Source organism: Benincasa hispida, chromosome 11, assembly GCF_009727055.1.
Source record: "Benincasa hispida cultivar B227 chromosome 11, ASM972705v1, whole genome shotgun sequence".
Classification (NCBI taxonomy): domain Eukaryota; kingdom Viridiplantae; phylum Streptophyta; class Magnoliopsida; order Cucurbitales; family Cucurbitaceae; genus Benincasa; species Benincasa hispida.
The window spans coordinates 40,884,946-40,957,034 of NC_052359.1; the positions used below are offsets into that span (position 1 = coordinate 40,884,946).

Consider the following 72,089-nt stretch of genomic DNA (forward strand, 5'->3'; position numbering starts at 1 on the left):
TTTTTAAAACTTTTAGCTATATAATATTGATTTTTCCATTTTTGTTATAATATGTTTATATGTTTGTTCTTCCAAATGGAATTAAAATATATATATAATTATAATCATGAGTATGAAAAAGATTTGAACTCAAGAATGTTTATACTCAATTCACCAGTAGTTGAGCTTGAATGAGACAACAAGCAAGATGCAAGACCGAAATACTCGACCCAAGGCTCCAACGACACATAGAGTAGATGAGCCACATGCGAGGCCCTGTGAGAGTCACCCTTGCCCTTAGGTGGAGATGAGGTCGAAGGTGATTAATTCTGTTGAGTTTTTGGCAAAATATTAGAAGCGCAGTCGTCTCATATAAAAAAAATTTGAAAAGTCATTGGCTTGTTCTATATTGAAAAAGTTTAAGAAAGTCATGGACTTTAAACACTATAAAAGAAGGCCATGCCCTTAATTTCCAGTTGTCCCAGTTAGAAATACTTTAAGCTTAGTTTTCTAACTCTAATTAAATTCCTTTTGTATTTTGTAGTTTGAGAGTAAGAAAAACAATGTTAGTAGTAAAAAGCTTTGAGAGAGTGTTATTGTAATTAGGATTGGAAGATGAAAATCATATTTCGTGATTATAGCAGATTTTCACATAGTGGATTTTTTTGTTCGTGATTTTTTTTCTCTAGTTTAGAGTTTTTTTCCACATTAAATATTGTATTGCTTTCTTTTATTCTTCTCAATTATTTTTTTGCTTATTTACTACAGTAGTGAGAGATTTGACCTATGGGTGTGCAATTCGCACATCCATGACCCGATAATCAAGATTGATGAAAGGTCATATATTTGAAAGTCCAAATCTTTAGAGGAGAAGGAAAAACTCTAAGTCAGCTAACCTGTATATACATCATACTGACTCTAGAAGAAGTAAATCAATTTTCATCTCTACAATTCTTACTACAATAAAAAAAAAAAAAAAAAAAAAAAAAAAAATCTTACCAACTAAGATATTAGGGACATTGTGTCAAGTTCTTCACCAACAACCAAAATTTTTTTTTTTGTAGGTCACGTATTACCTAGATTACAAATTTATCATTGAACATGCGTAGATCATGTGAAATCTTCTATGTCTAGATTTACACATCAACCAACACATTAATTTAAGGAAAAATCTTATAAATAGAAAAATCTAAAAAAATATTTATACTTTATAGCAAAAAGTTCCAAAAGTACAATATTTTTAAATTTTTTTTATTTAAAAAGGTCCCTTAATTTAATTTATGCATTTTTTTTTAATTCTAAATAGAGATTTTTTAACCCTCAGCCTGAAAGGAAAAAATGTATGTACCTTAACTATTTGGTGATTCTTAAATTGATTGCTATAAATGACTTTTTCTTAGTACAAAGAATGACCATTTTATATGATATGCTTTGATAAATATATGAAAATATTGTTGTGACTCACTAGCTAAATTCAATCATAGAAACAGAGAGATTAAATGTATTTTTTTTTTCTTTTTCATATTAAATTAGTAGGCTTGAGACTGTGTAAATACATTTACATCACACTCTTGTGTTAGTTACCATAACAAAATCCCTTATATGGAATTTTGAAGACAATAATCTCTTACATTTTATTTTATTTTATTTTATTTCCTCACCAAGACTTTTTCACATAAAATATTTGTAATGGTTGCATTTTTAATTTTTAAAAAAAACAAAAAGAACACAAGTCAACTTTGTTAAGAAAAAAGAAAGTTAATTACTAAAAAAGAAAATTATAATTAAATAGCTGTTTTAAAATTAAACACATTTCTTTTAACATTTAAGTCCTAAATTTTGTTTGTAGATTGATAAATTGATCAGAGAACAAATATATTTATAAATTATAAATTACTACATAATTGACATTGCATAAACCAAATTATTATATATCAAAATTTACTTAAATTAGAGATCAATCAATTTTTAAAAATCGAAATATATCAAAGTATCAATTTGACACAAATTTAAAAGTTAAAAGATCTATTATACATTTTCAAAGTTCACAATTTATTGGATACAAAATTGAAAGTTCATCGAGAATCTATTAATTATTTTTAAAAAAATCTTTAAAATATATAAATACAAACTTCAAACTAATATAATTTAACTTATTTTTTTAACATTTTTTTTTATAAACGTGATAACTAATTATATATATTTTTATAGAGGAAATTTTCACACGGTTTTGAGTTTAGTAAAATGTTCCGGGTCAACTCATCCCATTTAAATTAAAAATTAAATAAAAATGTTTTTTTTTTTTTTTTAAATAATAAAAAGTATGCTTCGAGATTCAATTTTCTCTTTTGATTTTGCAGTTTTAGAGAGAGAGAGATTTTTGGCGTGTAAAGACTTTTTTTCAGTTAAACGTTGTGAGGAACAAGTGGGGGACGCGTGTAAGAAGCACGTGTATTTCACGTGCTAAATGGAAAAGGAAAAAAGAAAAAAGAAAAAAGATAAAAGATAAAAGAAAAAGATAAAAAGGCGTTGTTATTGTTGTTCTGTTGCTGCTGTGCCCTGCTTGGTGAATGGTTGCCGAGCTAAATGACGAAAATGCCCTTTCCCAAAAAGCGCAACCCGAGAAATGTTCCGGTGCTTTGCAGTCAGATTGGGCGGCTTCAAAAAGCCTTCGGTTTTTTTTTTTCCTTTCTAAATTTTAGAAAAATATCATATTAAATTTATTGATTAATGTATAATTTGTCTCTTTAAAATAATATTCTCTCTCTCTCCATCATCACTTCCACCTGGCTCCGCGTGTACGTTACACAATTACCTATTTACCCTTCCTACTTGTGCCTGAATTTTAATCCAATTATATCAATCTCAATCAATTATTACAATAGGGTCTTTTAATAAATTAATATTCTTACCAACTTGAACACAACATATTTGTTAAAATGAGTATGGCTGTAATTAATCTGTATTTTCTTTCTAAGTTTGTAAAAACAATGAATCATAAAACAGATATGTTATTGTAAAACAAATTATTTTGATGTACTACAAATAATAATAAATATATCGTTCGATCTCATTGTATGAAAATTCATATGTGGATAAATGTTACGAGTTTTACTTCAAATTTACTACACATTCATTATAGTCGTTACGTTAGATTGAATTTTTTCATTTAAACAAATTGTTAGGAAAAATGAGTTAATGTGTGTTAAATGAATTATAAAACAAAAACTTGAGACAAAACCTTTCTTTCTGGTGGGAGTGTCAAATACCATCGATTTTTTTTTTCTTTCTTATTGATTTTATAGATTGTAACCAGCATATTTATCCATTAATTTATTAAGCAATGTTCATATTTACTTTTTCTTTTATGTTTTTATTTAAAGAATTATTAAGCAAAATAGAATGGAATATACTCAATGAATTATAAAATAAATGCGTGATATGAAATTAATAGAGAATTAAAAAACGATGAATAGTGGATTTTATGTCTTGACTGAAATTTAATTGTATGGTCGGTAAGTATTAAAACTCATGCCAACGTGTAAAGAAAGTAAAAAATTAACCAAGAAAAATAATTGGTCAATTAAATAAGAGCAATATTTGATTGTATTCATGTTACAACTATCTTCATGGGACTAATTCAATCACATAGGAAGAAATAAATTTAAAATATTAAAAAAGAGAGAAAAAGAAATTTGTTGACGTGAAAAATTATGCTTGAATTGTTAGGTGAGTTACATAAAGATGGTGCAACTTTGAATGCACAAAATATTTTTAATTAAGTAATGCATTCAGGTTCTATTTGGGATTGATGAAACTTTTAAAATAATTGTTGACAGTTATGTTTTTTTTTTTTTTTTTTTTTTTGTAATATTTACTTTAATATGAAGCGTATAAGTGTTTAGTAAATTTCAGTCTTATATTTGAACAAGTTGGTTACACGTCCATTGGGGATTGTTTTTGAAATCATAAAAAGCTATTTTAGGAGACGCTGTCTGGTAAAACAACTTAAATTTCTGTAAAATTTTAGTTTGTTCAAATTCTCATAACAATTATTTTTTTAAAAAATATTTCATAAATTCTTTTAATTGAACAAAATGGTTACAATTTAAATCATATATATTTTCAATTAATTATATAACTAAATTGCACTAATTCATAACTAATTTACCGAACACCATAATTTAGTTTTTCTAATTTAAAATTAAGATTTATCAAACATTATTTTACTTCTATAAACTACAACAATTCCAAACAAAGACTACAATGTGTTTGGTAAACAAATACTAAATTACCGTGTTTAGACATAATAACTAAAATAAACTTAATATTATTNTGATTTTATTAAATATTATATTTACTTTTAGGAGAATCTAGATTTAAAAAATGGTTTCATGAAGGTGTGATTTAAAAGTGATTTGAGTAGATTTTTACCAAACAAAAAAAAGTGGCTAAGATTTTACTATAATCAAGTATCTATTTCTCAAAATCAATCCCAAAGGAAACTTAATTATCATTTCACAATTTCATAGTTTATTCCATTTAAGTAATTTTTTCGAATTAGAAAAAAAAAAATTATATTTATATTATTTTAAAAAAGGTTCCGGACGAACAATGATGGAAACTAAAATTTCTGTAGACGAACTACCTATTGACTCAGACGAGCCAATGAGCATTGTAAGGCGGTTAACATAAATAATCATGTGGCTAAAGTAAGCGGGCCCACGGAAATAAAAATAGAAAGGACCACAGGCAATAATTTTCCTTTTTTTTTTTAACGAAGGGCTGCAACGTCAGAGCTAATCCAGGACCATCAGAGGGATAGGAAAGTAAATAGAGAAAGAAGAGAAGGGTATTTATGTCAAAGAGGAAAAAAAGGAGAAATTGTTTGATGCGCGTGTGTATGAGGCCCATATTCTATCGCCCTTCACGACCCCTTTTTCCATCCCTTCATATTACCGCTCCTCGCTTCTTCCTCCTTCGACAAATCCCAAAATTCATTTCTGAATTTTTTGGTTTTCTTCTCAATTCTTTGTTGTTGTTGTTGTTGTTGTTGTTGATTTTGTTGTAAATCTTGAATCCGATCGGAGATATGGCTCAGAGGACCGAGAAGGAGGAGACGGAGTTGAAGGTACCGGAGACCATCACGTTGTGCGTCAACAACTGCGGATTCACCGGTAATCCGACCACCAATAACATGTGCCAGAAGTGCTTTAACGCCACGACGGCCACAGCAACTACCACCGCTACGTCGTCTTCGAATAATGGAATATCCGCGTCTCGGAAATTGTCCGGTGAGAAAAGTTCGAGATCTAGATCTCGATCACCTGTACTAATGGATTCCGTTCGTGACAGTAGCAGGAATATGTCCGTGGATCGGTTCAAATCTGAGGAATCTGCCAAGCGTCAGGTCAATCGATGCTCCGGATGCAGAAAGAGAGTCGGATTGACCGGATTCCGGTGCCGATGTGGAGAGCTGTTCTGCGCTGAGCACCGGTACTCCGATCGCCATGACTGCAGCTTCGATTACAAGGCCGCCGGTCGTGATGCGATAGCAAGGGAAAATCCAGTCGTCAAAGCGCCGAAGATCGTTAGAGTCTGATTTGTATAAAAAAAAAAGTCGAAAAAGAAGGAAAAAAAAGCGAGGATAGAACAATCATATTTGATCTGATATGTCAAATTTAAGATCGTGGACTCGAAAGAAAAAAAGAAATTTCTACGGAATTTGAAGGTTATAAAATCCTGCAGTCTCTCCCTCGGAGATTACAGATCTATTGAGAGGGAGCGAGGAATTTGTGGTCGAATATCATGATCATCGTGTTTGATTGATAATTATGAATTATCTCTTTTATTTTTAATTTTTCGATTTATATTTCTGCTTCAATCCATACTTCTTCTTCTTCCCCCTCCTTTCTGGTTTCTGGAAACAAAAATTAGAACATTATTTGTAAGTTTCTCTTCAATATTCAATCGATTTCGTGTTCTTCTCTTTCTCTGAATCGTTCTAGATGGCAGATTTTGTAAATTCGATCGAAATTTCTGGGCCGATGGACTTTTCGTTAATTTCCCGGGTGGTTGGGAACTAGGAAATGCAAAAACCATGGGCCCGGCGATAATATCGTGCGATAAATTGACGAAGTACGAGATGATTAAAACGCGAGAACGACAAGCGAGATACCGTGATTATAATTGGCAATCGGAAGGGCGAATGAAAAGACGCCACGTGTAGGTTTGGACAGATTGTACAGAGCAGTTTGTGATACCGATGGGCCGGTGAAACAATTCTTTTTTTGCGTAAAGAGGGGAAAGAGCGGTGGGATGAATTACACGTGTACGAAGGTTGATGAAAAGGAAGATCGGACGGCTGTGGTGGGATGGAAGTACGTGGTGGCGCGTGGACAGTCTGGCAGTATTGTAAGGGATAAATTGGAAAAAGGGATATTATGTGAAATGAAAAAAGGCTGTCAACAAATACAATTTGTCTACCACATTATTCTTTTTTCTCTCCCGTTTTTATATGAAAAAATAATAATTTATTCAACATCAAATACTAAATGTTATCTTATTTTTAAATTTTGATTAAAATACCATTTTTACTTCAATTTTAGTTCATATATTTTCAACGATCTAAATTTAGTTTCTCTATTTTTAATTAATCTTAAATTTAAACTTTACCAAAATTGAATAAATAATAAAAACAATTTTGTTGTAAGAAAATAGAATGCGTATAGTTTCAAATTTATGATAAAAATGCTAATAGATAAAAAAAAAAAGTTTTTAGAAAAATAACAATTACTAGTTGTAGGAAATAAAATTTAGATATATTGAAATGAAAGTACAAAAATTAAATTTTAGAATTTTATTAGAAATATTATTGTAATAATTATGTTTAATAGATTTATTAATTATTTTATAGGTAGAATATGCTAGATCTATCATACATCAGTTGAAAGTTTAATGTCTTTTTTCTTTTTTTTGACATTTTTATAGTCAATAAATTGAACAAAAATAGAAGCTGAGAGACAATTTACACACAATATTATGAAAATTTAGGCCGGTTTATAACTCTTTTGTTTTTAGTTTTTAGTTTTTGAAACCTATGCTGATTTCTTTTCAATCTTTCAATTATAATTTGTATGTTTGTTAAAAGAAATACTTAAACTTTTATAATTTCTAAAAAAATATTTTTTAAAAAAATAAAAAAGTTAATTTTAGTTTTTGAAAATAATGGTAAAAGATGGATAACAAAACATAAATTTTAGTTTTTGAAAATAATGGTAGAAGATGGATAACAAAACATAAAAACTAAGAGTGGAAATAGTATTTATAATTATAAACTTAATTTTGAAAACCAAAATTTTAAATACTTATCCAATAGGACCTTAGAGATCAAAATTGCTATTTTTCCAATACTGGAATTATAAATATCTGTAGATGTTAGAGTTGTAAAATAGGAATGACTTATTTACTTCATTTGCTTCATAATTAAATTTATTTGATTTTATGTTTATTGAACGTTTTTTTTGTCAGTATAACATATTGGAAGATATCTAGATATGAAGATGTGAAACCTCCGACTACAAAAAAGGAGACCCTTACAACTCACGTCAACAAACTTAGCATATTGATTTGAAGAGTGTTGGGTGGAATAAATATTGAGGGTGGATTTGAAGTTCTACGGATTAAACAAATTTTCTAATAAAATAATTTTAGTCCATGAAGTTAGAGATAGATTTAATTTGGTTGCTTGAGTTAGGCAAATAAACCTTGAAAAATTAGTTTCATTTTTCTTAATTTCCTTTCATATTTTAAAAACCAATTTAAAGACCATCCTTGTTCATTCATTTTTTACTACTATATTTTACTTTAAAAAATTCTTGATTTCTTTAATTAAAAGAATATACAATATATTATTACATAGGTCTTTTGTTTTGTCTTTTAAAAGGAATAATTTCTTTTTGTAATGCAACTTACCCAACAAAGAAAAATAAAAAGAAAAGGAGGGGAGATGAAGTTGCAATTTACATTAAATTTTCACCAAATGTATTCACATCAATCTTTCTTTATTTCTTTAATTTTTGTTTTCCCTTTTTAAATTTTTGGAATTGTGGTGGAAAATGGTTCCAAAGTTCATCCTTCCTTTTAAAAATTGTTATTTTTACAACTTGAAAAAGAAAAAGAAAAAGAAAAAGAAAAAGAAAAAGAAAATAGGGAGAGAGAAAAAGAAAAAGGAAAGGGATTTGTTTGGTAAGAGTTGGTTTTAGAAGCCACAAATGAAATGTGGTATAGGTGGATGTTGGGTACTTTTCTTTTTATCAGGTGGATGGCTAATTGCTGAGAGAACAATATACTTTCAAGTGCTTAAAAATAAAAAATAAAAATAAAAATAAAAATTGATGTGAAATGTGGGCCCAAATAGTGCCACTTGTACTCTTTGTAGGGACCATAATAAAATAGAGAGGCATGGGATGCCATCTCTATCCTTTTTTTTTTCTTTTTTCTTTTTATTTTTTGGGAAATCTCTTTTTTCCATCCCATTATCTTTTTGTACATTCATATATGAAATCAAACTTAGGTGGGTACCACAATTTTTGTTATTAATCTTCCTTTTAAAACTTTAGTCATACACTACTAAACTTTGGGTTTTAATTAAACTCCTAAATTTTAATAAGTGATTTGATTTTCAAGGAAAATCTGTACTAAGAATCTAAATTGATTCACTCGTCATAGTTCTTTAGTACAACAATTGTATGGATGGAGAATTAAACTTTCGACCTCTTAAAACGAAGTGCATGTCAATATAATTGAACCAAGTTTACTTTTGTTATTGACAACCGTTTAAGAGTTTAATCGATTCATGTCACGTACTTCTCAAAAAGAAATTACATGTCGCATACAATAATTTTTCAAATGGAACATAACAAAAGCTACAAATTGATACAATTACGAAAATTTTAAGTTTAAATTGATACAATTGTTGATTCAAAATTTTAATTGATACATTCCAAAATTTAAGGATATAAATCAATATTTTCTAAACTATATATGCTTACCTATTTTGGATACATCATAGGATGCACAACTCTAACCAAATAGGAAAAATTAAAAATATATATATATTTTTAATATGTTTAAAAACTTAAAAAGCATATATATTTTTTAACATGTTTTTTATGTTACAAATTCTCTCTAGGAAATGGAGTAAACACTATTAAAAATAGGTGTAGTCCAAGATACATTAAATATTTGAGAATTTTTAAAAGATATAAAAAATGTCAAACTATTTACAGAAATAGTAAAAAAAAAAAAAAACACCAATGAACACTTATAGTTCTATCAACATCTATCAATGATAGATTTGTATCAGTTTCTATATGTTACATTTCTATCAGTTTCTATTATTGATAGACACTGATGAACTTCTATCAATTTCTATTACTGATAGACACTTATAGACTTCTATTAGCTTCTATCATTGTTAAACTTTTATCCGTTTATATCATTGATAGACTTCTATCAGCGTTTATCTCTAACAATGTCTATCGCAATTATAATTAAATTTTGTTATTTTTGTAATTTTAAAAAAAAAAATTCTATTTTTGAAAATTCTCTTTAAATATTTTTATTTTTCAAAAGTTGCCTAATTTTCAGGACTGCACCAATTTTCAACTTAAACATAATATATAATTCTATTTTTATAACAAACGTTTTGGAGTCCCGTGTACACAACTTTCATCCTCCTTTCACTTTAATTCTTTGAACTTTTTATTAACATTTACATAGAAATTTGTTTTTGTCATTCTCATGAATTTTCTAAAAAAAAATTATTGGACAAAAATTCCATCTCTTAATTCATTTTCATATTGAGTAATTTTGGTGTATTGGTAAATATGTTTGGATGTGATTTTAAAACGGACAACATTATTCTTATACGTGTATTTAATCATTCAAAATCAAATTTGATGGTACGAAAATTATATTAAAATAAAATATTAAATTAAATTAAATTATTAGAAATATATTCGAGAGTGAATTTAAAAATAATTCTAATCATGATAAAATTGAAAATGGATGAAACAAAAAATAGGGTTTAAAATTTTATTGGGAGTAAAAGTAGTGCTTAAATTTGAAAAATTGACACGTTAGTAATGGATACTAATGGGATGTGCATTGCAATGAGAGAAATTTGAAACAAAACTAATGCTTAGTAAATAATAAATATAATGCAAAAACTCATTACCTTATTTATTTATTAGGGGATTTTTAAAAATAGAAAAGTAAGGAAAAATATCTATACAAATAGTAAAATTTAATTACCTCTTCCTCCTCTATTTATAATTTTGTTGGTAGTTCAAACATGTTAATTAGTTATTCTTCAATTATAAAATAGTTCAAAAATGTTAATTAGAATGACCACAATAGACAATGGAAGGTCAAATTATAGACCAAGTGATAGTAGTTTTTGATAGTTTTATTGCTAGTTCCAAAATAGTAATTAATGTGTTGTAAACGGGAAGACCCTCAGACGACGAATAGAACAACTGTAAACGGTCAGGAAACGGCGAGCGGACAAAGAACGAAACCTGTAAAACAAAAACTTGTTATAGGCTGAGTCGCAGACCATACTCTCTTTAAGATGTTTCGCGACTCTACCCAAATGTGCAAGCAGGTCAGAAATGCTGCCACGTCGTCCCCTAGATAAAACAACCTGACCGGAACACACACCCTTCTGATTGAATGCTTGGAAACCAGAAGCGGAGAGAAGAAAGAAAGGAGAATGATGGGAATGGAAGGAATAATTCTGAACTATTGAAGGATGCGCCTTTTATAGGCAAGAAGATGCGCGCGCGGAAGACATACCCACCTGCCCATCATTCGATCGGACGGCGGCGACGCGCATGTGGGATGTCCATCGAACCCACATTGGTCTATCTCCTTACTCCCTCCAAAACATGGGTACTCCTTGGGACTTAAATCCATAACCCAAGGTTGAAGTACAAAAGGGAGACTTCCTTTTCAAAATTCTCCAATGTGGGATTCTCCAACCAAAGGTTGGTTCCCTCTTATTTTTTTAAAAAATAAAATTTCACCCAACAATTCCGCACTTGAAAATTTATACATAAGAGAGAAAAAAAGTTTTTCATCGAGTAGTTTTAGTCTATACAACATCGTGCATAAGCAAATGTATCTTACGACTTGAACCTTTACGTAGTGTAAATGATTCAGAATATACTAGAGTAACCCTTGGTTTTGAACTCTATCTCTAACAGCATCTCACACAGAGTGTTATTAGGGTGTAGTTCGAAAGCCCGTGCTTTAGGGCCTAGCACGTGTATCCAGTTTAGTGAATGCTCTAGAGATTTTGCCTAAAAAACTCCATGGAAAGTGGCCCCCACTTCCACATTCACATAGGTGAGTCTATCAAGAGTACTCTTGTAGCTAGGTACTCCACTTGTCATCAAGTATAGATCTCATTAAGAACTGAGTTCAACCTTTCTTATACTTCAGGATATCATGCTTAGACTCTAAGTTATAGGAATGGAACTCTGTGTTTGGTTTAGCATGATTCACTATATATCACTTGTGATCAGTTATTACCCGTTGAATCTTTTTTTGAGATCTCCAGTCTACAGGTTGGGTTTTCCTTACAGTGATTCATCTTTCTATAGGCATGAGTCCCATCCTTAGTTTCTGAAAACCTTCTCTATGGTCAGTCCTTTCGTCAAAGAATCTGCCAAATTTTCATCAGTCCGTATATGATCCACTCTAACTGCACCAGTAGTGAGAAACTCTCTAATGGTATTGTGCTTACTACGTATTTATCGACTCTTTCCGTTGTAGTAACGGTTCTGAACTTTTGCGATTGTTGCAGTACTATCGCAATGGATCAATATGGTTGATACCGGTTTTTCTCATAAGGGAATCTCTGATAGCAGAATTTTAAGCCAATCTGCTTCTTCACTAGTTGTCACTAGTGCTATCATTTCTGACTCCATCGTAGATTGGGCTAAAATAGTTTGTTTCTTGGACTTCCAAGAGATAGCTCCGCCTGTTACGTTAAAGATATAGCCACTTGTAGCCTTTGAATCATCCGAAAGAGAATTCCAGTCAGCATCCCTGAACCCGTCCAGGACAGTGAAAAACTTCTGATAATGTAATCCTAGGTTTTAAGTTTTCTTCAAGTACCTCAAAACCCTTTCTATAGCATTCCAATGCTCTTTACTAAGTCTGCTTGTAAACTAATCCTACAACATAAGTTATGTCAGACCTAGTGCAGTCAACAACGTATCTAAGACTTCCTATGAAGCTTGCATACTTAGATTGATTAACACTGTCACCGGTGTTCTTAAACAACTTAACACTAGGGTCATAAGAAGTACAAGTTGGTTTATATTCAAAGTAATTATATTTCTTTAGAATCTTTTCTACATAGTGAGATTGATCCAAAGAAATTTACTTTTCAGACCTAGTCACTTTTATACCTAAGATTACACTAGCTTCTCCTAAGTCTTTCATGTCGAAGTTTTCACTCAATATTAGTTTTACATCATTTATGATGTGCAAGTTCGACCCAAAGATAAACAAGTCATCTACATATAGACACATGATAGTGCAAAGATTATTTTCAAACTGATAGTAGATGCATTTGTCACTTTCATTAGCCTTGAAATCTTTAAATAGGATTAGGTCATCAATTTTTTCATGTCATTGCTTAGAAGCTTGTTTCAATCCATAGAGAGATTTGTCTAATTTACACACCTTATTTTCTTGACCATGGAGTAGAAAACCCTCAGGATGTTCCATGTAAATCTCTTCTTCAAGTTCACCATTTAGGAAGGTGGTCTTTACATCCATCTGATGTACTACGAGGTTATAAACGGTAGCGAGAGAAAACAGAACACGAATTGAGGTAATTCTAGTGACAGGGGAAAAGGTGTCAAAGAAATCTACGTTTTCTCTTTGTCTAAAGCCCTTTTCCACTAACCTAGTTTTAAACTTGTCGACAGTTCCATCAGGTCTAAATTTCTTCCTTAAGATCCACTTGTACCATATTTCCATGCAACTTGGGGGTAGATCTACTAAGTGCCAAGTCCTATTTGATTCAAGTAAGTCCATCTCATCATTTATGGCTTCTTGCCATAAGTTCGCGTCTACTGAGGACAAGGCAACTTTTAGATTTTTAGTGTAACGACCCGACCCCCTAGGACTCAAGCTAGGTCGTTACTAAATACATGCATGCATGGAACTTAAAATGACACATTTTTATGGTAAAATAAATGCTAATTAAATAAGGTAAGTTCAAAAGCCCTTCATTAAATTCAAATATTAAAAACAACAATAGGGTACCAATAAATCATAAATATTAATAAATAAGTCTGAAAACAACTCTTAATAATAAGTTTCAAACATCAAAACTGAAATTTAAGCAAAATATGAAAAGAAATCTAAATCTCATGAGCGGAAGCATAAAACTGGTCCCCAGTGGCTCGTTCATGGATTCCTCTTCTCATTCGCCGGTGCGTCTCTACCTTTACTTGAAACATAAACATGAAAAATGGTGAGTATAAAATACTCAGTAAGTAACCCCACTATTAGGGTCAGGCTAGACATCTATATCCTTTAGATGCCTACCACTGATGGAAACATATAAACTTCTCTAGTCCTCATGAGACACATACATACATGAAAAAACTGATTTCTGCCCTACTGTAGTTAAGTATGCCCACTATCTCTAGTAAGTCCCGTAGGACCCACAACCTCTAGTGAATCCCGAAGGAAATACAACCTCTGGTAAATCCCGAAAGAAACACAACCCCTGGTGAATCTCGAAAGAAACACAACCCCTGGTGAATCCCGAAGGAAATACAACCCCTGGTGAATTCTGAAGGAAACACAACCTCTGGTGAATCCCGAAGGAAAACACAACCTCTGGTGAATCCCGAAGGAAACACAACCTCTGGTGGGCATCTAACTAATCAGTAAGGACATTATCACGATCTCAACATCACAAGTATCATAACATGGTTCTATAATATAAATATACATCGTCATCCTAGTCCCATAACATACATATACATATCATCATCCTCAGATCAAATATACGCATCTAGTCTTTTAAATCCTCATATCAGTAAGGCATACATAAACATTAAACCATCATCAAATCATCAGTAAATCATAACTACATTGCCTGGCACGTGGGCAGTTCCAATAGTAAGATTACTTACCTCGATACTAGATTCAGATATTGATCCAAGTGACAATCTTCAATAATCAATCTTTGATTCAATTCCCCAACGAAGCCTAAAGCAACACCACCTCAAGATTCCAATCTCCAAAATCTTCCTTCAATCAGACCTTACTTCCAACTTTTAATCCTTTTCTCCCTTAAAATTTTCAATTCACAAAGAATTTAACTCACTCACTTCCACAATGAAATTAATTCTTGACATTAATTTTCAATTAAATTTGTGTGACATTAAAAGTCTAATTTCCATAACTTCCCTCCAATTAAACCATTAAATTGAAACACCCCTTCCTTCTAAAATAAAACTAATTATTGACATTAATTTCAAATTTAATTTGTGTGACATTAAAAATCCAATTTCCATAACTTCCTCCGATTAAACTTAATTGAAACACCCCTTCCTTCCAAAATAAAATTAATTCTTGACATTATTTTCAAATTAAATTTGTGTGACATAACCCCCTCCAAAGTAAAATTAATTCTTGACATTAATTTCAAATTAAATTTGTGTGGCTATAGGCCCCCTTCCAAAATGTAATTAATTCTTGACATTAATTTCAAATTAAATTTGTGTGACATAAAGTCCAATTCCCACAATTTCTCTATGATTAAACAATTAAATTGAAACATCCCTTTCTCAATAATTGAATCTCAGTAATCCAATTAAATTTCCAAAATTAAAAAATAATCTCGAATATTACAAAATATTGAAATTACATTACGAACAAAATTTCGGAATGTCACATTCTTCCCTCCTTAAAATACTTTCCTCCTCGAAAGTTCATTCCTAAAAAAGCTCCGGGTATTGGGCCCTCATCTCATCCTCTCGCTCCCGGGTAGCCTCCTTGAACTGGTGATTCCGCCACAGGACTTTCACAAATGCAACCTCCCTACGGCGCAATGTCTTTACCTCTCTGGCGAAAATCTCTACAAGTTTCTCCTCGTAGCTCAAGTTATCATTCTACTACAATGGCTCAAAGTCAACTACATGGAACAGATCTGTCACATACTTTCTCAGCATCGAAACATGTAAGACATTATGAACTGAAGAAAGTGATGGAGGTAATGCCAATCGGTAAGCTACGAGACCATTTCACTCTAAGACCTCGAAAGGTCCAATGAACCTCGGGCTCAACTTCCCTTTCCTTCCAAACCTCAAAACAGCCTTCATAGGTCCCACCTTTTAGAACACTTTATCACCAGTCTCAAATTCCAGGTCCTTACATCTCACGTCGGCGTAGCTTTTCTGTCTGCTCTGAGCTGTTTGCATATGAGCCCTGATCTTCTGTATTGCCCTATTTGCCGTCTTCACTAACTCAAGTCCTAGTAACTTCCATTCACCAACCTCATCCCAACATGTAGAAGACCTACAACATTTCTCATATAAGGCCTCCAATGGCGACATGCTAATACTAGTATGGTGTCTAATAATATAAGCAAACTTCATGAGATGCAAATGAGAGTCCCAACTCCTCGAAAACTCCACTCACAAGCACATAACATATTCTCCATTTTTTGGTTCAAATGCTTTATTTGACCATCAGTCTGTGGGTGGAAAGCTATAATAAATTATGACTGAGTATCCAACACCTTCTAGGAGACTCTTCCAAAAAAAAAAATGGATGTAAAACGTGGGTCACCGTTTGACACAACTGAAACTAGTATCAAAAGAGGTGTGTCAATCCCCTTCCATATATAACTATGAAACTTAATATGCCAAAAACCAACAATACTTTAACACGTTCAAGTTGAGAACTAAGAAAATTGTCGTGAGCATAAGGAAGTCTTACCCACTAAAAACATATATCTAAGCTTACCATTCTATCTCAGGGAAAAATTCATATGTGAAGTGGAGAAATTGGTCATGCTATATAATGTGTCATCTGAAGATATGTACTAGAAAAAATCTGGTCAGCTGAAAACTGCTTCTACTCTAGAAGCACCGACTATAATGTCTTTCTTAGGGTCTACATGTATCAGAATAACTCTGTCTAATTAAGTCTCACATTCACGAGAAACTTATCATGAGGCTTTATACTGTCATGGGCTATAAAACTTGCTTAAGTCAATCCTCATATTATTCTTTAGCCTTAAAACAGTCACATATCATTACTTAGACCCTGCTGCAGATGAGTCTAAAATTCCCTCTAAAAATGAGGTTTTAAAATCCCTGGATGTTAAAGCATCAGTCAATTGATAACACATTTCCATAACCTCATAATAACCGTAATTGATCCTTGAAGTTAGTTTTTACGATCAAACCTTATTGATTCATAAGTTATAGCTTGAATTACTCGTACTTCCTAGAGGTAGTTAACTCATTGCCAATGCAAGGAAAAACATACTATCTTGTACTGCTCCAAACCCACCTATAACAACTTCTTGTTATCAACTCAACTTTATCCTTTATGCCAGTGGTGATATTGGAAGATCCAATTTACTTACTTTTGTGCATATACCACTTTTGTCTACCTCGAGTTGGATTAATTTTCCTTTTCAACCAAATTGATGGTCTTGCTAGTTCATGTTTCAAACTTGCACCCTACGTTAAAATCCCTTAAATCTTACTAATGCCCTCAATGGTTTACCTCTTAACTAATGGAGCCTCAACATACCATGTCAATAGTTCTTGAACATTTACTGTTAAAATCCCTTAAATCTTACTAATGCCCTCAATGGTTTACCTCTTAACTAATGGAGCCTCAACATACCATGTCAATAGTTCTTGAACATTTACTGTTAAAATCCCTTAAATCTTACTAATGCCCTCAATGGTTTACCTCTTAACTAATGGAGCCTCAACATACCATGTCAATAGTTCTTGAACATTTACTGTTAAAATCCCTTAAATCTTACTAATGCCCTCAATGGTTTACCTCTTAACTAATGGAGCCTCAACATACCATGTCAATAGTTCTTGAACATTTACTATTTCTAGTAACTCCATTTTAGCTTATCCCTTCTCAACTTTTTATTTCGGTAACAGATTCTTGTGTTAAAACAAACTTCCATACCGATCACCTATATAAGCTATCTTTCCATCCAACTCATATTCTCCTAAAGTTCCACATGATAATGAGATATTTTTCTTTTACACCAAAACAAATTCCTTGTAACCCCTCATATCATGCCTCCAAACTATACTTAACTAGGAGTTTTGAACACATTAAATTCCTTTCTCTTTCCAAAAGAGTAAACTTTCTTGGATACTTTTTTTTTTCATTTTCCAAGTGGAACATAATCTCTTTACTAAAGTATATTATACTTAACTACTCCATAAGTCTTATCTCTCTCACTAAGAATTTTCATCTTGTAAAATTCTCCTTTGCCAATTTTCATGCTTTTAAACTCCAAAAGACTTTCGTTTGTTCAAATTTGTCCAACTTTGATCTCCTCATCACAATAAGGCTATGGATTTAATTAATCTAGGTACTCTAAAATAATCCTTCAACCCAAACAAATAACATTTTACTTTAACCCCTTTAAGTTTAAACTCATGTCCAACTATTTTGGCTTCCTTTAATGACAACAACTTAGCTAGATATTTCAAAAGAATCCTTCATATCACTACACATACTTTACATAGTCCATCAAGTCGTAGTATTACCAAAGTGATTATGACTTATTAATCATTTTCAAAATTCCTCTAAAATGTTTGGTTTTAATATCTCAAAACCTTTAATAAATCCATAGTCTCTTCTTTTTCTCCTTCTTATCCATAAAACAACTTTTAACCTTATCCTTGATTATGTGGCCTGTGAAGGAATTTATTTATACTAACACCAATTTCACTACTCAACAAAAAAACATAACACTATCCTTAATGAATTCTTATCTAGACAATTTTATTCCTTGGCTGAAAATTTTAAATACCTTTATTCTTAAATTGTCATAATTCTACATAGTTTCATCAACTTTTAATATCTCTAAACTGAGATATATATTTGTTTTTTTCTAACAGAGTTTCCATGAGATAAATTAGTGTCAAGTGACCTCATAAATTTCATTTTTTTCTCCTTTTGTAGCGTTGTACCTGAATAATTTGCTTATAATAACTTTTAATGAGTCATTGATCTAGCATTAGAATATAACTAGTGCATTTAAGCTAAACAAATATTTTAACGCACAACTACCATAAAACTTTTAATTGATAAGACATACCTGACGATGAGGAAGAATCCGTTCATAGGGCCATAGGGACAATCTGTACTTACATAGTAAGTCAGTCTACAGAACCCAAAACATGGGCTCTTATACCAACTGTAACGGCCTGACCCCCTAGGACTCAAGCGAGGTCGTTACTAAATACGTGCATGCATGAAACTTAAAACGACACCTTTTTATGGTGAAATAAATGCTAAATAAATAAGGTAAGTTCAAAAGTCATTCATTAAATTCAAATATTAAAAAAAGGAATAGGGTACCCATAAATCATAAATGTTAATAAATAAGTCTGAAAACAACTCTTAATAGTGAGTTTCAAACATCAAAACTGAAAGTTAAGCAAAACATGAAAAGAAATCTAAATCTCATGAGCGGAAGCATAAAACTGGTCCCCAGTGGCTCGTTCATGGATTCCTCTTGTCATTCGCCGGTGTGTCCCTGCCCTTACTTGAAACATAAACATGAGAAAGGGTGAGTATAAAATACTCAGTAAGTAACCCCACTACTAGGGTCAGGCTAGGCATCTATGTCCTCTAGATGCCTACCTCTGGTGGAAACATATAAACTTCTTTAGTCCTCATGGGACACATACATACATGAAAAAAAACTGATTTTTTCCCTACTGTAGTTAAGTATGCCCACTATCTCTAGTAAGTCCCGTAGGACCCACAACCTCTAGTGAATCCCGAAGGAAACACAACCTCTAGTAAATCCCGAAAGAAACACAACCCCTGGTGAATCTCGAAAGAAACACAACCCCTGGTGAATCCCGAAGGAAATACAACCCCTGGTGAATTCTGAAGGAACACAACCTCTGGTGAATCCCGAAGGAAAACATAACCTTTTGGTGAATCCCGAAGGAAAACACAACCTCTGGGGGGCATCTAACTAATCAGTAAGGACATTATCACGATCTCAACATCACAAGTATCATAACATGGTTCTATAACATAAATATACATCTCGTCGTCCTAGTCCAAAACATACATATACATCTCATCATCCTCAGATCAAATTATGCGCATCTAGTCTTTTAATCCTCATATCAGCAAGGCATACATAAACATTAAACCATCATCAAATCATCAGTAAATCATAACTACATTGCCTGACACATGGGCAGTTCCAATAGTAAGATTACTTACCTCGATACTAGATTCAGATATTGATCTAAGTGGCAGTCTTCAATAATCAATTTTTTAATTCAATTCCCCAACGAAGCCTGAGCAACAACCACCCTCAAGATTCCAATCTCCAAAATCTTCCTTCAATCAGACCTGCTTCCAACTTTTTAATCCTTTCTCCCTTAAAATTTTCAATTCACAAAGAATTTAACTCACTCACTTCCACAATGAAATTAATTCTTGACATTAATTTCAAATTAAATTTGTGTGACATTAAAAGTCAAATTTCATAACTTCCCTCCAACCATTAAATTTGAAACACCCCTTCCTTCCAAAATAAAATTAATTCTTGATATTAATTTCAAATTAAATTTGTGTGACATAACCCCTCCTCCAAAGTAAATAATTAATTCTTGACATTAATTTCAAATTAAATTTGTGTGACATAGCCCCCTTCCAAAATGTAATTAATTCTTGACATTAATTTTCAAATTAAATTGTGTGACATAGCCCCCTTCCAAAATGTAATTAATTCTTGACATTAATTTCAAATAAATTTGTGTGACATAGCCCCCTTCCAAAATGTAATTAATTTCTTGACATTATAATTTCAAATTAAATTTTGTGACATAGCCCCTTCCAAAATGTAATTAATTCTTGACATTAATTTCAAATTAAATTTGTGTGACATAAAGTCCAATTCCCACAACTTCCCTATGATTAAACAATTAAATTGAAACATCCCTTTCTCAATAATTGAATCTCAGTAATCCAATTAAATTTCCAAAATTAAAAAATAATCTCGAATAATACAAAATATTGAAATTACATTACGAACAAAATTTCGGGATGTCACATTTAGGATCTTCTTCTACATTATATGTCTGGAAGTCATCCCCGAAATCCTTGGCGGTTCTAGTTCTTTTGCTTCTTCTAGGTTATGGGCCAGTTTCCTCTATAGAGGTAGGATTTCTAACTAGAATTAGACCATTGGATCCCAAGCTCCCACGATTCCTTGATTTAAAAGGAAATCTATCCTGAAAGAAGTCGACATCATTTGACTCAATGATCACTTGATTTACTAGATCATAGAACCTATAGGCTTTACTATTTAAGGTATAACCTATAAAGACACACTCATAAGCTCTACTAACTAGCTTTCTCCTTTTCGGGTCTGGAATCCTTACAAAGGCTAGACAACCCCATGTTCTAAAATAAGACAAGTTTGATTTCTTATTCTTGAGAATTTCGTAAAGTGAAGTTGTTTTTTTTACTTTGGGATTTTATTTAGGACATAACACACAGTAAAGATGATTTCACCCCACCAATAAGACGCAGCTCCTGAACTAAGTAAAATAGCAACTACTAAATCAACTAAAGTTATATTTTTCCTTTCGGCTTTTCCGTTCATTTCAAGAGAGTAAGGTGCGGTCTTTTCGTGTATTATTCCATGTGAGTTAAAAAACTCATTAAAGTTGTCCGAGTCGTACTCAGTTCGTCTATCACTACGAAGTCTTTTAATCTTTCTATCAAACATATTCTCTACTTCAGAAACAAATAACTTGAAGGCATAAAAAGCATCACTATTGTTTTTCAACAAATATACAAAAGTAAAATTAGAACAGTCATCAAGAAAAGTAACGAAATATATTTTACTGTTCCTATGCCATCAAATTCACATAAATCAAAATGAATCAAATGTAGAGGTTCAGAAATCCTAAGTACAGATTTATGCAGAGTTTTAGTAATTTTGGCCTGACTACAATACTCGCATTTATCAAATTCATTCGTGGATAACTTAGGTATCATTTCAGCCTAATCATGTTACTAATTAGATTCTTATTCACTTTAGAGAGTCTAGCATGCCAAATATTTATAGAATACAACATATACACAGAAGATTTCATTTTATTAAGGTCTAAATTTCATTTGAACATTCCTTCAGTTGCATACCCTTTTCCTACGAATACATTATTTTTGGTAAGGGTATATAAGTCTGCCTCTATGATTTGAGTAAACCCGGCTTTATTAAGGTGATAGCCTGAGACCAAATTCTTTCTTATCTCCGGAGTGTGCAGGATGTCCTTCAACGTAAGGGTCTTTCTGGTGGTAAACTTCAGTTCCACCTCACCGGTCCCAACAACTTTCGTGGAGTGGTGATCCCCAACAAAATATTCTTATCCTTATTTTCAGTATGAGTTTTAAAGAGACTAAGGTCATGAAAAACATGGCGCGTAGCGCCAGTGTCTATCCACCACCCTTCACAAATCACCGATCACATTTACTTATGTGGTCATGACAACTAATGGTTGTTCTGTCAGGTTCACCTGTCCAGCAGGACGATGCCTATTTCTACAATACCTAGCCATGTGTCCAGGTTTATTATAATTAAAGCAAAGGAACTGTACCATTTCTTTTGAAGGGGTTTTCTATCTATTGGTTCTGGTTGCTGGAGCCACGGTTCTGACCTTTCCTCTTTGTCCCCTTTGATTTTTGGTCAAGTTTTATCGCAACAGAGACAGGTCTCCAGGTAGGACGTTCACCTCCTCCCTCTGGTCCTACTTTCGGGCTTCCTCTTCAATCCTTAGCCGGGTGATAAGACTCTCCAAGGAAAAATCCTTGGTCTTATTGATGCGTAGTGAAAGTGATGACATAATGGTATGAAATTTGGTGGTGAATTATGCGTTGCACATGCAAGTTTTCCTAGTAAAACCCAAGTATAAATCCTACTAGGTTGTCTGGTAAGCCCAGGGTCGAACACAGGCACTACTGAGACAATATGCAATGGTAAATTTTGATTCCTTTGCGATTACAAAAACAAATAAGTTGGTCGGTGTATTGTTTTAAGTATAAATCCTATGCGGCGAAATTGAGTAATGAGTTGATGACAATGAAAGTTACAATGAGTATGCGGGGAACGGGTTGAAAAGGGATTTAGCTAACACTTCCTAAGATTGCGTTCAAGTTATGCGATCATGCTACACACACACAACAACATGTCATCTCTCAATGCAAATGTCATAGTTCCTATTTCTAGGACGCATGTGATGTATACGATAGTGTTGATAGGACTTATGTCTAAGCCTCTATTCTTGTTTATGCGATGATGAATGCTACACACATACACAAGGTGACCACATACTATCATGTCCTATTTCTAGGGTGCATGTGATGCATGATAGCAAACAGAACTTATCTCTAGGTTTCTATCTCTTACTTATGCGGTTCTAATCAGACTCTCTTAAGCCTAGATTCTAACCTGACTCTCTCAAGTCTAGGTTCTTTCTTTAGACTACTCTCTCAAGTATCACTAAAGAGTGAAGGACGCATACATAAGACAAGATGATCGCATAAAATGAAGATCTTAGGTCATGTTAGCTAAGTGCTTCTCAACCCATTCGAAAATTTAGCCACTCATGCGAAATGTGAAGAGATTGAACAGATGTGGAGATGCAAATTCCATTTTATGAATAAAGTCAGAATACACAACAACAATGGAAAGTAGAGATAAGAAGCCCGGTAGCAATGTCTTACTTCCTGAGGCTTTTACACTGTCTTTTACTCTACTCTACTTAGAAGAATGTTCTTACTTTCACAAGTGTCGGCCCTCTATTCGTTTGCAGCGCCTCCCAATAGTCTTTCGAGCTACCCAGGAGTGATCTCTCAGCATCGTCTCTCTTCGCTCGCCTCCGCCTTCTAAGTATAAGAACAATTACATAATAATAGCTAACTAATTGTATATTCTATCTTCTATGCATATGGCGAACTATGTCTCACTTGAACGAACTAGAACTATTTCTCAAACTCCTTTAACGATGGTGGTCTTCAGTATTTATAGAACTTCAAGGTGAAAGGTTTTTCTCTCTAATGATTGCAATGATGGGAGGTCATTAAATCTCTGTCTGATGCGCCAATTAATAGTTTCCAAAAAGTTGAATGTACTTGCTACAGTGTGTCATTAACGGCTTGTCAACTAAATTCGGATTCGACCGTCATTAGCTTTCCGTCCCATCACGATTTATTATGCTTTCACCTTGATGCGCCGTCTTTATGCGGCCACCTACTCGAGCAAATTCTCACGAGCGCATACGATCGCATGGCTTTGTGGTCACAGTCTCTTAATGCGCGCGGTCGTCGAATTCCTTGGATCGCAATTTGCTTTGCGCCAACGCATTTCTCCTGCACAAAATAAGTAAATTAGTTGCTTTTATGCGATGGGCGCATGCAATCGCAATATTCTCCGTTTAATGCTTTTGGACACGATTTAGCATATTTTTATCGTCGCATTCCTACATTGCTTTACATTTTTGTGCTGTAATAACATGCATTTCTGCCCGTTATCACTTATGCCGTTCTTAAAAACCTTCCACAGGGGGGGGGGCAGTTTATCAATAATAACACCAACTTGAAATTGTTCGTTTAGAAGCATACCTTCAGTAATTATCTCATGGGTTATCTTCTGCAGTTCATGGGATTGGGCCTCCACAGATTTGTCATTCGTCATCTGGAACTTGAGATAACAGCTAACAACATATTTGTTCGACCCAGCCTCTTCGGTGTTGTACTTCTTTTGTAGGGCGTCCCATACCTCCTTCACTATCTTCATTATGCGGTAATAGTCATAAAATCATCAGTCAAACTATTTAATATAAAGTTCTTACATAAAAAATCTTTCTCCTCCCAGTTAGCAGCTTCTTTTATCTGTTGTTCAGTTGGTTCTTCTAAAGGGATGATCGGCTTATCTCTGGTACATTTGTCGGCAACTTTCTTGACAATAAGAAAGAACAACGTCTTTTGCTTCCACCATTTGAAGTTCACTCCTTCGAACCGGAATGGACGGTTGAGGTTGGATGTCATAATGTCATTGTTGCTAGTGAGGGCCACTAGTGATATGGCAGAGAAGCATCTTAAAATTGTTGTAAACGAGAAGACTCTCAAATGACGAATAGGACAGCCACAAACGGTCAGAAGACGACAGTTGGGCAAAGAACAGAACCTGCAAAACAAAAACTCGTTATAGGCTGAGTCGCGGAGCTCGCTCTCTTTAAGACGTTTCGCGGCTCTTCCCAAAATGTGCAAGTAGGTCAGGAATGTTGCCACGTCGTCCCTAAGATAAAATAGCCAAAAAAAGAAAATCCGTTCGAAAATGCACTGTTACCGACTAGAACACACACCCTTCTGACTGAATGCTTGGAAACCAAAAGCGGGGAAAGAAAAGCAAAGAAGAGTGATGGGAATGGAAGGAAAAAATTGTTGTGTTCTAAACTACTGAAGGACGTGCCTTTTATAGGCCTTCAGAGTTGAACTACCGCAAGAGAGAAGCGCGATTAGCCTCTGAACGTGCATGTGGAAAGTGGGTCGGAAGACCGAGACGTGGCCAACTGATATTTTTTTTTTTAATTTCTAAACCACGTCACACCACGCCTACCCGTACGTCCAATCGGACGGACGACGGTAGCGACGAGCGTGTGGGACGTCCACCGAACCCACTTGGTCTATCTCCTCACTCACTCCAAAACATAGGTACCCCTTGGGGCCCAAACCTATAGCCCAAGGTTGGAGTACAAAAGGGAGACTTCCTTTTTAAAATTATCTAATGTAGGATTCTCCAACCAAAGGTTGATTCCTTCTTATTTAAAAAATAAATAACTTTTCATCCAACAGAATGATATTCATAAATGGTAGAAGACCAAGTGATAGACCGAGTGATGAAATACCATCATTATCTATCACAGATAGACACTAATAATTGTCTATCACTTTATCAGTGTCCATCTGTAATAGACAATGATAACTTTCTATCACTGAGTGATAAACAGTGGAAGACTGCTATCAATGGTCTATCAATAGATTATGATTTTGTTCATAATTTTGTTGTCATCAACTGATACAAGTCTATCATTAATAGAGGTTGATAAAAATCTATCAACATCTATTAGTTTTTTTTTTATATATATATATATAAATAATTTGACATTTTTTCTATATGTGAAAATTAATATACGTAAAAATAAAAATAGCATTTTTTTTATTTGTAACCAAATTAATGCTTAATAGATAATAAATATAATGCAAAAACTGACGACCTTATTTATTTATTATTATTATCTGTTGAGGGTGGACAGACGGGTGGATTGTGACAACAAAGCCAACAGAATCAATTTCTTTCTAATCTGCCGACTTTACCTTTTACTTTTCTTCTCCATCTTTTGGCTGCAAGATTATTGGATTTTGTAACATCACATCAAATAATAATAATAATAATAATTTTAAAAAAAAATTTGAAGGAATTTTAGTAAAACAATTAAATCCTTGATGTTATGGAGTGAAAAAAGTAATCTAGAAATATGCTATTCAAAATGATGCCCTAAACGTGCTTAAAAAAAATAAAATAAAAAGGGAATATACTTATATACGCCTACATAAAAAAGGCTAATTCAGAGTATTACTCAACATTCACACTTCCAAAAGTCAGGCAAGATAATCATAGGATTTTAAACATTATAAGCACGTACTCAAGATTTAAAATGTCGAAATTGTTAAAAATATCACGATGTCAATTTTTTCTAATGTTGATAAAATTATCGATAAAATATCTATGTTGATGAATATTTGAAAATTCATAAAAACAAAAAAAATTATCGAAATCATTTGAATTAATAAATAAATATTTTGTAATTCTTAAATGAGTTAAAATATTTATTATTTATATCAAATTTACATTAGTGACATTTTATTGCTTATTTTTCTAGTTTCATGGATTTTTTTTACGATATATAATGGAAATATCAAAACATCTTCCATGTTGATGTCGAACCTATGAAGAAACTGTCGATAAGTCAATGAAAATTTAGATAGACTAGCAAATATTTGTAGGATAGAATTGTTTCTAAAACCTTTTTGGATCATGCAATCAAAATAGTGAAAATTCTAACAGCATTTTTATGTTTTATGGAAGTTAGAACTTTGAAATTTTAGAAGGCATAATTGCATTAAAAAAAACTTTTATTATATTATTTCATATTATAAACTCGTTTTATTTTGTTAAAAGAAAATATGAATAATATATTATATCGTACATGATATGATAGTGAAAAAATAACTTTTATAACAAAAATATATGTTAATAAGTTAGCTAATAACGATTGGTAATTACAACTATTTTGATAGTTAATAAATATACTACAAACCACATTTAAGAAATTGTTCAAATTGAAATGATGAAAAAATACTTCTAAACTTTATAGTTTGTTTAATTATTACCATTAAACTTCAAAATTTTGGTGAGCCTTTTTTTTTTTTTTTTGTTAAAACAAGATGAAAAGTGACATGACAATTTATGTATAAAATTGAAAGTTATAGGTGTTATATCTTCTAAAATGGAAAAAAAATGATAACGATGAACTTACTATTAAATATAGTTATAAAAAATATCGCATAGGCTTATCAATACCTCTAAATTACCACGTCAATTTTCATCATTTAATTTAATAGAAAAGATACCTTTTTAGTACCATTTTCCAGTTCAAATGCATTTTTAAAACGAGTTTTGAATTTCAAATATAAAAATGAAACTTTTCAATGTCTAAGAACACAATTGAAACAAACTCCAAATTTGTAGATATTTTATATAATTTAATCAGTTTTAGTTCAATTTGTAAATCTACCACCAAACACATTTGACTCTATTTTTTGTTAGATACCTTGTCTAGTTTCTATTAAATAATTTATTTTCAAATCTCTAGTTTTAGCTCACTGAACTCTAAAGAGTCGTTTGGGGTACCAAATATAGTAGTTTGTACAACTATTTATAACCTACAATAAAGTATAGTTTTCAAAACTCTATTTGCTACATTATTTACTATTTGTCACTCATCTTCTAAGATAGTCTACACCCCAAACATTAACTATTATAACTCATAAACTATAATAACCAATTCAATTTCCCACCCCCTAAATCTTCATAGAATTAAGTTATTATAATCCATTTTTGGAAAAAGAAAAACAGTCCGGAAGTTTAGGACTAAAATCTCAAATCTCTCACATAGAGGGAAAATATACCATCTGAAGTATATATAAAGATTAAAAGCCAGTCATTTTCAAAGGATCATACTTACCCTTCTTCAACCTCTATCCATATTTAAGGACGTGTTTGATAGACAATCTAAAAACAGACTTTTGAAAACAAAAGATTAAATGAAAACAAATTATATTTCATATTTTCAGATACGTATTTGATAGCAAATTTAGAAATTAAATTCTAATTTAAACAAATTTTCACACTGTCTAAGCGTTACCCAATAAATATTCGATTAAATATACAGTCTTTTTTCCAAAGGTTGGATATAACTTATTACTATGAACGTTAAAATTTTTGTATAATATATAATACATTATATAATAAAAATTTGTAGTTCAACGAAAATAATTGAGTACATAACATGAAGTACTATATTTGTTTATTGCATTTATATTTTCTAATTAATTAAAATCTGAAAATAGTTTTTGAGAACATAATTCAGATTGCCTACCAAATACATATTTATTGAACTCAATGAATCAGAAAACATAAAATAGAATATAAATTACCTACCAAATAAGCCTTAAGCTTTTTTTTTGACATAGAGACATCCCATGATTTTTAGTGAAAAATTTGCTCTACGAATAGAATTTTATCCAATCTTAATGGGCACATTCAAATATTAAATGATGGGTATGTAATAAAATGATAACTCTCTCATTTAAAACATTACTGTTGGAAACAAAAAAAAAGTTATGGTTCTTCATTACCCCTGGCAGTCCTTGAAAGCAACCATTTACTTTCGAGGGCTTGGAGGAGCCATGAAAACAATGAGAGAGAGAGAGTCATATCAATCCCAATCTTGATACAGATTCTAATCCCAAAGAAGTCTCATACTTTCCTGTTTGTTACTGTCATAAAAAGGCATTCTCATGCAAGGCACCGCATCTTACTAATGATTCCACAGAAAGCAAGTGAAATGAAAATAATAATAATAATAATTAAAAAAAAAAGGAAAGATGCTATTTTGATCCTTAAACTTGTGTTGGTAACATTTTAGTCTCAATTTCTTAAAAGCTCATTTTAATCCCATAGCTTACGAATAATAATTATATTTACCCCTTTAAATTTTATAATGTCTATTTAGTCCCTTGAAAGTAAACCAGTTTGGTCATCATCATATTGCTTTTTAATTAAAAATATATATATATATATGCTTAACCAACACTCGATCTTAACCAGTGTGGTTTGAATACATGCCCATGATTAACAAAGTATGCCAAATAATTAATTGAAATCATAACTAATACAAGGACCAAACTAATTAATTTTGAAAATTTGGTACCAAATGTTTCTTTTTCCCAGATTTTAAACCAAAAAGAAAACTTGGGTTTTGGGGAATGAGAAAACTGCTTTACGCAAATGATATGTTCAGTCACATAGTTATCTTTCCAACACTCATCCAGTGGCACCTACCTACTTTAATGCTTAGAAGTCAGTGAGCTAAAAGGTCATGGAAAACAGTGCAGTGCAAAAAGTTTGCATCCAAAATTGCAAATTGCCTGTAAGTTTCCCTCTTTTGCAAGCAATAGAAAAAGTAAAAACAAGTTTAGAATTAGAACTAACTAAAATTGAAGCGACTAAAAAAGCTTACCAGCACAAGTTGGAGCCGAGTCCACATAGTTCATAGTTGGCTCGGCTTGGCATCATAAAGTCTCAGTCTCACATGTGCCGAAAGAGAACAAGTTGGGCTATCAACAAAAGAAATCCTTTGTCGGCCAAAGGAGCAGGGTCCCATCTCACTTTCTACACCATCAGTTGTTTGTCAGTATCAGGCAACAGCTGATTGGGCAATGCCCATCAAAGCGTTCTGTACTCTTTTAGACTTAGGAAGGCATCCAAAGTGCAAGGAACCCAAAAACAGTAAAACTCCGAGAAAGCGGTAAGATAGACTCGAAGTTAAACAAAATTTCACCATTTTACTTCACATGGATAAGTGTTCCATGTATCTAGACAGAAGGGTTGAAACTCAATGGTTCGATGGAGAGCGAAAGAGAGGAATCACAAAGTAAATAGCGAAATTTGATATATTCAGATACAGAACAGGGAAATTAGAGTTTAACACAAAGTTACGTCTATGCACCGTCTGGTTGGATGAAGGGGTTAGCAATCTCGTCTGTACCATCAACTGGCGACACAAGCATTACAGCAGTCCCCCTGCAGACCTGTAGTGAATAGTGTATGCAAATTAATCACACAGGCTCTAGCCAATGCTCAAGAAAAGAATCTATATGAACAAAGAAGCACGCCTTAAAGAACACTTATTTTCTTCTGCACATGCACGCTTTAGAAGAGCCAATAACTTTCACTTTTTCCTAGTGATAGAATAATTTAAAATTTTCAACCAATTTTAGTAATAAATAGTTAACCATGCCCTAACCCCTAAGATTACAACAACAACAATAATAAAAGACAGTAAGAGAATGTGTGAAGCACGCAAGAAATTTTGAATGAATGAGCAGTAGCATAGAAAGGTTTCAAGTCAGTTTAAAACGGTGCAAGCGGATAGCAGAGAAGAACGATTGCTCTTGCACAGTTCACAAGTATATACAAATTATTCATATGATAGAACATGATCCGGCCAGAACACGCAGGCCTTTGTCCAGTCCTTAAAGGAGAAGTTTTCAGTCAGAATATTTTATGATGGCTACTTCTTTTCTATAAAAATAATCAAAAACTCTGAATTTCAAGTTAACTAAGACCATCTAATCTGTTTAGCGCACAGATAATTCATAATTGCAATTGTCAAAATAAAGTCCAAAGCTGCAAAAGCTTAAACAATAATATTCTTCAGAAAAATTGACAAAATTGTTCATGGTATCCAAGGCTTTAATCATAGTTGCTTTATTTTAAACGATGATGAAAATACGTAGATAGTAAGAATCATACAATTAGGCCAAGAGGCCTGGTTTGATCAGTTGTCTTCAATGGGTCATCAGGATCTGCAGGGGAAAAAAAAACTAATCAATATATAAAAAAATTTCTCTGGTGCCATCAAAGGAACATGTATAAGGACAACTTTTATCATAGCACAGCAGGAACAGGTGTAAGGACAACTTTTAACTTATTACTCATCCTAAAAGGTTCCTAATAAACAGCAGGAACAGGTGTAAGGTTCCTAATAAACAGCACTGAAAGGCCATTATTACCGCAGAAGAGATAAACATGACTAACTAAGTCGATCAAAGAGAATCTTGGGATTAAGAAAATGGGGCATAGGACAAAAATAAAAACAATATAAATACATAATCACCAAGCTAAAGCAGCTCATTTGGAAAATAAAGAATCTTGCCCTTGGGAAAGAGCCTTTTTGTTACTGTGCAATATGAACTAAGTTAAAATATCATTTTTGGCCCCATGTATTCCAAGTCTCATTCTATTTTAGACCATGTAATTCAAATGCTAAATTTATTTCTTGTACTTCCAATAAATCTTAAAATTAGTCCCTATCATAGCTTATTGTTAACCTTTTCAATAAGAAAAGAATGGTCTCTATTAATCTTCCGACCTTCCTTCCAAAACTTTTAGAAACATATTCACATTGTATCTCTTTCTTAAATGAAAATTAATATCACTATTTTACCAAGTTTGATAAAAATTTTACTTCAAATTAATAGTAGAGACTAAATTTATAATTTTTTGAAAGTAGTCAAGTACAAGGACTATATTGGAATATTTGAAAGTACAATACAAGGATTAAAATGGAATGAAACCTAAAGTATAGGGACCAAAATGATATTTTAACTATGAACTATGGTGCAAATAAAAAATGTTGCACAAGAGTCATGCCTATATTTGATTTCCATGCTTGTGTTTCCTAATCTAATTTGTAAGTTCATACTTGGTGAATGAGACAGCGAAAGTAGATGCAAACCCCGATGAAAGTCCATGAACTCATTAACCAGCTTGTAAATGAAGTTTATACTAACATTATAAGGAAATTTTGAGGGTTTTTATTTTTTATTTTTTATTTAAATGAGAAATAGAAGATATTAGTCAAGCAGCAAAAGCCTCAACAAAACAACCTAAGGGACAAGGGGATAAGGCATCCTCTTCCTCAAGGAAGGGTTACAAAACGACCTTCCAATCTAAGTTAATGGTGTCTAAAGTGAAGTCACAAAACAGGAAATTTTGAGGATTAATGGGACTTCCCGCTCGGTCTGTCCTTGTAGGTATGAGCTACTGGAGTTTTCTAGGCTCCAGCTCCCAATGGTGATTCCATAACATATCATCAGGCCTTGTTCCAATATTCTTTGTGAGCATACGTTCAAATAGGGTGCTGTGGTTCAAACCCATCAAAGCTTTGTCGTGGGAATTTTGGAAGGAGACACAAAAAGATTAGGAAGACGAGGTTTGGAGATTGGATAAGTTCTGAGAGCAATCCAGATTTGGCCTCTAATTTGTACACTTTTCCTGATAGGCCTTCAATAGTCTCGGCGTATCAGTGTGTAAAGGGAGAGGAGATGTGAGGGAATAATGTTGGTTGGTGTGTGTTACTTGGGGGTGAGAGACGTGGGTGAGGTAGTTAGCCATATCTGTGGAATGTTAGTTTACATAAGCTAAGTAGTTGTCGTAAATTTTGGTAGGAAATGCTAGATGGGAGGCTCTTGAAACTTCCCTTGATATGTGTCCCCATTGATGATAAATAATCTAGAGGTCTACCACTGCTTTTTTTTTTTTTTTTTCCTTTCTTTTTTTTCCCCCTTTTTTTCTTTTTTAGGGGAAAAAACAGTAATAGCTCTTTCTGATTATAGTCAATTGAAGTGCCTTATAGCAACCTTATTGACCTATTGGAAGATGTGATTGCTTATCTTCCTCTTTTGTTCATGCCTTCTGATAACGTAATATTATATTTATTGCACACATGTGCATGTTCAATCAGAATTCCATTTATCCCTATAAATTGATTAATCATCCAGTTACAAGTAACAATTGAAAGAAAAAAAAAATGATCATTTTCATAAATTATGAAAGACTTTTTATTTTTAAAAAAAGGTATATTATGAAACAAATTTATACATAGATTTGCACATATTTGTAACTTTTATTCAAGCAAAATCTTGCAATAGTATATGGGCATACAAACAAAATCCAAAATGATGTTATCCAAAGGTTTGCAAGATAATAATGCAAATCGTGCAAGCTAATTTATGCAACAGCCTAATATAAATTTAAAGTATATCCAAGATTCCAAAATATATATATAAATAAATTATTCATATAGTTCATCATACCAATAGCCTATCTGTTTTTCTATAGAAAGAAAGAGGGAAAAGACACATCCATTGAAAATATACTTAAAGAAAACATGCAAAACAAAAACAATGTTTCATATGAAAGGTTATTTACTACACCGCCACATCTTAATCCATTAAATCAGCAGAATAGAAACCTTTATCTATTCTAATAACAAAACTATATTTTCTTTTTCTTTGAGTACAATAGAAAACTATTCATCTGCTTATGTTACTTATAAATTAAGTTCTTAATTTGTGTCTCTTCATCAGATATCAAATGATTCTCACACTCTCTCTCGAATTATATCCCCAACATTTAAAATAGCCTTCAGATAAAAGAAGGTGATGACAAATAAGAACAACGTTAAGAATGATACTAATCAATTCTCAGCGAGCTCTTTCAGTCTACATGCCTACAAAATTCCACAAACCTCATCTATTCTACCAGTATCCAGTTAATTGGTTACCTCTTAGAAACTCTATAGCTTCATCCAGCACAAGGTTTAGCAATTGATCATATCCTTTGAGCGTTCCAGTAACTGTCAATGGAAAATAAGGTTCACAAAGCCTTTTCACGCATTTAAAAAACATAAACAAAGCGCCAATAGAAAAAAGGAAAAAAAAAAAAAAAATCAACATCGACATTTGATTATGTGCCTTGATCCTCTCGAACGCAACACACGAACACTTGAATAAAAAGCTTACTAGTCGGAGAGTAACGAATCGTAAACAATTGTCCAGTAATACTTGCATAATTAGTAGGAACAACCTTGTCTGCCGCCGGTAAGCTTCACTTGGACGCCTTTGTCTACAAACTTAGCCAAATCCAGAACAGTTTCTTTTCTTCCAGACTGATAAAACAAACGATACCAATACCACATTATACTTCGTAATCAGCAACAATCAATATTCTAATTGAAGAAATCGTTCAAGAATTTACCATCACGCAATCGTTTTCTCAGCTCCTGTGCAAAATTAAACGCACCAGAAACCTGAAATATCCGAGAAATAAAACAAATTACTACGAGCGAAATAGAAAAATCCATCTGCTGGTCGATGAAAATAAACAGGGGGAAGTTAGGGCATTATATGCATCTGGAAATCAATACTGAAGAACTAGAAGCTACATTGAGCATGCATAAAACCGAAATTTATGCAAAGAAGGTGAGTGAATTGACGCTTACTTTCAATGGAAGTGGTGAGAAGCGGAAAGAATGTGCCCTAGATTTGCTCGTTGAGAGAAATGGTCGATGGCGGGAAAGGCACACTCCAAACCATAGACAGTTGGACTCCGGCCCAGTTTCCCTTCCGGCCCGATCATATGATTCCAATAAATTGAATTAGAAAATAAGAGGTAAAAGCAATTTTTTTTCTTTTTCTTAAGATTTGGGAAAAAAATCAATTTTGTCCCTAGATTGGTTGGGTTGTATCATTTTAGATTCTAAAGTTAAACGAGAATCACAATTTTTATCCTTCATTCAACTTTGGTTAATTCTATTACTAGTTTTAAAAATTAAAAATTAAAAATCTTCATAAACTCATTCATTTCAGTAAATATAGTTTTGCACAAAAATTACTTTGGAATACTTTTTACACGGTTAAAATTGCAACAATTTTTAAAGTTTAAGATTAAGATCGAAGTACTTATCTAAATATGAGGTACAATGCGATGAAATTGAAAGTTTAAAGGTAAGCTTGAAACAACCTGACAGATTAGAGAACATAATTTTATTCCTTTTCTCGATTATTTTTAGTACGGTAAATAGGGTATGGAAATTTGAACCTTTAACCTTATGAAAAATAGTATATGTCTATTATTGAGTTCAAGGCTCATAGTTGAAAAAAAAAAAAACACTTTTATTTAAAGATGAAACATACTTTAGGATAATATTTTTAAAATGGTTAATTACATCACAAATACAAAGATTTAAAGTTTCATTGGGACCTATTAATGGCTAGTTTTTAGGCTTAAACAAGTATTTTTCAAGTTTATTTTTTGATATTTTATAGGAATTTTTTTGGGTACATATTTTGTAGAAATGGATCAATTGGAGTAGGTCACGAATTTTGAAGAGACAAATTGAGAAATTTGAACTACTCAGACAAGAATGGAAGTCATGAGATATTTTCTGTTTCGAAGGAATTTAGACACCCCTTTTAAGGTACGTTCATAGCTTTAGGTGGATTGGTTAGATATTTAAGTTCCTTTTCTAGATCGTTGTGAGAGTCAAAGTGAGGTTTAGCTATTTTTTAAAAAACTTTTTAAATTACTCTTTTTTAAAAACTTAGGGTCATAAGCTTATACTCATTGTCCACACGATATTTTCAAATAAATTAAATTCGTGTAATTTGAACTTTATATTCGTATCAATTTCAATTTAGTAAGTACAATCTCTAATACATAATTATTTGATGTTTTCTCTCAAAAAATAAACTTGAATCTTTAAGCTTGTTGATCTTCTTGGATGATCAACATTTGAGCTTGATGATCTTCTTGAAGGATCGACTTTGGATTTGTTGATATACTTGGAAGATTGATTTTTGGGCTTTGAGAAGGGTTATATTCTTCAAAGCTTCAGTCTTTGGACTTTAGATCTTCAGAGAGCTTTGACCTTTAGTTCTTTTACTCAGCCCGATCCAATTTATAATTTTCATAACGAACTCAGGCTTTCGTTGAGATGATGTGACAACTTGTGATTAGCCGAAATTTCTCATTTAACGGTCGTCTTGCTAAACTTTCCTACTTTGAAAGGTAGATAGATACTACTTTTAAGACATGTGCGTAGTTTCAAGGAGGGGGTTTTGTGTTTTAAGTTCACTTTAGGCAATATCTAGGTAGGTTTGAGTGCGACAATGACACTTAATTTCTTTTGGTTTTGTGTTATTATTTTTCTCTTTCAAGTTTGTAGTTCTATAGTCGGAAAAGTTGTTTATATGAACCATAGAATATATCAAATTATTGTTTAAATCTTATTACTTAATTTAATCTAATTTCTATTGTTTTCTAAATTTATCATTTTATTAGTACAACAACTATAGAGTGGAGGATTGAACCTCCGACCTTTAGGGACGGAGGTCATATTAATACCAATAAGTTAAATCCAATTTGACTAAATTTAACCTTTTATAACCTTTTATAACATATCCGTGTAACCTTTTATAACATTAGTGTTTAATTGGAAGGCTATCTAAAAGTCTTGCCAATGGGCTGTATTGACAGAATACAACAAGTCAATTAGAAATCAAATTTGAATTTTGGAGACCAAATATATTCTTTTAAAAACTTTGAAGACCAAATAGAAACTAAATTCAAATCATTCCATCTTTTAGTTGATAGGGTAAAATAAATAGTTTATAAGTTCAATAATTGAGATGGAATTGCACAATTCTAACACAAACCAACGTACGAATTACTTATGATACTTCAATTATCAATGAATCCGGGTTTTACTATTCGATTGTTTTTTCTTCTTCTTTCGAGATCAACTGTATGTGGGAGTGGGCGATCTGAATGTCTTAAGTTCATTTTTTGTACTTTATCATTTGTAACAACCTAGTCCCTTTTGTGAAAAATACTATCGAAATTTAACAAGTATAGGGATTATGTTGTAAATTTTATGAAAATAATGCAATGAAAGGTAATTTTTTAACCTAAGATGGAATAGATATGGAAATTAAATATTTTTTACAATACGAGAGAGGATAAATTGAATATTTGACATATACTTTATTGTTGATAAGAGGAATAACATATTTTAACCTTTCATTTGGAAAAATAGCAACATAACTTTTTTGTTGTAAAAATGGCAAAACAATTTTTTTCCATGTATATATATATAAAAACGAGTAGTTACAAAAATTGCAAAAGTTCAAGTACCCTAGCCATGCAAACGAGACGTCGCTACCCTTATTAAGAAAGATTCTTAAATATGTTTTAATGAAAACCACATAAAATTATCAACATGCCGTTAATGAGTTGTGACGCATGTCAATAAATTTCAAATTGAAACTCTAGCAACCAATTTATCTTCTCTAAAAGCAAAATCTCTTTTCGAACCAACTACTCCTAGCCTTGAGTGAATAACCAAAAGCTCTCCGCTACCCTTGCGATAATCCCAAAACAAAACCAAAAGTTTCACATCATTGCATTATCAAGCTACTCCAAGATAAACTCAAAAACTAAAGGGCTAGTTGCAGCCATATCCGAAGAAAATCTTAAAATCAGGCCCATAGACTCAATTATTTGGATTTTCCCAAAATGGCAAAATATATAAGCCCAGCCCAATTTCATTAATGGATTAATAGAAAAAGGTCAAAAATACCCCCACAACTGAAAATCACTTTGTAGCTATCTTCTTTCAACTAGATCTACTTCTTCTTCTTTCACGAAGCATTTGGGTTTGCTATAATCGATTCCTCTTCGTCGGATTCTTCTTTGATTTCTTCTTCGTTCTCCTCATATTTCTTCTTCACTCTCCTCTGATTTCTTTCTCCTGATTTTCTTGCTTAGGGTCGGTGTTCTTGCTTCAAGTTGTAAAAAAGAATGAGGTGTGATTTTAACTAAAGGAAAATTAAGTTAAGATTTATGTTTTTCTCCAAATAGATTTTCTATTTTCTGCCTGCATTGTCTCGATCTTTCATCGCAACTATTTCTTCATTTTTCTAATTTATGGCTACTACTCAATGACTTCATTAACTAAGTGCACACTACCCTTGGTGTATGTATGTTTTTTTACCCTACATTCCATCCATTGAACGATTACCTATGAATTTTTTATTGAGAATGGTTACCATCATAAATCGCCCAACACTAGAAAAGAGAAAATAATCGTGATCTCTGTTGCTTTTCTAGAGTTGTTCTTGTTTTTCTTGTGTATGTCGTAACATGCATGTACTTTTGTATTAAAGAAAATTTTGTTACCTTTTTATTGTTGTATTGTGTCCATATATTAGATAATTGATGCATATTCTCAGCAATTCTTTTGTTTTGATGCAAGTTTTGGATTTCTCTTTACCAATTTATCGAGATGTGTGTTATTGTTCTTTCAATCGTATAGATTTGCGTTTAATCTAGTATGGTTGACTGGATTGAATTGAATTGGTCATTTTTCTCCAGTTTTATTTTCTCTGTTCTAGTTTCAACAATTTTTCTTTGATAATTTTGGGTTTTTGTTTACCGTTGTATTATTTGATTGAAATGAATTGATGTCTAATTGAGTTAATTGTTGTTTTGAACAAATTGGGGTTGAGTTTGAAATGAAGTGAGCCAATATTGTTGTTGAATAATGTTGAATTTGTTGATAGACTTCTATTGCTACCTGATTGCTTATATATATTTTTCAATTATTTAGTAGTTTATGGAAGTAATTTGATTGTCTACTAATTAACATCTGATTGCTTTATATTTGTCCTCAATTATTCAGTAGTTTCTAGAAGTCATTTAATTGTCTATTGCTTGTTATCTGATTGGTTATATATATATATATATATCAATTTGATTGTTTACTGATTACCATCGGATTATCTATTGATTGTCATATATTTTTTTCTCAAATAAATGTGAAGATCAAGAAAGATTAAAAAAAGCATAAAAAAACGACCCAGAAAATTTGAGAAGGGGGAATCTTCAAAACAAAAAAAGGATAAAAAGTCAAAGAAAAGCAAAAAGCATATATTGTATTTTGTTGCATGTTGAATATTGTTTGATTACATACTAATTCACTCAGGTTCATACACTAACAGGAAATTCATTCACTTGGACTCAAGTTCATTACTAATCTAAATTTGAAATTATTGAAAGTCTAAACAAGAACGTAACATCAACCCAAATGGAAAATTTTAAAAGAGGCCCATTTCAATTCAACAAATTTCAAGGGCAATTGTTGGTTCATCTCATATCAAAATTCTTTGAAAAAGATAGCACAAATGAATAGTTGTTGTTTCATTTTCAAAGTTAGACTTTCAATGGTATAATTTTCTTTGATAACTGGTCTTAATTGTAGTCCATTTCCAAAATCTTTAGAAATGTCCAATAAAGAAAATAAACATCTAATGAGAGATTTTGTTTTTAATAACGCAAATGCAGTTGACAGAAATAGCATATTAGCTTTTTTTTTCAAGTAGGCCATTTAGATGATGAATCAAGGGTTAAGCTTGCAAACTTAGAATGTTATCTAAGTATACATACTAAAGTTGATTGGAAAGAAGTTCAGATGTTGGAGGATGAAGAAACTTTAAATAACTTTCCTTGGGGTAGGTTAGTTTTCAATTTGGCTGTGGAATTCTTTCGAAAGGTTGCACGATGTGAAAGCTTAAACTTTACATTACAAGGTTTCCCCCAATTTTTGATGTGTTAGGTATATGAAATCATCTCAAAACTCTCTGAACAAAGTGTTGGAATTGTAACACAAATTAATGAAAAATACTCAAGGATGTTGAGATGGAAATCAACAAAAAAGCACGATTGGAACTACTTCCAGGAGCACATCTTCAAATCTAGTGGTGTAATTATATCTACTATAGATTAGCATTTGATTATATGTTTTTCAATTATAGATTACCATCTAATTATATATTATATTCATTTTATGCAGTTTACTGTTGTCCCTTTTAATCCATCTGATTCTGAATTACGTTTAAATTACTACCAACATTTTAAGAATGAACCATTTGACGTAATTGAAGAAAAATGGGCATATAAAAGGACAATAGACTTGGATGATGATGAAGAACACTTGAATGAACAATCAAGAGAGGGTTCAAGGAAAGAAGCCTTTGTAACAATTGAAATGAGGCAAGTAAAAAAGGATTTGGTCTTTTTAAAGAAGGAAGATACTAGATTGATAAAAGTTACATATGAAACGTTGGGATTACTAAACTCCATCGTATAAATTATCAATGAAAGATTACCTCCAAGAAACAACTTGGATAAGCTATCTCAAGTTTCAATCTATCCAAATAATCCTCCTACAAAAAGTCTTGAAATAATTGAAGATGAGATGAATGTGCATCGTTTGGAGGATAAAGAGGTAATTTTTTATTTTATTTTATTAGCTTACTAATACATTTTGGAACTAAGTATATTAACTTATTGATACCTTTTAATTTTTGTTTAGATTGCTGAAGAAGAAGAGGGACAAAAGGGGGTAGAACACCAAGAAAAAGAAAAAGAACAAGGACGAGAACAAGATGAGAATGACTAAGAAAAATAAATTGGAATACAAGAAAGAGAAGAACAAGAAGATAATGAAGGACAGAAACATAGAGAACAAGAGGAATGATAAGAGAAAAAAGATGGAGAAGAATTGGAAGAACTTTTGAGATTAATTGATGAATTTGTCAACATTAACTAGGTGATATTGCTATTCCAAATTAAGTTGTTTCCGACTATCTTCTAATTGATATATGATTCTCATCCGATTGACTTTGATTACAATCCAAAAACCCGGTAGCACTATTTTCTTCATGATCATCTTCATTAATTTATTGTCTCATCACCTATTTTATGATCTAATAGCCTTCTGATTACCTTTATTTTTTCCACACATGGTTATCAATTTTTTTATTTTTTTTTGTGTGTGTGTGTGTGTGTGTGTGTTGTAATAGGTTGGAGAACATGAAACCCACGAGTTAGAGACAACAAAAGAAGGAAATGAAGAGAAAGGGTGAAAGAAAAAACATGACAAAGGCAGAAAATCGTTAACATTGTTTTTATTATAATTGTTATTTGATTACCACACGATTTCTATCAAAGTGCTATTCGATTACTATTCATATACTTATTTCTAATTCACTCTTTTTCTTTAGGTTGTTGAGAATAGAGTGTAGACGAGAAAATATTCTCAAGATAACCCTAAAGTGGAGAATGAACGACCAAAAAGAAAAGTGAAATCAACTCCTAAGGCTATTGATTTTGAAATACCAAAGAAGCACAAATCTCCAAGAAAGAATAGAGTGCAGACGATTACTATTCATACTTATTTCTAAATTGCTATTCGATTACTATTCATATACTTATTTCTAATTCACTCTTTTTCTTTAGGTTGTTGAGAATAGAGTGCAGACGAGAAAATCTTCTCAAGATAACCCTAAAGTGGAGAATGAACGACCAAAAAGAAAAGTGAAATCAACTCTCAAGGTTGTTGATTTGGAAATACCAAAGAAACATAAATCTCCAAGAAAGAAACAAAACACATACACAATTATTAATGAGACTTTTTTTTTTTTTGAGAACTTTGTAGATTTCGATGTTACAATTTGTCTTTTGTTGAAAACATGTTATGTCTTTTGTTGATAACTAGTTGATGTTAGGTTTGAGTTGAACAACGTTGTCATCTAATGTTAAAATTTGATATGTTAATCTTTGATGTTAGAACATATGTTTTGATTGATAGTGACATGAATTGTAAAGCCTTCAGGAAATAATAGGTTTTACCGAAAATAAAAAAATCTATCCAATTTGATATTAGACTTTGATGTTAGTCTTTTACTTTAATTTTTCCACTTATTAGCAATGTTCAGCAACATGTTACCATATGATTGTCTTGTAGTTTTATCAATTAGTTAATAGAATTTGATAATTATTTGATTTCGTTCTGATTACCATCTGATTAACTTTTAATATGAATGTATTCAAGAGTACCTAACTTGCATATATATAACTTTAATATGGTGTAGAGAATTTGATTTTAACAACATCATTCATATACTAAAAGAGGTGCAAAATCAATTGACTAATATATTGTTCTTAAATGAAAACAAATATTAAAGTTATCTTTGATGCCCATAATATGACCATTCAAATAGGTGAATTTTTACATGTTGTCTTGTATTTTTGTCGTTTGGTTAGTAGTTTATTTGATGCCCACAATATGATCATTCAAATAGGTGGATTTTTACACCCTGTCTTATATTTTTATCAATTAGTTAATAGTTTCTGACGGTTATCTAATTTTGTTCTGATTGCCATATGATTACCTTTTAATCTTTGTAATATTATCATCTAATTATCTTTTAATGTGAATGTATTTAAGAGTGCATGATTTGCATATATATAACTTTAATATTGTACAAGAATTTGAGTTTCACTCAAAGGATAATAGCAATATCATTAATATTTCATATACTAACCAAAGATGCAAAATCAATCCACTAATATATTGTTGTACACCGTTGTACTGAACCTATCAAAACAACACACCGTTCTTACTCAAATAAGAAAAAATATACTCAAATGAAAACATATATAAAGCTATCTTTGATGTCTACCATATGATCATTCAAATAGGTTTATTTTTACATTTTTTTTTATTATAACCACTACGCTTACAACGGCTACGCTTCTTGCGCTTTCCCAATTTATCAATTGAAGGGATCCTTTGCTTTTGAGGTCTTCTTGCTGGATGTTTAACAATTGGAGGCAATATAGTGTCATTCACCGCTACAATACTACATTCATTATAGTTACCAATAGAGTGAACAATACTATTATAAATTGATGCCAATGTGCTAGCAAAATAATACTTTGAGACAAGAGAATAAGGATTTAAATCAAGGGTACGAATAACAACAAGAGCATGACTGCATGGTACTTTTTCCAAACCCCAAACATGACAAGTGCAACTATTACAATCTAATTTTACCAAAAAGATTTTATCTCCATCAAGTACTTGATATTCAAAATCTTCAATAGGATTAATCTTTAAAAATTATAAAATCAAAATAAGTAATATAAGCATGCAAATAAAAGAAAATAACTCATAACTGATTAATAAAGTTCAATACAGTCAATATAATATGGAAATCCAATATCAACCTGACAATAATCACTATAAGATAACGATGCAATAATCAAACAGAAATCAAATAGTAATTATTTACTATGAAACTCCGTAATTCATCAGCTAAATTTCTTATCACTTCTTTAGCCCAACTAGTCAAAATACTCTTCAAAGTGGATGTTGATTTACTTCTATCATAAAACCATTGTTGAAGTAACTCTCGGATTGCATCAAGCAATGAAGAAACGAGTAAATTTCTAACATTTTTCAACTCTAAATTCAAACTTTCGGAACTATTAGTTGTCATCATTTGATATATTCTTTACTTAGAGTAGACACGGGTCCATCTCTCAAACCCAACATTCCTAAGATATTCTCTAATAGATGAGTATATTGACTCCATCCATCTCATATGCAACTCAAAATCATCTATTGTATACGATTTTGCACACTGACGAAATTTTTTTTATATTGTAGAATCTTTGAATGAATGTCTCAAATTGTTCAAGAGATGTTTCATACAATCACAATATTGAGCCAATAGAAACACCTTTAAAACATATTTTGAAATTATTATATGTCTATTAGATACAATAACTAATCCCTCATGGTCTCTGAAACAAACTTTTAACTTTTCAAAAAACCACTTCCAAGAGGCATTATTTTATGAATCTACTATACTGAAAGCAAGAGGAAAAATATTATTATTACTATCCAACGTTGAGGCAGTCAATAACGTTCCAGCAAACTTACACTTTAAAAATGTCCCATTAACATAGATATTTGGTCTACAGTACGTCCAACCTTCATTTGGTGACCCTATAGCCATGAAGCAATATTTAAAATGACCATTTAAATCTAATTCATATTCCGTAAATGAACCTAAAAAAATGAGAAAAATAAAGCACTTAATATGGGTACAAGCTGTTTACTGATATACTAATTAATAGGTATATCAGTCAAGTGATTACTAATTGATTACTATAAAATTGATCGATGACATAGAAAAGTAAATGAAAAAAACAAACATAGATTCATTTCTTTTAACTTCAAAAAGAACTTGGGAATCAAGGCATAAGAATCATCGGCATCTCCTTTCAACATCTTCATAATGGATTATTTTGCCCTCCAAGCTTTATAATAACTAACAACCACCTCATACTTCATTCGCATATGATGTATAAAATATTTTGGTATTAAATGATCATAAGTATATCCAAAATTTTCAACCATACAATGACTAATAAAACTGTGAAGATGCTTGCCTGTGAGAAGAACGAACCATTAAAGAGCAATTATGTTCACCAATATACTTCCTAATCATCCTCAATTCACTACTTTTATAGTGTGATGCTCTAGCAAACTATTGGCAATCATCTTGAATACATTCCAACTCAACATATTTTGAATTTGACCTCAAAATTCTAAACTCAAAATTATTCTTTAGATATGAGCTGAAACGACTTCAACAAAATTTCTTCACTAACAAATAAGTCCTTCTTTAAAGACAATGCAGAAGATATATTATTAATGTCTAAAAACTTCTAATTCACCTTCAAAATCAGCCTCAATGTTAGAAGAAGTAGTAGCTACTGAAACCTCTAAAAGCATATTCATAGCATGAGCAACTAAAGGATATTTCAAAATTCATCCTTAACCATAGTAAAAAAACAACATACATCTTTATCTTCGAGAATCTTTACAACATGTTGTGCCCTAGTACTATCTAAGTTTAATAAAATTGAAAATTGAAAGTTCAGTTCAATAGATGAATGGATACTACTACAAAATAACATTTCTAATTAAGGTATGTTATTTTTGGCCGAATCCAAACACTCTTAAGATTATAGAACATAGGAAAAAATATATATATATATTTTAGTAATTTTTGTTAAAAGTCCTTAATTTATATAAGTCAGTCACGGTCGTCGTCGTTGTGTTTGCTAGGGTTTCATCTTCAGCGGCAGAGAGGTTTGCAGGGCCGGGAGCAAAAATGGCGGATAAGTCGGCTAAGGCAAGAAAAAGTGAGGTCGTCACGAGGGAGTACACCGTCAATCTCCACAAGCGCCTGCACGGATGGTAACTCTTACTCTTTCTCTTAGATTTGCTGGTTTAGATCTGGTGAAAAGTACACATGAAGATGTTTCAATTCAAGTTCACTTTTCGGGCTCCTTTATTTGGCTCGTCATGTTCTTAGTAGTGGATTTAGTTGTAGCTTGTTTCATCGGCCTGAGTTTGTTCCTTCTGTGATTTAGTTTAATTTCAAAGTTTAACTCGAAGGAGCCCATTGTTAGGGTCTCATGCCGTCATATATAAAAATGATGTTTTGAAATAACGTACAATTATCTAATTTGATTATCTTTGAATTGAATCTTCTGTTGATGGGTTGTGTTGTTTAAGTGACAAATTGTTTAGATTGCTTGCAAGTTAGGAAGTTATATATGAGTTCAGCTAGAAGAGTTTGGTGTCATTGGAACTGTTATTTTCTTTCCATGATAGAGTATTGGTTCCTAGCGAACAATTGATGTGATTACATGTTAATATGTTATTATTCCTTCTCCCAGGGCGTCTGGCCTACGCATGGTTCTCATCTTTCATTAAGGCCTATATCTTCAATTTTATGGTCCTAGAAAAGTATCCGTATGAGTAACTCTGTCATTGTTGGAATATACTTAACCACCATGGATTTGACTTAGTGGTCAATAAGCTCCTTGAGAATAATAAAGAGGTAATGGATTTAAGCCATGGTAGCCGTCTTTCTAGGATTGAATATTCTATAGTTTCGTTTGGGAACCAAATGTAGGAGGGTTTATGCACTCATCTTTTGAGAATAGTTAAGGTACACACAAGCTAGCATGGACACTCACAAATATCAATAAAGAAAAAGAGAGAGATATCTGGAACTCTAGGAAACACGGACACTTGTTGAACATGGATATGTCCGAACATGTTTGGTACCTGACATCGCTAAAAAAATGTGTCTGAATTATTAATATTTTCCCTTTTCTAATTGTAGACATGTGTGGACATGGCTCAAACACAACTCTTAAAAATATTTAACCTAAAAATTATGGGGAAAACAGAGATTTTCAAATAGACTGAATCCTTGTATATTAGTCAAGCCTAAAATTTTAAGATAACATCTTTTCCTCCAGTCGTAACCAACTAAACCTTTTAAGCTTTCAAATATCGTGAATTGATGTAACTTTGTATGTTTTTAATGAAGTATACTTTGTTTTATATTAAATTTACATGTTTTTTTCTATAGAAAAACATTTATATATCAATATATACTCATTTTATTTTTTTAAAAAAAGTGTCTCCCAATGTTTCAACGTCCTACTTTAGAAATTGATCATGTCATCGCATCCATGTCCGTGCTTTTTAGTTAGCACTTTTGTGCTGTTGTTTCTTAACCTGTGGATGTTGATCCTCAACATATCACTGGTAAATCGATTAGTTACATTACTTTATCAGCATGCTTATTTCACTTTGTGTTTCTCTCTGGTTCATTCAATAGATATGTTTCCGATTTGGTGCCAGCTTCCGTCCCTGTATTCCTTTCCTTGGTTTGTTTCTCATGGCATCCAACTTTAGTCTCACATTATGTTGTCATTAATCGTTCCTATTTTATCAGATGTCGCTGAAGGGATTAATATGTTGTTATTAATCATAATCTGATTGTCCAATTTAACCAGTCTCTAGTTTGAGTGACATCATTAATGGCTTAGAATTTGTGACTGAACTTCATCCTTTCAATATTGTTCTTGTTTACTGGGAAAGAAGTGTAAGTTCTAGAAAGATATCTTGTTCCCGATGATGGTATTGCCATTTACGAGTATAACATGCTCAGCTTCAATCTCTTTTGATTTTTGGAACTTTATTGCCTTGGAATTAGTTTTCGATTCCAATTTCCTTTATTTCCCATCTTGTTAGATACCTTCTGTTTCTTGGATGCTTTTAGTGACTCTTTATTCTCGATACTCTTATGCAGCACATTCAAGAAGAAAGCACCGAAGGCCATCAAAGAGCTCAGAAAGTTTGCTCAGAAGGCTATGGGTACCACTGATGTTAGAGTGGACGTGAAACTTAACAAGAATATATGGAGTCGTGGAATTAGGAGTGTGCCTCGGAGGGTTCGTGTCCGTATCGCACGAAAGCGAAATGACGAGGAAGATGCCAAGGAGGAGTTCTATTCCTTGATAACTGTGGCAGAGGTACCTGCAGAGGGATTGAAGGGCTTGGGTACCAAGGTCATTGACGAAGAGGACTAGATTAGCTTTGCCAAAACCAGCCCAAATTTTTGTATGTTTTTAGCTCACTGATCCAGTTTTGACTTGAGGTTTTGTCTTCTTTGCAACGTAAGAGAAAAATTGTTTGTTTCCACAATTAATGAGTTTTGTATTAATTCTCGTGTGATTTATTCTGTCAATGATTCATGTTTCATGATGTTGTTGTTGATTCTGACAGACCACCATTCTGATGTAGAAAAATGATCACTGATGATGAATTATCCTGCCAGTTCTTGAAGTTTGGTTTAGTTTGTATCTAGTCAATGAGTTTTCAAACTGAACAACTTTACCCTTGAAATTTAAATAAAATTTCTAATTATTAAACTTAGATCTAGCGATTTCCATCTTCTTTCTCCTTTCTACTTCCATATTCTTCCTTCCATTAAGACTAGACATCGCCAGTCGTCGTCATCGACCACAAAATTTTTCTCCATTTTCCCTTATTCCCTTCTCCCTTTTCGGCTCGTTGCTCATTCCAGGAGCTCACTTGCCAGAACAAAGGAGGTTTTTCTCTTGTTCCAGAATGGGGAGGAGGGAGTTTGTTTCATTTTATTTTTTTCGACGACTGGTTTGAATGGAAAAAGGAAGATGGAAGAAAAAGTAAGAGAAGAGGGAAATTAAAAAAAAAAAAAAAAAAAAAATCTTTAGTTTAATAATTATGAAATTACAATCAAAATTATAGGCGTTCCTTCGTAGTTTTCTGTGAGTGATTGACGAAAAAATTGATTTTGAGATGCTACCAAATTCAATCTAAACCAAATCTAAGGGACTAAAAAATCTAAACCAAATTTAAGGGACTAAAAATGTAACTTTTTTTTTTCTTTTTTCAACGATTAATATTGGCTGACGATTTTAGTTTGAGGGCCTTATTTGTTATTAAGGGGTGTTTGGCTCATCAACATGAGTTGAGTTGAGTTGGTATATTTTATGAACTCACCCAACTCTCCATTCTTCCAATATTTTTAATGGCTCCACCCATTGTTTACTATCGGTGACTATCAATGACAACTTTGTGACTAACTTCAGGCTCCGATAACTACCTCCGATGACAATTTCGAGCTTCAACCACCACCTCTGATGATAACCCTGATAACTAACTCCGAGTTCCAACAATCACGTTCAATGACAATTTTGACAACTAACTCTAGACTTCGACAACTTTGGTGACCCAACTTCGACGACTACCTTCGTGCGACCAACTCCGACAATTACTTTTGCGCGACCAATTTCGACAACTAGTTTTAGGCTCCGACAACCACTTTTGACAACAAACTATGATGACCAACTCTGACAATCCCCTTCGTACACTCCAACTACAAATTTCGATGAAAATCACCTTCGATGACCACTTTCAAGCGAGCAACTCTGAGACAATTCAGGGTTTTGACAACCACCTCCGACGACAAATTCTGAAAACCAACTCTAATACCACCTTCATATGACCAACTTCGGGATCCAACAACCGCCTCTGACTACAAACTCTGATGAAAATCATCTTCGACGACCACCTTCATGCGACCAGCTCCAAACTCGAAAAACTACCTCCGACAACCAACTCCAATACCACCTTCATGCGACTAACTTCAAGCTCCGACAACCACCTCCACCTACAAACTCCATCGAAAATCATCTTCGATAATCAACTTCGACAACCACTTTCAACTATTATAAATGACTATTAAAGTATATTATAGAGTTGTTGATTATATAAATAATAGTATTTTTTTTCTACATTAAGTGTAATATTTATATGTAAAAAATTGTAAACTATATTTTTATTTAATTGAATTCACATATCAAGTGAGTGTTAAAAAAATTTAAAATGTAGTTGAAAAATATGTAACATATAACAAAAAAAAATTCATAGAATGATTTTTTTTTTTTTTTTTTTGCAACATTTTCTAGCAATAATTAGTGAAAATAAAGATTTATTCTCCAATAATCATCCAAATTTGGAGAAATTGAAAGCAAAATTGTCTGAGTAAATGTGGTGACATAACATTGGCTACTAAGATGATGAGGGAGATTCAATTTTGAAAATTCATGATAGAGTAAACAACCCGAAGAAGAAGAAAAAGAAGATAATAATGAAATTCATGAAGAAAAATTAGAAATCAAAAGTTTTGATTTCTCTTTGGTTTCTCATTTTATTTAACCATATTTCTACAAGAAATGTAATTAGTTAATTTTCGTTCATTACCCAAAAAAGAAAGAAAGAAAAACTTTAAAAATTAAAACAAAAAAAGTTGCAATCTATATTTTATTCAAACAAAAATAAGTAGAATTATTGAATAAAAAATTTTCAAAATAAAAATAGTAATCATAAAAGTCGATTATTTTGGGTTCAAAAAGTTGAACTAGATACACCAGACATATGAACTCAACTATGCACCTCAAACACAAATATATAAACTCGAACCAAATAATCATCCCAAACACAAATATATAATATGAACTCTAAACATCCTATCTCAATTCAATGCTTCAAACAATCTCTAACAATTTTTTCACATTACTATAATATAACTTTGGTCCTGTATTTTAGATTTTATTTTAGTTTAATTTTTGTACTTTTAATTATCTAAATTAATTTTATGTGCTTTAACTAGATTTTACATTTAGTTATTGTGGTTAATCTATTGAATCTATAAATAATAATAATAATAAAAAACTAAAAATAGTATGCATTGACATTTCCTAAATAAAATCTGAAAATTATATTTCTGTTTTTTTTTTTTCTTTCATGAAAATTATTATTATTAATATTATTACTATTTGTCAAATGACTAAATTTATGGTTAATTAAAGGTATGACGGTACAAGAAGAAATTTTGACAATTGAAAATATAAAAATCAAAATATAATGCTTTAAAATAAGAGATTAAAATTATATTTAAACCTATAATTTATTCATTTTTATTTGTTTTTATTTTAACACAAAACCCATCAATGTCCATTAATGTTGTAGGACACTGACAGCTGCCTCCATTCCAAGTTCCAACTTATGCACTTTAATTTATTTCAACCCATTAAAGTGCTATCTATTTTTTAACAATTCAATATGCTAGAAACCTTCCCATCTCCACAATTCCAGAAAAATTTATTGTATCAGAAGAGTATTATACTCCTTTATTTATATTACAAATTTATTTTCATAAATATTGATAAACTTTGTATTAAGATAAATAGAGCACATTCCATTTTTAAAAATATATTGATATGACGTACCGGGACAGCACTAAAAAGTTTCCCCAATTGTAATATTTAAATTATAAAGTTAAGCGACTAATTTGGATATAACCTCAAGTAGTTGGTAGTTAATTTTTTTTTTCAAATACAAATAGGAATACATCATTTGACCTTAAAATAAGGAATGTCAATTATTGTTAAATTATATTCACTTTGACACAACTTTTCTAAACTTTAAATTATGAATTACAAAACTAAAAGTTTACATTATACTTTTATTATTTATGGAAATTGATGTGCTGCAGAAACATGAAACAATAGATAAATAATGCACAAATTTTTCAAAATGAGTTTAACTCAACGATAATTAACATGGCATTTTTTTTAGAGATTGAAGGTTCAATATATCTAAAAAAAAAAATAATGTACAAATTTGATGAGGAAACTTTTTTTAATAGTTCTGTTAAACTAAAAATGGGCTAAACAATAAATTAGCATTTAGCATATTGTTATTTGTTGTCAATTAATATTTTATAAAATTATATTAAATAATCATTAAATATCCATAACAAATAATGTTCATTTTGTTCCAAAAATAATAATAACAACAATCATGTTCACTTAATTAGTGATAAATTACATCATTTATTATATTATGTGAGTAATGTCTCTCATACGCCCATAGAAAGCTAATTAATGCTAATACTCTCTTTCTCTCTCTACTTAATGAACGAATATTCCTTTCTCTGTCACTCTGAGTCTTAATTCGCAAATGAAGAATTATTGCAATGCATTGAAGTTGTACATTTCACAACAGTTTTTTTTTTCTCTCTAAACTTGGATTAGATTACATTTGGAATCTTATTTTTTTTCTTTTCATATTTTTTTAATTAATTAGCTTTTTTTTAGAGAAAAAGTCATTAAACTATTTTCTTTTTTGAAAATTAAACTATTTTCTTTTTTGAAACTGATCAATTTTGGGAATGTTATTGGTCCAATTTATTTTGTGTAAAATTTTATTCTATTTAAATTAATGGGTTTATGAAAAATTTTACATTTTTTTAAAAAATGAATATGTGAATTAGCTGATCTAAATCGATAGTTAAAATTGAAATACTTATATAAGTAAGGTCCAAATTTTATATTTTCCTTTATTTTTTAATGTTGGACAACAGAGGAGAAAAGCTCTTCCTGAGGGAGAATATTTTTTTCCTTGAAAAAAAGAAAAGAGATAAAACACGTGACCTTTCACCTTTTCACGTGCAATGCGGCCTCCTCCAATTTTATATGAAAAAGTAACATTCTCAATCCTTAACAGAAAAAAAAGAAAAAAAAAAGCACTAAATTTAATTATTTCTAAGATTCAGATTGCATTTGATAAAAAAAAGAAAAGAAAAAAAGAAAAAAAATAATAATAACAATTTAAAATAGTAAAACACCCCTATTCACTAAAAATCCACACAAAAGTATTTTATTATCACAGTTTTTTTTTTTTTTTTTTTTTAAAATATAAACAACCCCAACGCCTCGGACCGGACCCATCCATTCCGGCTAACGCGACCGGTTTTCTCAACAGGTCCTTAACGGGTTCCCACAGAGACAGTCATTATTGGTAAACGACGACGCTTCAAGGTGATCAAACGGCGACCCGATGGGTATTGACCCGCAAAGATGGTTATGGCTTAGATCCAAATGCCCAACGTATTTGGCTGACGACAATGAGTTTGGTATCGGACCTTTCAAAGCATTGAACGACAAGTCGAGCGCCATGAAGTATGAATCCGGGCAGAAAACGTCCGGAATCTGCCCTTCCAGACCGTTTCGGCTCAAATTCAGAATCCCTAATCCACCATTGCTGATCAGAGTTGGAGGTATTTGTCCTGAGATTCTGTTACTATCCAGGTTTAAAGTAGATAGAACCGGCATGTTCCCGATATTCACCGGAATGAACCCGGAGATGCCGTTCATCGACAAATCCAAATCCGCCAGCCGGGCCATTCTCGTAACCGAAGCCGGAATCGATCCGCTGAGTTGGTTCCGGCTAAGGAGCGCTCGACTTAGCATCTCTAATTTCCCGAAATCGGATGGAATTTCACCGGAGATTTGATTGTTCCTGAGATCCAGATGCTTTAGACCGCCGATATTGACGATCGATGCTGGTATAGTACCGGAAATCGCATTTTCCGCGAGGTTAAGCACGGTGAGGCGGTTTAGGTTTCCGATATCCGAAGGAATTTCGCCGCTGATTTTGTTTCCAACCAGGTCGAGAACTCGGAGATGGCTGAGTTTGGTTAAGCATTTCGGAATCTCGCCGGAGATTCCTTTCCAATCAGCAATGACAAGGATCGTAAGCCTATCGAGCTTACAAATGTCGGGAGAAATCGAGCCGGTCATGTACCCAGTTCTTCCTGCCTTCTCGAAGATCGGATCCTCAGACTCGCCGCGGAGGCTAATGTCAGTGACCTTAAGAGTTTCAGGATCACAGCTAACGCCGTACCAGCCGCCGCAACAGGAATCTCCAGTCCATGAATTGAAGATTCCTAAGTACGGCTCCTTCAACGCCGCCTTGAATGAAAGAAGCGCCGCTCTGTCCGACGGCGAGCAAGCGTCGACAGCAGCGAAGAGGAAGAAGACAACAAGTAAGATTCTCAACAATAACATTGTCATAATGCTGAGGGTTTTTTGTTGTGAATGAATGAGAGAGAAGTGGTTGTGATGAGTGAGTAAGATCTGCCATGGCAGCCATTGTTATGTAGGAGAAGGAGGGAAGGAGGGGAAAGTGGGACAGTGGCAATTTGGTTTCAATGCAGGTGGGTAGATTACCAAAATAGCCCTGGTGAAGATGATAATTACAATCTTGCAGGTTTGTGACTGTGGCACATGCACAAACCTTGATGACCTTTTTGAGGATAAGGAAATTTTTTAGGAAGGTGGAGTCTTAAAACAAGAGTTGGAAGAAAGCTGATTCTATTTTTTTTGTTAATTAATTTATATTTTATTTAATATTTTCTTTATCGTCTCATGGTTTTGTTGGTCCATTCTTGTAGTTACAACATGGATATCTTTATTTTCTTATTTACTATAAATAATAATAGATTTTCTCGGGGTTTTTTTAATAAATAATTGTAATCTCTCAACTATCAATCTTATTATTTATTAACTTTTTCCAAAAATTAAACTTATTTTCTCTCCAATTCTTAGGATGGCATGCATATTTTAAGTACAAAAGTTAAAATATTAGCCGACTTTTAAAAACAAAAATAAAATTTTTAAAACTAAAGATTTGGTAACTATTTCATTTTTTTGCTTTTGGTTTTTGAAAATTAAGCCAATTTCATTTTCATTTCTTGCAATGATTTGTATCTTTCTAAAGTACAATGATTAAGTTATTAGTTAAATTTAAAAAACAAAAACAAATTTTTAAAAGTTATTTTTCTAGTTTTTAAAATTTGGCTTGGTAGTAACTAACTACGAAAGAAATTTGAAGGTAGAAGTATTGTCTATAGATTTAATTGTCAAAAACAAAAAAAAGAACAAATAATTATCAAACGAGACCTATATTTTTAAATTTTCAAAATTTGACTCAAGTTTTGAAAACATAGGTTAAAAATAGATTACAAAGTATGAAAGTTAGAGGTGGAACTTGTATCTTATACACTTAATTTTCAAAAATTAAAATTCAAAATCAAAAATTTTTTTTAACGTTTTTTTATTATGGTTAATGAATTTTGAAAAGAATTTTTAAAAAATAATTATTTGCGTGAGTAGGAGAATTGATGGAAAAAAAATGACATGCACCAAAATGACTATCAATTTATAAAAAGTTTTAGGAGCCAATACATTTATATTATATATTGGGGGATGATTGATATATTGAGAATTTACTATTAAATTTCCCTCTTGCATTTATTTTACCCAAAAGTTTATGTGATATCATACCGACTCAACGATTTGCTGTTATTGAACACAACAGCAAACTTTGACAAGTCAACCAATCCCCCACTCCCACTTGGTTGAAAAAAAAATACTAATATGATTTAATAAATTCATCGAAAATTAAATTTATTTATAAGTTATAAAGTGGAGTCCTTATGTAATAAAAATTATCATTTAATTTTGACGAAAATTTTTACAATTAAGCTAAATTGCTACAAATTATAAAATGCAAGGATTAAATTATTACTTATTAAAGTTTAGAGATTAAATTGTTATAAATTTAAAAATATAGAGACTAAATTATTACCAATTAAAACTCATGAATTTAATTATTGGATGAGAAATATTACACTCCTTTAATTATGAATATTACAAAAAAGAATAAAATTCAAACTTTGTAAAGTGAATTTTATAATCTACTTTCAAGGAATAACCATGATTGATTTAATGTTAAACCTTATCAACAATCATTTTATAGTTAATTTTTTATGAAAAAAAAATATCTAGCAATTTATACATATGGGACCCTTTTAAAAACACAAAATTTGGTGCATTTCCCTTAAATTGCTTTGTGTGGGGATCTTCAAATCCTTCAAGTTAGATTTTGTAAAGAGATTGGCTTGATTAGCTTTTTGTAGTGAAAAGTGAAGAGGCACAAAAGAATATCATTGCCTCTACAGGGACATATTCAGCTTTCTTTTATTTATTTTTTTTATTTTTTCTACTGTTTTTCTTGAAACAAGCCATATGCCAATGTTGTTTTTAGGCTTAGTGTATTAATATGACTATCTTACTGAAGGGTTGCATGGTAAGCCCACCTTAGATAGGTTGAAGGGGAAAATTAAAAGGATATTGTCCTTTTAAAAACTATTTAGAAAAATATTGTTGTTTTCAAACTATTTGTAAGAATATTATTGTTTTTTTTTTTTTTTAATAAGTCGAGGGTTGAAATTCGACCTAGATAGGTCGAATTTTGAACCTTCAACCTTCGTGAACTTTGAACCCTGACCTTGCCTTCTTAATATTATTATTGAGTCTGTTTAATTATCATTCCGGAGACCTTCCTCTATCAAAAGATCGTATTTCTAATTTTCATAAGGTCCCCCTGGAATTCCTTCCAAAACTTGTTGAATAATTCCTTTCAAAGCTTGTTGAATCTCCTCTTTTTGCCACTAAACTTCTCAATCAATATCGAGAGCGAATCATGAAGAGAGCGAGATATAGAGAGAAGAGCGAGATTTTGAGAGCGAGAGCGTGAGCGAGTGCGAGAGCATGAGTGTGTGCGAGATAGCGAAATTTTGATAGAGAGCGAGAATACCGTACAAATTTCCCCTTTTTTTTCCTTTTTAATTATTACACATTCTACCTTCTTCTTTCTAATCTTTTTTTTTTTTAATTTTTCATTTTATAGAAACAATTTCTAAAAATATTTTATTATTTTATTAAACTCTAAAAAGAATAAATTAAAAATAAAAATAATAACTCATAAAAAAATGTAAATTAAATATCTCATTTATATCAAAATAATTACAAAAATCAATGTGTCCCACAAGGGGGTTCTTCTTGATGTTGCTCTAGTACTTCTGCAGGCGCTTCATAATATTCATTATGCTCTCCACGACCCCGACCATGTCCATGCACGTATGAAGACGAAGGACCAGCCTCTGAGTCATAATGTCCTGAACCAAATTCGCAACCTCACGGAGTCTACTGTTGTTCGATCTCTATCTCTCAACCAAGGCTGTGATCAGATGTCAGACCAACTGAATAAATCCTGCCTCTCGACGTCTGCAAGATATTTCTCCAGTAGTACGATCTCGCCATACAACATATGATTGATGAATTGTCTGGTCGTACAAAACATCGAGATCAACAGGTCCTGGGTTTATCTTGACGCTCCAATGCATCCCTTATTTATGCTCTTCTTTTCTCGAAATAGTTCACGCATTTGAAGAATGTTATCTGAGCAAAAGCATTTATAGGCAACATTCGAGCTCCTTTGAGGACTCCATTTATGCACTCTGATAGATTTGTCGTCATCCACCCATATCTAAATCCTCCATAATGTGCTTGAGTCCATTGCTCTAAACTAATGTTGTAAACAAAAACTTAGACAGCTCCAATTTATTTCTTTGATATCTTCAATTGCTTTGTTGAACTTTTGAATTTGAAACTGACACCCGACACGATAAACATAATTTTTCAATGAATTAAATTTATACTTTTTATTGAAGTTGTTGACGATATGTCGTAAGCATAAACAATGGTGACATTTCAGTCCCATCCAACCATTTGTTGGGCTGTTCACTGCTGCAATTATACCAGCATGTCGATCTGAAATTAAACACACCTCTTCGTGTGTTACAATTTCTCTCAGGTGTTTTATACTTAGTGATCTCGAACAAGCCATCATACCGAGCGATACTGTTCATGTAACAAGTGGCAAGCATTCGACATTCCATGCTCGCATTTTATGGCCGTTTGCTCACATTTTAACATAAACTACGAAGATTTTATTGAGGACTACTACAAATTGTCAACGTATGCTGAATATTACTCTCCTCAATTTCAACCTGTACTGCATGAAGATCATTGGATCACGCACCCTAATATGCTTGTCTTACATCCTGATCCATCGTTATTGAGAAGACTTGGTAGACCAAAAAGTTCACGTTATCACAACGAGATGGATTGGACAGAACCAACCACTCGACAATGATGCGGATTTTGTAACCAGTTAGGACATAATCGAAGGAAGTGTCCTTCGTTACTAAGACGGGCTCCAGATAGTTAGGGATTGAATAATAAATATTTTTTTTTATTATATATTCATTTTATTATAATTTATTGTATATTCAATTTTTTTATAATAATCTACTATATATTCAATTTTTTTTTTTTTGTAATCAATAAAATTTTACATTATAATTAATCAATATATTCAATTTATTGTCTTAATGATTATTCAATTATAAGTATAATAATCTAATATATTCAATTTGTGTGTCTAGTGATTATTCAATTATAGTATAATAATCTAATATATTCAATTTATTGTCTAGTGATATTCAATTATAGTATATAACAATCTAATATATTCAATTATAGTCTAATGATTATTCAATTATAGTATGATTATTAGCTCTTTTTTTTTTTTTTTTATATATATATTTCTATATAAAGTTCAAATAAAGTGAAGACTCTCGCTCTCTCCTGAGATCTCGCTCTCGCTCTCTCCTAAGATATCGCTTTCTCACTCTCACTCATCTCGCTATCTCACTCTCACTCTCACTCTCACTCTCGCTCACTCTCGCTCTCTCTGCCCTTTAATGATTACTAGCTTTCATTTCTTCTGGAACAATCACAAACACTTTTTTTATTATGGATCTACTACCAGAAACTCAATGCGTAATCTTAGCATTCAATGTGTATTCCTGAATAATCCCATTTTTTAATTATTCAACAATTTCATTTTACCAAGTTCAATGTTAGTCAGATTAGTCAATATAAACTAAATCTCGCTCTCTCAAACATTCTCGCTTTGAATCTCGCTCTCTCCAACATTCTCATTCAACATCTCGCTCTCTCCTACTATCTCGCTTTGAATCTCGCTCTCTCCTTAATCTGCTTCAGCCACTTTTCTCCATCGTTTTGAAGTTTCGACATGTGTGTAACCTTCAACAACCTAACATACAAAATTTTGTTCGTAGACAAAGCTAATTCGGAATTGTCTTTTATTTCAAGGCATAACTTGTATCCATGCGATTCGTATTCGCCTGGAGTTCGCTCCCAGAAATATAGCCATCCCCACCCCCTCACGTCAATCCCACAAGCCTCTGTCTAATTCGAAATGATAACGAAATGCATAGATTGTTAGAAGCAGCTCGAGTACACAAATACATATAGTATACCATCTCATTACTTTATTTCTTCTATGAGGGAAAAAGAAAAGTAATAAACCTGCAATCTCGAGGGTGGATGTATGTCGAAACTTCAACCTTCGACAACCTAAGCGAGATTCGCGAGATTTTTCTTGTCGAGGGTTGAAGTTTCGGCCTATGTATTATTTCTAAGTTTTTCTTTGTTCGTCGAGTTCTCAACGTTCGACCTCTAGCCTCGAACTCCCCAAACAACAATATTTCTCTAATAAGTTTCAAAACAACAATATTTCTCTAATAAGTTTTGAAAACAACAATATTAATATTAAAGGTCCTAGGTTGAAGTGTCAAATGATATTTTAATATTTGACACTTTCTTACTTTTTAACACCACATGCATTGTTATATTTAAGTTGAAGGCTAGATTATTATATTATAATATTTAAAAATTATGAAATTAAATACTTTAATTACATCTTTGCACATAAAATATTATCGTTTTTATTTTAAGAATTTATATTTTTTTTGGATAAAAAATATCTGGAAAATGCCCTATTTAATATATAAAATTTTTATTTGATTGAGAATAAATTTAAAAATCGTTAAAAATGAATAAATAAAGAAGATAAATGAGAAAATTTTCAACGAGAAATCCGATGTCTGCAAAATTATATTCGTGACATCTCTACATGGCATGCGTCATAATTTGTAGATATGTTATAGTTTTCTTTTAGGAAAACAAAGCCACCAAAAATATTGAGAAATAATTTATGTATCTAAAATTTGAAATTTGTATTAGTCTAAACTCCAAAATTAAGAAACCTATCGATTTAAATTCTATTTTTTGTTGGGAAAAATGGAGTAAGATCATTCTCATTAATGATTTATAAGAAGGGGAAAAAATTCATCAAAAATCTTATCACGGTACCATGGAAAAGAAATGTCACGTATTTTTTTCTAAATAAGAAAGACAAGAAGATAAAATTTTATTCACATTAATACGACAAAATTACTATTATCAAATTGATTTCGTTAGTCTTTAAAAAAAATCGAATTAATATTTTTTAAATAGAATATAAATGAATGGTCAAAATTAATTCGCATATAAAAATTTATGATTTTAATTGATATGGTATTTGTTTGAAGTTTAGTGTTACAAAAAATGTTTAAAGATAGACGTAGATTTTTTACTAAATTATATTAAGAAAAAGATACCATTCAACTTTGCCATTTGCTTAAAAAGCATCTTTGTTTACTTTTTCAAAAGTCGAAATATCACTCTTAATTTTTTATAAACATTTAAAATTACCATTGAAATAGAAACATTTTAAAATTTCAAATATAAATTAGTACTTATAATAGTGTAACAATGAAGTAAAACATAAATTTTAAAGTTAGTCTGATTTATAAAATATTATAAATTTTTAGAAGTTGTTTTGGTTTAAGGTTTTATAGATACCCAGAATTAAGAATGTTTAAGAATAATAAGCCTGAAAATAAGATTGATGAAAATTCAGGATGAATGTGTTTAGTTGTGCCATAAAAATGTTATCAGAATTTTATGAGTCTAAATTATTTTTATATTTAATTTGTAAGATTAATCGTGAAAATTTTATCAAATTTTAATAGATTAATTGATAAATAATAATTTTAATTTCAAAGTTCTAAGAAAAATTAACTATTTATCAATCAAATAATAATATTAATTAAATGTTTAATTACAAATATTTTTAAAATGTGAACTTTATAATTAAAGTTACTTGATTATCTAATTTGATGGGTTTATATAATTATGATGTATTAATTAATAAAACAACTAACGAATTCTAATTAGTCAATGATAAACTAACTATAATTATTAAAAATTAAATTCATATTATATTAATTATAACAATCATTAATTAACTATAAATATAATTATTTAGTTAATCAATATTTTTATTGCATCAGTTCTTTACCGTTTATTGAAAAATAAGTATGAATATATATGTATATTTGAATAAACTCTTACTGTTTTGGTGGAGAATACCCTTAAATAAGAATTGGTTAACATCTTGACTTTTCCTTTCCGGAGTTCAAATAGACTAGGTATTCGAATGGTAGGTCGACTCCATCACGAAGCCCAAAATAATTTCTACATACACTAATTTATTAAACTGAACTAAAAATTAATTATATATTAAATTGTATATTAATTCATTAATTTATTAAATAAGAATAGTTAAAATATAAATTTAATTTTTACATAATAAATAATTTAAATTAATTAATTTTAATAATATATAAAATAAAAGAATAAAGAAATGTATTAAAAAATGAGAGAGTAGGAATAAAGAAAATCCATATATTTATAAAAATCATTCACGAGTAAAATAAATGTATGAGAATAGCTCATTTATATTTATCCAATATAGAAATATTTATCTTTTATCTATTTTCAACCTTATTTTTATTCCAATCCTCTCGATCAGAAGGTTCTCTCAATCGAAAGGGCTCACTAACGTTTTTATTTTATAAAATTCAACATTTGAATTTTTTTTTTTTGAAAAAGTAAAAATAATGAAATAATTTTTTTTTTATTAATACCTGAGAAACATGCAGAGGAGTTAATGTAAATAAAGAGGGGGGGTTTTATTAAAGTGGGTCCCACTCAAATCATCACGCTCCCTCTGGTCAATTTTCCACCTCTATGTTGAGTTGTCAGTGGGCCAGCCCTGCCCTTTTTAACCTCAATTTCTGAGTGTCGGCTTTAATATTAATATATTGTTCGATCTTTTTTTTTTATTATTTTATTTTATTTTATTTTATTTTATTTTTATGCGCCATCAGATTTTGTATCATCATTCAGATCAATGGATATGATGCCCTAAATTATTGTTTTTATGACCATATTCATATCATTTCATTGATTACCATTTTATTTCTTTATTTTCTTCGATTGATTTATTTCTTTATTTTACAATACAAAATTTATATAATTTCATATTAAAATCTATCTATCTATTATCTCTTTATAATAACAAATTATTTGTTAAATTAAAAAACACATTTTGGTTCTTAAAAAAAAACACCTTTTGTTTTTTTATTATACTATAGGGTCAATTTAATCCATATACTATAAATTCGTAATGAATTAGTTAATTTCATTCAAAACATTAGATTAAAAATATTTTTAGTACTGATTCAATTTGAGTAATATATTTTTAAATGTTTAATTTTTTTTCTGTATTTTAATAAATAGTAAGTTCAATCCTCCAAAGTTAAACTATTATTAAAATCAAGAAAATAAACTATGTGAAGGGTTCTAAAATTTAGAGTAGAAAGTCTCGCAGTTAGTAAAAAGATTCTACAAAAATCAACAATAAACTAATAATAAGGACTAAATTTAAGATTTATTGAAAATGCAAGAATAATATTAACATTTTTCTAAAGTTGTATTTCAACTAAAATATTATTAAAATTTAATAAATTGTTTTACATATATAGATCCATAAATCAATTTGGGACCAAAATGTAATTATAAACTACAAAGACTGAGGTGCGTTAGAGTAAGGACATTAAGATAATAATAACCATTTTTTACTATAGTAAATAATATTTTGTATTCTCTAATTAGTTACAATTAACATTATTTTAAAACTTCTATTTGCTACAGTTTTTATTATTTTACATTCATCATTTTTTATTCTTTGTTACAATGTTTAGTATTTACTTCTCAAACTAAAATATTTTACACCACAAACTCATATTATTATAGTCCAAACTAAACTAATCTACCAAAAGCAAACTATTATAACCCTACTATAATAATCCAAGATTATAATAACCAATTCATTGCCCTATATACCCCTTGAGTGTTTAACACGTGTATAGTTTAACGGATATAAAATATGTGACCTTAACTAAGAGAATTGAAGTTCGAATCTTCACCCTACATATTGTCGAACTAATAAAACGAAAAAAAAATACAAAGACCAAATCATTACATAATAAAAAATGGTACTTCTTAGTTTCCTGAAAAATATTCACATTGAGGATAAATTGGTAAACTTTTAAAAATGGAGAGAGTAAATTGTTACATGTTAAATTCAAGTACTAAATTGTTATAAACTTAAAAGTACGACAACTAAAATGTTACGAATCAACCTCAAGCACTAAATTACTATTTTCAAGAAAGTTTAAGCATTAAAAAATGTTTTGAACCTAAATTATTTATCTACAAATTAAATATTATAACCACTATTACAAATATATTCATATTGTTTTAAAGTATCAAATAGACTACTTTAGAGATTATAAGTTTGACATTGAATCAAATAACAAATTTGTTATTTGAACTAACTAAATAATCAAATTCACAAGGTTGCAATCAATGATTAGATATATAGTGTGACAACATGTGGAATGGGAGAATAGATTTACTAATCTCGAGGTCGATAACATATTTTTTTTATGTTAGTTAAGCTAGGTTCATTTTGGCCATAAAACATAAACTTGACTTATTATCTCTTTATTTACACTTACCGTTTTGTTTGCTTTCAATTATTGTATAGTGAAAATTGAACCACCGATCTTTCAAATGGTAATTTATATTTTATAAATCGAACTATGTTCAACTTATTCCTTTATTATACATACCAAATGATGGACCCTTTTGGCTCATTTCAATTTGTCCTTGGGATGAGTAGTGAGATTACTTTTTTCACCATCCTTTTCAAGAACCATTTCTAACATTTAATTGGGTTGTTATATAAAGTATTGTTTAGAAAAGTATCAAAGCAATAGGTAAAAATTTCAGGATTAGATTTATTTATTTTCAAAAAATCTAATATTGTTTTTTTTTTATAATACGTAGGGTAGAAAAATCAAATCTCTAATTTTGAAATTGTCTGTATAAATATGATATCAGTTGAGCTATGCTTAAAGGCTTAATATTGTTACTATAAATTATATAGTGTTTTTTATTTTTGATTTTTTTAATAAATATAAGAGTTTTATTGGCTAATATACAATTTGCAATATTTCATATTGACCAATTAAATACAAAATATTATCTAATAAGAGTAAATACAAAATATGAAAATCAAATAGATTAAGCAATTATGAAAATGACTTTTTCTTTTTTAGATCAATTATTATGACAACCAAATTATTAAAAAAAAAAGGGGGTAACTATCAATGGTAGTGATATTAATTGCATTACGTTCATTTATACTATAATTAGTGGGTGTGACTAAAGACTAAGAGGGCAACGATTTTAATTACTATAAAGTCATAAAAAGAATGATTAGTAGGATTTATTGATCCGTTAGCATCCAAGTCCACATAAAAGAAATCTTAAACAAAAAATGCTTTTATAGGTCAATGTGGAGTGCCTTGTGATTGTTTGTTTTTGTAAGCATCAACTCGATTCAATTATGGAAGCGATTATCACCAACGAATTCTAATAAGATAATTAAATCAACCAAGATATATATGGTAAAAGAATGGATACTTACTTGATGATTCCATGATGAATATTCGAAAATTTTTAAATCAATGTTCTCCAATTCTAATATTGTATATTCTTTAATTCGTCATTTGACGATATAAGGACATTTTAATTTAATGAAATTAAACCTTGATTGCAAAGAGTGTGTTATTCTTTTTTAATAAAAAAAACCACGTAGAGATTAAGAAAGACCACCCCATAAGAGTTGTCTATCACGTGTATATATATATACGAAACTGTCCACATTTCGGGAAACTATCCACTCACCACTAAATTAGGTCATACTCACTTCCTATATAACTATCAACTCGCCCACTGTATGAATAACTATCCATGATGTTGGATAATTGCATGGAATTAGTTTTTAAAAACATAAAATAACGTAAAAATCCCTCTAACTTTCTAACTTCACATAACACCACTCAAACTTATAAATTTCACGGTATGAGACTAAGGATTTACATCCGATGATTTTCTCTTCAATTCTATACTTATGACCACCATGTGTATAAAAATACAAATATCCATTACTTAAATTAAATAAATCAATTTTAGAAATTAGAAAAATAGGATAATTACAATGAGTAACAATTTTAGGGTTAATAATCAAGTGTATAGCAATATTTTTAAAGAATTTTAAATATAGTAAATTTATAAGTAATAGACTTTATCGCTAAATCTAAATTTTTACTACATCTATAAATTTTTTAATATTCCAGCAAAAGAAAACTTCTCCTTCATGAGGAGTAAAATGGTATTATTAAGACCTATTCAATTTTGGTTTTTAAACTTTTTAATATTCAATTTAGATTCAATATTTTCAAAAATCCTTAAATTTAATCCTTGGAAATTTAATTTTAATAAGATTAAATTATCATTTTAGTTCGATATTTTAAATCCGGTTCAATTTTAATGAATCTACTTTTAAATATTGATTTTTAGTGTGAATATATTCAGTAAATCTAAAATTTATATCTTCAAATTTAATTTTGATTGAATTTGGTTAAATAGTAATAATAATGTTCAGGCATGAAAAGTTTACTATAAATTTTTTTTCTTCAAAATTTACGGTGAAAGGGCTCATAGCTAATAAAATATTTTGAAAAAAATAGAAAAATAATAATGATACGAACCACATAGGATCAAGATTATTATTTACATTTTATTTGATAATTTGGATGTAATTTTATTTTTATCAATTTCATCCTTTTTAAAACATGTTGAATAAGATTAGTTTTGTCATTTTTGTTGAGCTCTATGATTTGCACATACTCAAGGTTTTGGGATGCTATATATCTAAAGCCCAACCATAGGTTGCATAAGACAAATTTTTATCTAATTTCTGATTTTTTTTTTATTTTTTTAAATAGATTTATGATAAAACTTAATCACCACTTTACAATTTTTAAGGCAAGGTTACATGTAAAAAAGAATAATATTCAAGTGATCTAATCAAATTGATCGTGGAGTGTTTAAATTTAGAATAGGGAACTAGTTTTTCTTAGTCTTTGATCCAAAAGTTAATCCATATCTAATCCTCTTCCTTTGATTGAATTTCGAAGGTTTTAAAAATTGATAATTAAATATTCATATAACTAAAAGATTCTTAGGGTTTTCATACCATCTATATTAGAACTTCTTTGATATATCATATCAAATAAACTAGTATTACATATTAAATTTATGATTTATTGAAAATCTAAAAATTAAAATTGGACATTTATTAATGAGATCTTACTTTTGGTGAATAGTTTTACTCCACCCAATTAAAAAAAAAAAACCCCACCTTTTAAAACTAATTTTAAAATGAGATGAAAAGTAAAGCTTTTCAAAATTCATAAGAATAATTCAAATATACTACAAAGTTAACGAAATTTTGTATAATTTTTTTTTTTTTAATAATGATTAGATGCTGCTTAATTCTATATTCCTTTACCTTTTAAAAAAAGTTATAATCTAATTTGGAAAAAGTATGAAAAAAAATGTGAAGAGGTGGGGGAGATGGGTGGAGAAGGGTCCTACAAGGGTGACAGAAAATGGGTTACTGTCCTCTTCAATGGGAAAGTTGGAACACAACATTGAAGGCCCTCACATGAAAATGGGTCGTCTTTTGCCCTCCAACCCAAGGGTACCTTTCAATTAAAGGCCAAGGGGAAAAAAAAAATAATAATTTATTTATTATTTGGAACAGAGCCACGGGTGATTAGATACGGACGATGCATTTTTATTCTACTGAATTTCTAGTCAATCTCAAATTTTGCAAAACAAATATCTTTGAATCTTATGTTAAATAATTTATTTCATCTGATATATATCACTCATGATTTTTTTTTTTTTTTTTATTAACGTCTAAATGGATTGATTTTGATACATGTGACCATAGCAATATGTCGAAGAAATAACAATTTATATCTCTGTTATGGATGAAAAAGTTAATATTTATCTAGCTATAGAGACCGACTCATAAGTTTGCATACTTATTTTTTTAAAAAAAAATTCAAAAATTTTGAAGATAATCTTATTTATATGTATTATTAAATGTGAGAATAATTGAGGTTTTTGTTGGTTTTATAAAATTATTTTTATTTTATTTTTAAAAGGAACAAAATCTTGTAACTATTAACAAATTTTATAGCAATTTTTTGTATTTAAAATATTAAAATAGATATTTCATTTATAATTTTCAAATTAAAATATTAAACCTTTTCTTTTCCACAAATCTCGAAATTCTAGTTTTAATATTTATTTCAATAGTTTATAGTTTGAAAAAAAGTAGTTTATTTATCCGTTTTATTAAATTTAAGAATAATTGGGGTAGTTAATTTTTTTTTATTTCAAATGTTTTGTTTGTTCTATAAAATTATAGAAAAATAAATTTAATATTTTGAAAAGAAACAAAATCGTGTTATGATGTAATATGTTTTTTACTATCAGTTTCAATTTTGTGTTATATTTAAAATAGTAAAATATATATTTCGATTAACACTTTCTTGCGCCACAAATCTAAAAATTTTAATTTCAATATTTATGTCAATTTACGGTTGGGAAATCCTACTTCTTATCATTTTATTTTTAAATGAATCTTCTTTTTTCCAATACATATAGTTTACGAGGAGTTTTAACTTACCTTCTATTATTTCTTTTTTTTTTTTTCTTTTTTGAAATATATCTTGTATTAATTATTATCATAAGTTTGTAATGTGATAAAAAAAAATGAGAAAATTAAAATTAAGAAAAAATAAATATAAAATATGGTTAAATTATATGATTTATATGTTGCTTATTGTATATTATATAGATTTAAAATCCTACCATAGTTAAGTATAATCAGGTATTGTATTATAAATATTATATTTAAAATTTAGGTTATTCCTAAATTATGCACAATGTATAACATATAGTATGCAAGTTTATAATATAAATGTTATATTATTTTTTTAATGTATGATTAAAGCAATACTTACTATATAGTTCATTAATCGTTTAATATAAGTGTTATATTATTGCTAATGAAAAATGAGATGCATGCAACATGACATTACTTAGACAATATAGTTGTTATATTCTTTTAATGTCATTAGTATGTATATTATAGGTTTTAAAATTCATTCATTTGTAAGAGTTATATGATTAACGAATTAGATATTAAAATCTATAATTTAGAGTTGCATGCAAACATATGTTAAATTAGTTTTAAACGATTTAAAATTAATATCACATAGACCTATGATTATAAATTTTCTAATGGGATTAGAAATAGGTTAATCTTCTATTTTTTTCTTTTAATAGGATTAATTTGACTAATAAAATATTAATTTTATAAAATAATTGTATATAAGGAACCTTTGTATAACGGTTTTGTAAACGGAACACCTCTACTTGGGAACTGACCTGGAAGGTGAATTAGGCAAATATTTTATAAGCATGCAATAAATAGTTTGATTTATTAAAACGTTTAATAAATCAAATCATATATTGTCCCACTATTCAATATTAATGTCATATTGTGTAAATTAAATACGACTTAGTTAGATCAATTAGCCGAATTTATCTAAGTTAATAAACCTAGGTTCTAAAACACTTAGTAAGAGGAAAAAAGAGATATGTATGATATGTCAATTTTTTCACCCACATTCTTTCTAAAAGTTTGTGAGATTCATGCTCAACCTCGTGGTGCCTTGGGCGCACCCTCCTATATATTTGCATGGATCAATATCAAGGTAGATGGAGAGAGTGTTTATAGTAATTGGGAGAAATACGTGTTTTCAATACATCTACCGTCTCCTTTATTAGTTTGTAATGTTTTTCCATACTCGACCTTGTGGCGCCATGGGAGCATCCCCTTGGGAATGAGTTTGAATGGAAAAGGACATGCCAACTCCATAAATCGATAAGATCCCTAGTGAATTTCACCAATTATGTTATTCCATGAGGCAAGCTAATTGAGGAGGGCTATAGGATTGAAAATGAATGGTTATACTTTCAAGACAACATTAAGGGGTTAATATTTTTTGACCAAATAAATGGTAATTAAATATTATAGGAATAAAAATTATTTTGGTGTAATATTTAATTGAGAATGTCTAATTCAGTGAAGGAACAACTTTACACCCTGAGGTGGTATTTAATCTAAATCACTGAAGTATCATTGCAAAATTAAATGGTCTTAGGGTTCATTTAGAATTTTGCTAAATTGATTGGATTAAATGAGTTCTTGCTTGCATCTCTAATATAGATAATAACACACTTGAGGGAGTCTTAAGTATTTGAGAGATGGAATAGGGTTGGGTTGAAAGACTTTTTAGACCCAACCCAATTATTCGGGTTGTAATTTTTTTCAACCCAAATGACCCTTATTAAAAAATGAACTCATCCCAACCCAATTATGAAACATTTGGGTTGGGTTGGTTCGGGTTAATTGGATCATTTATTTAAAATTCTGTTATAAAAAGAAGTAAAACATAAATATGTAAAAATCTAATTTAATTATTTTCATATATTGAATTAAGATTAGCAACTCGATTTCAATTTATATAGTGAAAATTTTCTCTCTAAAATGCAACGAAACTATTTTAAAGAGTTGTTGAAAAATAAAATATTCAAAAAACATTGAAATTAAATAAAATTAAAATCAATATATATATAAATAATTGTGTTATAAGTAATACAAAATATATTTTTAAAGTTAATAATAAATTCGGGTTGGTTTGGGTTATATTAGGTGAACCCACGAATCAACCAAACCCATAAAATTTTCATTTATTTGAACCCAACCCAACCCAAATGAGTTAATAATCTAACCCAAACTGCACGGGTTGGGTTAGGTTGATCGGTTTTTTCGGGTCATCTGGTTTTTTGAACACCCCTAATTGGAGTTGTCAATTGTAATTGCTTAACATTTATATTACTTAAGTTATCTTTTCACGGGTATATTGACCCCTAGATGCAGGTATTAATCATGTTAACAATCTATGGTATTCTTTCTTTTTTTTTTCATATTTATGTTTGTTAATTATTCCGTAAATAGTTGTGACATAATTCGTAATACTCTTTATTGCGTGGTAATCTATGTTATTTTCAGATCAAGTAAAAATTAAAATTAAAATTTAAGATTCCAAATTTAATAATTTAAATTGCGTAGAATTATAATATTTTGAAATTTATTAACGATTTTATGACTAAGATAACAATATATTTTTATTTATTTTCTAAAAACGAAAAATACCGATTCTGTTCTGAGAATAGCGTTGATGGTCGGTGGATAGTAGGTGAGAAGATTAGGCGGCGGGCATTTAATATTTTAATATTAAAACAATAAAACAGCTTTATCACTTAATTAATTGTCCTTAAATCTTATTTAATTCCGACAAGCAAGGGGCGTTCCCATGTGTTTTTGTCCCTTATTTTCTGTTTTATTTAAACCAAATCAGGAATTATACCCTTCCATAAAAATGGCAAATATCACTATATACCCTCAAACTTTAAGAATATATTAATTTAAAATCATTTAAACCTAAACTTTTATAAATATATCAATTTAGACTCTCTATTATATTTTATTTGGATAAATATTACTTGTAATTTATCCATTAAACCTCTAAACATATATAAATGGATTAATTTAGACTCTTAATTAGATTTATTTGAAAGTTGTTCATTCAAATTAAATTTGTTAATCTTGTTAGACATTTGTAGAAGTCTACACATATATAGAAATTTATTCATTGACGATTTTCTAATATAATTCTAATAAAATTCTAAATCAATTCACTTATAACAATTTATAAGTTTAATTGTAAAAATTAAGGTTCCGTTTGGTAAACATTTGATTTTCTTTTTATTTTTGTTTTTGAAAATTAAGCCTATTTCTCCCACATTTCTTACAAGAATATGCATATTTCTTGAGTATAGTGTTATTTCTTAGCCAAATTCCAAAATAATTTTTTGAAAATAACTTTTTTTTAGTTCTTAAATTTTGGTTTGGTTTTTTAAACCATTGGTGAAAAGTGGATAACAACGAAAGAATTTTAGAGGCGTAATGTCCATAGGCTTAATTTTATGAAAAATAAAATAAAATGGTTACCAAAATAGATCTAAATATTTTGCATAATATTTTCAAACTAAATTTGAAAGAATGTGTAGATTGATATACACATGAAAGTTCAGGTTTAAATTGATATAACTCTCAAAGTTTAAAATTTAAATTGATATCATTATTAGTTCATGGTTTAAATTGATACACCTCTCAAAGTAGAGGGATATAAATTGATATTTTTTCTATAATTTATTTCATTTAAAAAATTTATATCTAAAAAATAAAAAAAGTTTCTTTTTAGAATAACAATCAGTGAATATTTACAAAGACAATGATTTCATATTCATCTTAATTAAAGAATAAATTTAATTGGAGAAATTATTGTTAAGAGTGCGAATAAAATTCCACATTAATTAGAGAAGAAAGTGATCATAGATATATAAGCAAGGACAACTATCTCTAGTGGCATGCATTCTTTTTGAGTGATTCCAAAAGCAATTGAAGAGTCGTTGTCATGTACTCTAATAAATAATAATGCCAAAGATTTGAACATACTTTTCCCCTTGCAATTCTCATCATTACATAAGAGAAAGTTCTCCAAAAACAATATTTTATTGAAATTGATGATCAAAATCCTCTCGTTACAACCCTAAAAGTGGCTATATATAACCTTATACTAATCATCTTGTAATTCTCCTTATTAAACTATTAAGTCGAGTTTAAATTGTTGCATTATATTTACTTTTATTTTTATTAATTATTGGGAAATGTTAAAAAAATTTGAGTGCTTTTTTTAATAGTTCTATAAAAGTATAAACTACATAATAAAAAAATTGAGGCATTTACATAATTACTATTACATGAATATGTAATTTAAAAATTTACGAAAATGACATCTTGTGAAGCTCAAATTCAAATGTAATATAAAAACCAAAAGTCACACCTATGTGACTTTTAGAAAATAAGAAAAGCTGAAACATTATTTAGAAAACATATTAACTTTATGTTATCTGTTAAAATTGTTTAAATTTGTCTTTAGAATTCAACCAAATAGATAATAAAACCATCAACTTGACAAAATTTAACTAATTTAGGCACATAAAATTGACGGATAATTTAGAGATGGGAATTCTCACATTTCTCAATCAAATGATATTGAAAAATTCAAAAGAAAAAAAAACTTAAATACCACTTTAGTCCCTATACTATGAAGTTTGTTCAATTTTAGTCTTTATACTTTTAGTGGTCAAATTTTAGTCCACTATACTTTTAATATATCTTAATTTTAATCTCACCGTCAATTTATTATTGAAATATATATATATTTGTTATTTATTAGTATATAAATTTTAAAATATAATCACATATTATATTTACGTGCATAAAATTAATTATTGTTATTACCCGGTTTCAATAAGAAATAATTTAAAGGATTAAATTTAAGATCCAAAATTGAACCATTCCAATTTTTGCCATATTTCCAAATGCAATCTTAAAACTTTGCTATATATTCCAATTGTCCTTTTTTTTTTTTTTTTTTTTCTAGTGGGTTTCATCAAATAGAGGCCCGTTGGGTCATTAGAGAGTCCACTCTTACTACAACAAAATGATACAATATCTCGCAACTTGCAAGGGAAATTGGAAGGAATGACACTACGGGTACCTTTTTTGGAAAATGTCTAAATTAAAATTGTTTTTTCTTAAAAAAGGTGTCTACATTAAAAAACCATTAAAACATGACTAAATTGATTTTAAAATTTTTAAAATTTGTCCTTCCATAATTATTCATTAATAATAATTATTTTTTTTTGCTATTTTTACAAATAAAACTTTAAATTTTGCTATTTCTCAAGTTGGCCCAAAAATTTATTGTAATAGACTTCTTTCAAAACCATCACATTAATATAGTTGTTTAACTAAGCTAAATTATACAGAAGATCCAAGTTATTTACCTAAGTTACATTATATAAAAGATCCATGAATTTTGAGGTATGTTTTTATTGATTTTAAAAAGTTTGATTCACTTTTGTCCTTGAACTTTAAAGTGTATTCCAAAAAATTTCTCGAGGGTCTTTTCCTTCTTATTCTTCTTATTATTTTTAAATTTTCTCTTAACATAAGGTGAAAGTTCCTGTCGGGAATTGAAAAGTGCACATA

The 72,089-nt window shown here is 30.4% G+C and overlaps 5 protein-coding genes across 6 annotated transcripts; 2 read left to right on the plus strand and 3 right to left on the minus strand.

Annotated features, from left to right (window-relative positions):
* Positions 1-4,885: 4,885 nt before the first annotated feature.
* On the plus strand, positions 4,886-5,968 carry LOC120091839 (zinc finger A20 and AN1 domain-containing stress-associated protein 5-like). The gene has a single exon (XM_039049981.1). It carries the CDS (start codon positions 5,072-5,074, stop codon positions 5,579-5,581), a length of 510 nt encoding a protein of 169 aa, XP_038905909.1. The 5' UTR covers positions 4,886-5,071; the 3' UTR covers positions 5,582-5,968.
* An 18,128-nt stretch (positions 5,969-24,096) lies between these two features.
* LOC120090143 lies at positions 24,097-29,340 on the minus strand. The gene is made up of 2 exons (XM_039047659.1): positions 29,190-29,340; positions 24,097-24,511 (listed from the first exon to the last, which is right to left on the minus strand). The coding sequence occupies exons 1-2, from the start codon at positions 29,243-29,245 to the stop codon at positions 24,121-24,123; spliced, it is 447 nt and encodes a 148-aa protein (XP_038903587.1). The 5' UTR covers positions 29,246-29,340; the 3' UTR covers positions 24,097-24,120.
* Positions 29,341-29,494: 154 nt separating this feature from the next.
* LOC120090144 (sm-like protein LSM7) lies at positions 29,495-34,148 on the minus strand. 2 transcript variants are annotated; one of them, XM_039047660.1, is made up of 6 exons: positions 34,017-34,148; positions 33,773-33,824; positions 33,602-33,683; positions 33,300-33,371; positions 30,485-30,537; positions 29,495-29,760 (listed from the first exon to the last, which is right to left on the minus strand). In XM_039047660.1, exons 2-6 carry the CDS (start codon positions 33,773-33,775, stop codon positions 29,671-29,673), a joined length of 300 nt encoding a protein of 99 aa, XP_038903588.1. In that variant the 5' UTR covers positions 33,776-33,824; positions 34,017-34,148; the 3' UTR covers positions 29,495-29,670. The 2 variants fall into 2 exon arrangements, with proteins under 2 accessions (XP_038903588.1, XP_038903589.1); XM_039047661.1 differs by having other exon boundaries at positions 33,960-34,023.
* A 10,363-nt stretch (positions 34,149-44,511) lies between these two features.
* On the plus strand, positions 44,512-47,151 carry LOC120090018 (60S ribosomal protein L31). The gene is made up of 2 exons (XM_039047497.1): positions 44,512-44,690; positions 46,606-47,151. Exons 1-2 carry the CDS (start codon positions 44,605-44,607, stop codon positions 46,883-46,885), a joined length of 366 nt encoding a protein of 121 aa, XP_038903425.1. The 5' UTR covers positions 44,512-44,604; the 3' UTR covers positions 46,886-47,151.
* Positions 47,152-51,488: 4,337 nt separating this feature from the next.
* On the minus strand, positions 51,489-52,835 carry LOC120092184 (DNA damage-repair/toleration protein DRT100-like). The gene has a single exon (XM_039050417.1). It carries the CDS (start codon positions 52,757-52,759, stop codon positions 51,662-51,664), a length of 1,098 nt encoding a protein of 365 aa, XP_038906345.1. The 5' UTR covers positions 52,760-52,835; the 3' UTR covers positions 51,489-51,661.
* Positions 52,836-72,089: the final 19,254 nt, after the last annotated feature.

Coding starts and splice junctions, on each gene's coding strand:
- LOC120091839 (XM_039049981.1), top strand. CDS start 5,072: ATGGCTCAGAGGACCGAGAAGGAGGAGACGGAGTTGAAGGTACCGGAG.
- LOC120090143 (XM_039047659.1), bottom strand. CDS start 29,245: ATGATGCCAAGCCGAGCCAACTATGAACTATGTGGACTCGGCTCCAAC. Junction 24,512..29,189: donor CTCGGCTCCAACTTGTGCTG/GTAAGCTTTTTT, acceptor TTTGTTTTGCAG/GTTCTGTTCTTTGCCCAACT.
- LOC120090144 (XM_039047660.1), bottom strand. Junction 30,538..33,299: donor AGCTATAGAGTTTCTAAGAG/GTAACCAATTAA, acceptor TTTCCCCTGCAG/ATCCTGATGACCCATTGAAG. Junction 29,761..30,484: donor CCAGGCCTCTTGGCCTAATT/GTATGATTCTTA, acceptor TATTCACTACAG/GTCTGCAGGGGGACTGCTGT.
- LOC120090018 (XM_039047497.1), top strand. CDS start 44,605: ATGGCGGATAAGTCGGCTAAGGCAAGAAAAAGTGAGGTCGTCACGAGG. Junction 44,691..46,605: donor CACAAGCGCCTGCACGGATG/GTAACTCTTACT, acceptor ACTCTTATGCAG/CACATTCAAGAAGAAAGCAC.
- LOC120092184 (XM_039050417.1), bottom strand. CDS start 52,759: ATGACAATGTTATTGTTGAGAATCTTACTTGTTGTCTTCTTCCTCTTC.